The sequence below is a fragment of the Tenrec ecaudatus genome, chromosome 10 (genome assembly GCF_050624435.1).
Source record: "Tenrec ecaudatus isolate mTenEca1 chromosome 10, mTenEca1.hap1, whole genome shotgun sequence".
Taxonomy (NCBI): Eukaryota; Metazoa; Chordata; class Mammalia; order Afrosoricida; family Tenrecidae; genus Tenrec; species Tenrec ecaudatus.
In genome coordinates this window covers 69815998-69888086 of record NC_134539.1, presented here as the reverse complement: position 1 = coordinate 69888086, position 72089 = coordinate 69815998, and the positions used below count along the sequence as shown (strand labels likewise).

At 41.8% G+C, this 72089-nt stretch overlaps 1 protein-coding gene, 1 non-coding gene and 1 pseudogene across 4 annotated transcripts in view; 1 reads left to right on the top strand and 2 right to left on the bottom strand.

Moving 5' to 3' along the window:
- Nucleotides 1-6815, bottom strand: part of ZFAND5 (zinc finger AN1-type containing 5) — a 9231-nt gene extending 2416 nt beyond the window's left edge. The window contains exons 1-4 of one of the 3 annotated variants that reach the window (XM_075560543.1): nt 6301-6815; nt 1861-2020; nt 1325-1436; nt 629-732 (exon numbers count right to left, since the gene is read on the bottom strand). In XM_075560543.1, coding sequence (XP_075416658.1) covers nt 629-732; nt 1325-1436; nt 1861-2011 — 367 coding nt within the window. In that variant the 5' untranslated portion in view covers nt 2012-2020; nt 6301-6815. The remainder of the gene's footprint in view (nt 1-628; nt 733-1324; nt 1437-1860; nt 2021-6300) is intronic. The other 2 variants (XM_075560544.1, XM_075560545.1) reach the window with 2 other exon arrangements.
- An 8428-nt stretch (nt 6816-15243) lies between these two features.
- Nucleotides 15244-51759, top strand: LOC142458554 (eukaryotic translation initiation factor 3 subunit E pseudogene; annotated as a pseudogene).
- Nucleotides 47795-47855, bottom strand: LOC142460464 (U7 small nuclear RNA). The gene has a single exon (XR_012786664.1). It is a non-coding gene; the product is annotated as a U7 small nuclear RNA (small nuclear RNA).
- Nucleotides 51760-72089: the final 20330 nt, after the last annotated feature.

The following is a 72089-nucleotide window of genomic DNA, read 5'->3' as shown; positions in this document are numbered from 1 at the left end:
TCCCAATAAACTTTTACATTGTGTTCAGTTTACAAAATAATGAACTAGACTTTCTTTGTTGTAGGGCCTAAAATAGTTAATATTTTCGATATATTCAAATACATCAGTTGTGCTAAACGATCATAAGCTTCAAGGCACTCATGAAAACCAACATCTTTTTATATACTATTTTATCAATACCCACAAATACTTTAGGGATTGTACATTTCTTTTTGCTCCTGTTTAAACAATCTTATAATACTGACAATGTCGAGACATTTTTCCTTTTTACACGTTTCAATAGAGAATTAATTCAATATTTGTGAACATGCTTTAGTGGGTTAACATCTTTTCTAACAATTTAGATAACAAGATAATGCGAAGCCACCTTTCAGTTTCATTAAGTTCTTCTCAACACCTCATGTCTTGATCACAAACTGCTGATTGGTTGTACTGGGCATAGCAGGGAGAAGAATATGAGGTGAAAAAGAATCAAGATTTCTATACTTCAGATAACTTAAAAACTGTTTTGGTTGGCCTCTACTTTATAGCCCTTTGGTCCTATAATTAGTAAGAAAAATCTCCTTCAATCCCAGCCCTCTTAAAACACAAATGGCAGAACTGAACTAGTACTGAGCAAAAAGCATACCTGGCTCTGACACCTCTGCTTTCGGGGTAGTTATTTTGTCCTCTCTTGAAATGCTCATTTCTGTCATTTGCTGAGTTACAGGCAAGGCAGCCACAGGCACATTTCTATTAAAGTTCAAGGAAACAGTTATTTTTAAATGTTAACGAGTTCATATATAACTATATTAATTAAAATCTCAAATTATCAGATGTCCATAATACAGGTGAGAATAAATCTGAGGAGCAATTTTAATAAAAACTCATCAACTAAAGGTTGCATCTCTGTATAGGTTATTATGTCCTGTTATTAAAAAAAATTATGTAGGAATTTCAGCTACTTAAGGGCAAAAGGGGAAGCCTTATGTGGGCCTACCAGACACAGTACACAGTGGGGCTTCAAGAATGGAATGAAAAGATAATGGTATTTTCCCATACACTTTCTGAAGTCCCATCATATAGTGTGTAGTCTCACTCTGATTGCTAAATCTCAATTTTACAAAAGTACATCCTCAATATTGTACCTTGGGGGTGTTGTTAGGGACTGTGTTTTAGTTACCTATCTCTTTCCTCAATGACCCATGAGATCATATAGCACAAGCAACTGAAATCTGTCTAATGCAGGAGAAGCCAAGGACAACCGATATATTAACATTTCACAATGGTAGAGATAGCAGACATCTTTATTTTGTGATAAAGAAAACTTCCATGTTCCCCTTACCTTGATTTTTCAGATGTGCTGCCAGCAGCACCTTCACAGTTGTTTAAACTATTGTCTGCTCTCTGTACAGATGCAGAATCTGAGGTAGGACTGTTGGAACCACTAGCTGACCCTATTTAAAAAAAGGACTTATAAGAACCAAATCAATACTACCAAAATTCTTAGCACCAATACTATTAATAAGTGACAAATACTTGCATTTAATTAGGTTAGTGAGCTATGAATTTTCACTCTGCTGCAGAATCCTACCCTTTATGTGACTACCGAAACAAACAAAAATATATTTCAGTCATCTGGTGCAGCAACAAGTATGAAACAAAACTCCAAAATGGAACTGGATAAAGCTAGAGGATACTTGTAGATTCATTAATTGCTGGTGCCATCAGGCTTACGTGCTTGGCTGTTGCTTTAATTTCAAGCTCTTCTTACAGATCTTTGTGGGCTTTCAGCATTGATTCTCAGTCCCAGGCCCCTATTGGCTCTATATTTTCTGTTCACCAGTTCTTCAAATGTGTTTTCTCTTGCAAACGACTTACCCATTGGACTCATTCTGCCACTATTCTGCTGCCTCTGAAGATGTTCTTTGTAGCAAACAGAACACATTCCATTTGTCCTAGGGTTTCCGTAAAAGCCACATCCTGTACTACACAGCATGGGCCCTGGGGTCTGGTTGGTCTCCTGAGCCATATTGTTCTGCTACAAACAAACAAGACAAAACATAAGAAATGAACAAATCTCTGAAATAAAATCAACTTACTTTGATTGTCATAAAACCCAAAACTAAACTCGTGACTTCTGAAAAGACTGAGGTCAGACCTAGCCCTCACTCCATATTCCCAGGTGACAGCAAATATAGGAGAAAACCCTTGAGTACATTAGCTCATCGGATTCTGACTCACAGTGACCTTACGGGACAGAGAAAAGCTGTCCTACAAATTTCAAAGCTATAAATCTTTACGAAAGCTGCCAGTCACTTTCTCCTACAAATTGGCTGGTACTTGGTTGGCAGCCAACTGCTTTAATGACAGTGCCACCAAGGTTTCCTGGTACTACGAATACAAAAACATCCAAACTCACTGCCTGAGTTTGACTCTCAGTGACCCTGTAGGTGGGGCAAGGTAGAGCTGCCCTTGTGGGTTTCCCAAGAGATTTTATCTCTGAACTGGAGTAGAAATCCTTTCTCCTACAGAGCAGCCGGCAGTTTCAAACTACTGACGTTGAGGTTAGCAGCCCAATCTTTTAATCACTCCACCACCAGCCTACATTTATTTTTGAAAATCAAGTCAGTTTCTAGTAAAGGTTCAAATTGGGTTAGTTATTAAAGAGCAGGCAAAGGCTTTATGAATGTTTTGCTGCCTTTATATAACTGCCAGCTTGATAGTGCGATGTGACTTCACATTCTTAATTACGGATTTTTAAAAAGCTTTTAGCTTTCCTACAATAGACAAGACCATTCGTATTGTTACTTCATTAGCCAAAAAAAAACATTAAATAGAACTTGCAAATGCAAAATAAGTATCTCCAATGCTTGAAATTAACGATGGACTCTTTGGATGTATGTTAGTAGTTCTGAAAACTATCTGCAAATTGGATCTAGCCATAAAGCTTGCCTAAAATTTGAACACATGTGGGCCCTACCTGTTAATTTAACACTGGATAATCCTGTTAAAGGGGAAAGGCCATCTTTACTTAAGTTTTGAAGCTGTTCAGACAGAAAGAGTTCAATTCTTACTGGGCACTAACAAGTTACACGCTCTTTAAAAAACTAAGGGTCAGCTGCTTAGGAAACTCCCATATGTGTTACAACTGAGGTGTGAAAATCTACTTCTGAGGAAACATAAAAGCCCGTTCTTCAAAGAAACCGACAATGCACAAATATCAGTCACAGACTTCTGAACCGAAGGTTTGAGTTATTAAAACTTCTAACAAGCATTCATCTTCCACATACCACAAAAGAATCTTTCCGGGCTCAAATTCAGTACGCAAAAGTAAAGCAGTAGCAAATACGTAACCTGTAATAATGATTACTATTTAATGTCAGGTTGCCAGGAAGAACTGGATACTGCAAGCATATCCTTGTTTTTCTAGAAGCTTTTAAAAAACCAGCACAACTTGTTTGCTAAATTTAGTTCAATTTTCCTCTAGGTGAAGAAGTTCATGCTAACAAAATACATATTTAAGAAAATGAAATCCTTTTAAAAATGCACACGAAAGGGATATGCACATTAAAGAGAAATACTGTGCTTTACCTTGTGGTCACTGCTATTTAGTAAGCACATTTTAAAATGAAAACGGTTTCCTTCACACTCATTTCAAGGGATGAATTTGTAACTTCCTGGAACTTCATAGGACCTTTTCCAACAATCACATACAATATATTCTTTAATGTTATACAAAAATTCTAGCATGAACCTCTTACAAAAACTATAAAATGGGGGTAAGAGGACTAAAATCCTGACAATTATCCCTCTGGGAATTTAAAGGATAATAATGTTTTTTGCTAGCAATAGGGCACCAGACATATTTCAAGCCAATAAATCTTGTATGAAGCCTGACCAAGGTTCACAACTTCCTTTGAACATTACTATAGTTGACAACTGTCTCTTTAAATAGAATTTAAATGGAATTTAGCTGACTCATTTTGGAGCAGGGTAGTGCAAACATTTTCATCAGCACTTAAGTTTATTAGTAAACACATTCTGGTTTTTTAATTTTACGCAGTACAACACCAGTACAGAGGGGCTTCAAATAATAAATTTGCGTGACCACTACGCACAATTTTACCTCCATCTTTGCCCTATCCAAAAAGTTGAGCAGTACAGTAGTAAACTGTAGGAATTATGCTACCTTATCTAATGCTCATTTCCAATGTCATCCTTAGCTTTAAAAGCAGAATGGCACACAAATACCAAAACACATTAAGTTTTAGTTAAATCTTATTGTTCAATCTTTTCTGTGTTTTATGTAAATATAATGGAATTTGGGCATGCAAAGTATTACACCATTCCTTCTCCTAAAAAACACGTCTCCCTTCGATGCACTGTCAACTGACTCACTTGAAAAAAAGCAAGAAGGGCGCTAGATCCTATGGCCTCCCCCTGTTTAGCTTCCCCAGGAGAAAGGCAGCTTTAAATGCCATCACATGTGCGCAGCGTGCCTTAGCATTTCTCAGAAGCTGACTTAGATCACACGGACTGGCGCCTCAACCTGTCACAAGGCTGAGCTGGATGGAGGCTCTCACATAAAACCCAGTCAACAGGGGCCTCTGAAATCAGCTTCTATTTATATCGCGGAGACTGCCAACTCCTACACAACCCCAACTGATGATGCAGCGTTCATACAGTTAACGAGAAAACAAAATATAATGCGATTAAAGTTGTCATTAAAACAGTTTTGCATGTTTTAAAATGTCAGCAGAAGAGCAAGAGGAATAACTCCTAAATTCAATTCAGAAGAGACTCAAGCAGCATCAATCACTGAGGCCCAAGCGGTCGGTCAGGTTGAACGGTCAAAGTGGACCAAAGCCTAAGGAATCCTCATGTTGTTACCCTATTTTCTTTTTTGCAGGGGGTAAAGGTCTTTTAGGTGGAATAGGGTTCTCCTGCATACACCATTACCATGTGGTGCCTTTAGATTTACAAAACTCGTACACGCCTGTGTCAGCTGAGGGACAGCGGGAGTGTGCAACTATCTTTTTAAAATTCGGCGGTTTTCCCTATGAATAATAATAAAAACAACCAAATCCACCACCAACAAACAACTTAAGCATCACTCTCCATTCCCAAACTTGAATAAGAAGCGTTTAAGCTCATGAATTATTTCTTTCAAGATGCACCAAGGAAGGAAGGAAGTGACTGGGGAAAAAAACCTCCCTAACCCCTCCGTGTTAGAGCCGAGCTCTACAACCGACCACGACCAAGTGACCTTGGGCAAGTCTGTCTTTCCCAGTTCTCTCAACGCTTCCCCTTTGGCCCAAGGAAGTAGATTAGGGTGATCTGTAAAGGCCTCATATCGATGGGATGCGAAGGGAGAAGAAACCACAATATTTTTTTTTCAAAAAACAAATACAAAAGTACTTTTAAAGGAAGCATTTTAAAGATAAATGTACAGTAGTCTATCAATTGCGTTCTGAAATCCAAGTCTTTTTAAAAAAAAGGTCTTCCAAACGAGCAACGACTCTTGCCTCTAATTCTGCCATCAGAAGTCAGCAATAAGCAGAAGCCTGCCTCCCACAACGGAGCCTCAACTGGGTGCAGGGACCACGACCCAACACTCAGGCCCCCGCAGCCTGAATGCCCGAAACAAAGAGGAAGGTGCTGCACTTCCTGCAGCGGAGCCAGCTTGGGGGCAGAAAAGCAGCGACGCTGGGAGATCACCCAGCACGACCGTAGAGACCCACTCGCACGTTCCAGGGGGTTCGGAAACAAGTTCGGGTCCCAGTGGGTCCCCATCCCCCTCCGAGCAAAGAACAGGCTGTGCTCACGAACGCCCAGCCGCCGGGCCTTCACTAAAAGCACTGAGTCATGCCGAGCAGCAGTTCGCCGGCAGGGCCAGCTCCCCCGCCTGCAGGCCTAGCGCCGACCCCGCGCCCCGAACGGTCGGGCCGAGGGGCGGACTGGGCAGAGCCGGGGATGGGGGGTGGGGTGGCGCGGCCGCCACCCCGGCCTCTTTGTTTCTCCCCGCTGGCTGCCCACGCCGGGCGCCGCCGCCAAGAGTGCGAGTGAGCGGGCAAGGCCCAGGGCCCCGGGCCCGGCCTGCGGAGGCCGCACGCCAGGCATTGTTCGCCCGGCCGAGCGTGCGGGCGCGCGGGGAGCCGGGCCTGGGCGACGAGACGTCGCCTCCGCCTTTGTGCTTCCTGAGCAGCCGGGCCCGCGGACCTCCCCCGGAGGCCGCCATTGCCTCGTCCCGTCGACCCCAAGCCCGAGGGGCACGAGGCCGCGGGCGCCCCCCCCCCCCCCAATACCATCGCCACTCACTCTGCGGGGTCCGCCGTGTGCGAGCCGGGCGTAGGCGCGGTGGGGCCCGACCGAGGCCTCCGGGTGGGCGGGCGGGCGGCCGGGTGCCGTCCCCACAGGCGAGGGAGCGGTCGGAGGCGGAGGTGGCGCTGCTGCCGCCGCCGCGGGGGCCTCCTTTGTTCCCGCAGCAGCGCCGAGCGCGGCCGGGGCCAGCCGGAGCTCGGGAAGTGGGGGGAGGGTAGAGGGGGGCCGAGGAGGCGAAGGGGAGCCGAGGCCGAAGCAGCGAGCGCTGCCCGCGGCGGTCGGCCGCTCTCGCCTCGCACTGGCACGAGCGGCGGGCTACGGAGACTCGAGGGCGAGCCGGCTGCGGCGCCGCGAAGGCCCAATGAAAGCGCTCTCCGTCAGCCCTTCCTCAGGCGGGGAACCGGCGGGACGCCGGGGAGCGAGCGAGCGAGCGAGCGAGCACCCGCGGAGACGGAGAAAGCTCCGCACGCCGGCCGACAACGTTCGTCTGCCCGGCTCTCCGGCAGTGAAGAGGAGGAGGAGGAGGAGGAGGCTGGACAGAGGAGGCGGGGCCTGTACGTCAGCGAAACTCCGACGTCGGGGGGCGGGGCTGACGTAGCGTGCTCGAAGCCCTGCCCCCGGCCCAATCACCGTGGCCGGGAGGCGGGGCGGAGCCAGGCGGAGCAGTGGCGCGCCGAGCCGAGTCACTGCCCGGGGCGGCCGGCCTGAGGGTGGAGCTGAAGAGAGCTGGTCCCGTGGCGTGTGCGTGTCTATTTTTAACCTGATTGTCCGCCCTCAGCCTCCTTCCTAGCCAATTTCTCTCGCGCGCGCTAGCTTTTCGCCCTAAGTTCTCACGCTTTGTCTCGAGCTCTAGGCAGCCAACTCCTCCCACTTTCTCCCCCCTCAACCCCACCTCCACCCCGAAAATGAGTTCGTCGGGGAGGAAAACAAAGGCCTCTGACTTCCGGGGCTCCTCTCCAGGTCGGGACGCCTTCCCCTCAGCTAAGGGTAGCGTCCGGCCCGAGCGTCCCGTGGCCGCCGCCGCCGTGGCAGCGGGTGGGCGGCGCTCGCTCAAGGTCACGGGTGCTTGTGCCGAGTCAGGAGACTCCCGGCCGCCTGGCTGCCAACCTGCGGCCTTGGCGTCGCTGTTCTGAACAAACTGTTTTCGGGCAGCCTGTAAAATCCCTGGAAATGGATTATTCCAGCAAGGCGTCCTGAACTAGGAAAGCACCAGATGTTCTTCGGAAACAGAATGACGGGACGATCTCGACCCGAGGCGAGGTCAGCGAGAAGGTGCATGAGTAAATTCAAACCGGGAAAGGCTTGAGGCCGGCCTTGAGACGAATACTGGAAGAAAGCACCACTAAATCCCGTTTCCAACAGACCTCTTCAAGTGACTCTTGGGCGTCTCGTGGGATCAATTTTACTAAGACAAAGGACTAGAGCCAAACCCACTGCCAACAAGTCGATTCAGATAGATAGTGACCCCATATTGCATTTCCCAGGCCCTAAATCTGTAGAGTAGCTGACAGCTTCAACTTTTCCCCCGCAGAGCGACGGGTGGATTTTAACCGTAAACCTAGCTGTTTAGCAGTTCAAATCTTACCAGACAGAGCCACCCCATAAACAGCTCCATGAATATTTAGGACTTATATATTAGCCGCTATCTGAATGGAGAGGCATTTTCCGAGGTAACTAAACTTGGCTGATTAGAATAATGGCCAAGTTTAGAATAATTTAGAATAATGATTAGGTCAACGGCCTGGGGTGATTATTTAAAGGTTTGTTTGTTTAATTTAAAGGTGATTATTAAAGTCTCTCCCTAGGGATGTTTTTGAGTTAGGGTGGAACTCAGGACTAGGTATTTATAAAGTGCTCCAGGTGATTCTTAACTGTAAGCTTGTGTATATGGAGAACACAGCCCTTTCCCAAATCAACACTAACAGTTCTCTGCTACAGTAAACAGTATGTGGAACACAATTGAACTTAAAAACACTTTTCCCCCCATGGTTATTGCATTGATATAGTTTGCCCCATTGGTCCCAGGACCACTCAGGTTTACGTCATTGAATTAGAGAAACTTGTTAAAAGTGGGATTGGGTGCTGTCAAGTTCATTCCCACTCGCAGTGATGGTCTGTGACTGGAACTGTGAGAGGAGATCAGCCTTTTTCTCCCTTGGATCCTGGGGGGAGAGGACCATTATCCACTTGTCCACTCCAACACTGCGGCCAGCTTGTACTAGAGTAGAACTCCGTATGGTGTCAGAGGCTGTAAATCCTTATGGAAGCAGAGTGCCTCGTCTTACCCACAGAGTGACTGGTGGATTAGCAGCCCAATCCTTAACCCCTGCCAACGGGGCTTCTCTTGGGAGACCCTCAACACCAAACCAAACTCTCAGCCATCAAACTCAGCTATGGTTAACCACCATTTTTCAAACCCCCCATATGCCACAAGGGCTTCTTTGGAGCCTGTGGATGGATTGGAATTTGGGCTTCAAACCATTACAGCCCATGTTAACCTCCTGCTGAAAATGTGCCTTTCCACACACTCCAGACACATATAGTGAATCAGAATCTACATGCTTATAACATTTCCAGGTAATTCTTATAAATAAAATGGCCATTGAACTTCTGGTTAGTAGTCAAGCTCCTTAGGAGAAACAGCAGCTGCAATTAATGGGCCACTTTTAGTGATGATTTTCCACTTAGGGTCTCAATACAGCAATTCGCTGAGGTAGGCACTGTTATTACGGCTATTTTTACAGGTTAGGGAATAAGGACTAATTGAGATAAGTGGCTGCCCAGGTAACAAAACCATGAGATTTTTATTGAGGACAAGCAACCTGAGGGTTTTAAAAACTTTATGTTAAAAAAATTTTTTTTTGTTTTGTTTTTGCCAGGATTTTAGTTGTTAAAAAGTGAAACAACGCAAAGGGCTTAAGTGGAGAGCAAAAGCTTTGAAAATGATTAGGGCAAAGAATGTACGGATGTGCTTTATACAATTGATGTATGTATATGTATGGATTGTGACGAGAGTTGTATGAGCCCCTAATAAAATGTAAAAAAAAAAATGAAACAAAATAGTTCCTGAAGAAGCATGACTGGAAAAAGAAAAGACATGTACATAATAAGATGAGCCTATACTTAATTTTACATTCCATAATGTGTGGATTGTAGCACCTTTCAATAAGTTACTTTCTCTGCCCAACACTAGACTTTTTTTTTTTTCTGTGAGCTGACTTCAACATGAATGTGAGTAGTCACAGCAGGGTTCCCTGCCAGCAACTACTGCTTCCCTTCATCTTTCACCTGACCAGTGGCTGCAGCCAGGTCAATAGCATTACTCAGGAACTTGTTAGAATGCACGTTCTCAAGCCCTACCCCATACCAAGGGAAACAGAAGTCCTGGAAGAGGGCATGAAGCAGTTAACTCTCTATATAGGCAAGTTTGGAACCCATTGACGTACCCCTACTACAGCATCAGGTGGCCCTTCTTTCAGTTAGCTGAAACTATTTGAAAGGAAAATAGTTTTATTTTTTTAAAGATTTTTCCTTATTACTCGTGTAACATTCAGGAATATGTTTCTAAAGGGCACCCCCCCCATGATCTAAATTTTGTTTCATTGTACAAAAGAGACTCCAACATCAAATATAACTTAAAGAGACCATTTATGAAGTCTTAACAAGACAAAGCACACAAAGACAGGAGCACATGGCTGGATGAGGAAGGCCATTCGCATGAGGTTTAAGTGACCTCCAAGGGTTTGTTGAGGTACAAAACTTTAAAGGGGGCGTGGAGGGCAAAGGAAACTGTCAGAAGACTGATTGGTGGCAGATCAATGCATCACAATTATACATGGGGCCATAGAAGCAAGAACCAGATCACTATTGGGACATGTGCCTTGTTGGAAGGGCTTACAATATTAGTCCAGGGCTTTCTGATCAAGGCCAGTACTGACACCCCATGAAGGACACACCTAGCCAACTCTAAGAGAGACTGTCCTTCCCTGGGAAGGCCTGAGCAGCGTGGAGGCAATCCACTCCCCAAGGCATTCTGTCTGGGGGAAAGATTATCTCCATGCCTGATTAATGATCATAAAGAATTAAATGAAGACTTAATCTATATGGGGACCCTGCAAATGGATTTGGTGCTGTCTTTTGCAAGCTGGGATTCTCAGAATTTAAGCTCTAATACAATTTTTAGTTGGATTCCAAAGACAACCATAAAATACAAACTAATGGACTAAAGTGTTCTAAATATAACTGCAAAAGGTACATGGTCATCAATAAAAGTCTACCCAAGTATAAAACGAACCTGTGTTAAGAAAGATACATGTAAATTTTGGCCTGTTCAAAACAGCTATGGTTCAAAATTATCTTTTGTACAATTTAATTACAGGGGATCAAATCAAGCAAGTAATGTTGATTCCCAAATTCTCCTTGAAGACAATGTTAATTCGTAATAATTTGTTTTCCTAAAAATGTTTCACACACATTGCTTTCTCCATGTTTCGGGATCCAAAAGAGCCCCCAATCTGAAATATAATTTAAGGAGAACGTTTCTTAAGTTTTAAAAGAGACCAAGAGAAATAGACACATCATCTAGACGAGGGAGACCATTAACATGAGGTCAAAACAGCATCCAAGGATTAACTCAGGAAGCTAGATAAATAGGGCACAGAACAAAGGGTACTTCATGATTTTCAATCATGAAAATCAGTTCATGATTGGTGGGAGATCAATACATCATAGTTAATGAATACATCATAATTCATGAATACATAGTTCTGCGGTTGGGACTACAGGAGCAGAACAGGACCATGTTTGGAATATGTACATTTTTAGATAGAAGGGCCTCCCAACCAAGGGGGGTTGATTGATGTGGCATGACTCCTCACTGTCCCCAGCACTGAGACCTCCATCTAGGACACACCCAGGCAAGCCCCTAAGGGAGAGGAGTGGAGGTAATCTACTTTACCCAACACTCTTGCCTGAGGGCAAAGTTCTCCAAGTCCTTGGTTAAAGATCAGAAAGGGTTTCTTAGAGGTTTTAGCTCTGTTGGGACTCTGTAAATGGATTTAGGGCTGTCACTGTCATCCATAGCCATCTGCAAACTGGGGAGGTCTGAATTTAAACTCGGATTCAGGGGCAAGAAATATGTTGGTAGGAAAAATAGATATGATTTGTGTTCATGGATCTTACTGTCATTTGGGTGATGAAACATGAACTAACAGTGTTGTTATACAAATATATAATGAATAATTTTTAAGTCCCTTGGAAGAAGCAATGCTCTAAGCCAGTGGTTTATAGATATATTTCACACTATATAATGACATGTTGTTTTGTGATTAATCACTATGCTTTAATTATGTTTATATTCAATTTGTAACAATGAAAATACATCCTGCATATCAGATATTTACATTACAATTCATAACAGCAAAATTACAGTTATGAAGTAGCAACAAAAATAATTTTATCATTGGGCGTCACAACATGAGGATCTCGGCATTAGGAAGGTTGAGAACCACTGCTCTAAGCGCATATAACCAATCACAATGAATTCTAAAAATTTCCCAGTTCCTACTGACCCTATCACAAGCTAGTACGCTTGTGATTGGTTGCCGTAGAATGCATTCTGACTCATGGGGATCCCTTGTATTTCAGAGTGGAACTGCTGCCCAAAGTTTTCAAGGTCATGACCTTTTGGAAGTCAATTGTCAGTTATGCCCTTCCATGTGCCTGTGAGGCGGTTTGAAAGGCCAACGTTTGGGCGCATAGTTGAGTGCTTACATGTTTGTACCACCCTGGGAACTCTTGACACCAGTGGAGCCAGGCCTCTTTCATGAAAGTCGAGGATCCTTAGTAGCGTGTCACGTAGAAGTGCTAAGAATTTATCAATTGCTTCAGAACTCAGATAAAGCCATTCCATGTTCATGTATGCTTTTCCTTGTAAATATGGTGAAGATAGGGATTGCTGATTGGAAGAGACTATTGCAATTAAATTTCCTAGAAAGTAGAAACTGATATTATTGAAAAATAGCAATAAAGGTTCCGAGTCTATTGTAAAATGTAAAAGACCTGGAGTTATTTTAGCTTGATATGCAACGTCCCATAAAGGAGATACGAATTGCCTCTGTGGTATTATTGTAATACCATACCACAGGTAAAAATTCATTTCCTCTGTATTTAAAGAAAAGTTGGTGAAGTATAAAGCCGGGGATTTAAAACTATTGGGTGTCACTTGATGTTCACATAGTGCCCTTCCTCCCTTTTATGCCCCAGTCCTTCCTCAAATCTCTAAGATTAAAGAGACCCAATTGTGTTTTTAAAAATAAAATATTGGAAATGATCAGCTAAAAGGATTACAGTATTATAATCAAGGCAAATCAACCAATTGCAAAATTGATCATACAACATCCAATTAAGAAACATTTCCAAATGTTTCTTCTTTCATAGTTAACAGTTAAACAATAGTCTATTGAGTACAATAGTAGCTTGGGTTTGGATGTAACTCAACAAGTGTTTAGTTCACTCTCTTTTCCCCACAGAGAATTGATAAATCATTTTATCATTATGTAGGATTTTTTGTGTGACTTTAAAGCTCTACCTTCATTTGCTGAAAGCAACTAGGCTAGGCCAAAGAATGTATAAATTGTGACCATAAAGAATTTACCAGAATAGGAAAGAATTTCAGAAGCAATCCAGAAACTGTTGACATAGTCATAGATAGTTTTTGAGACTCTTTAAATAACAAAAGCATTTATTGCTTATGTAAACCAAGAACTTAGTGTGAGGAAAATTGATTTTATGTAACGCATTTTAATATATAACACATTTTGCTTTATAAGTAGCTTCTTTTGAGAAACAAGATAGTTTGGTCTCAGGAAACATAAGAAATTTTTGTCATCAAACAAACTAGGTATGGGGAGTTTAGCATGTAAACAATCTCTGGAATTGGTTCAGAATCAACATTTTGAAGACTATCATGACCTGGATTCATGGTGGTGGTATGAACCAGGGTAAAGACAGTGAAGATGAGAGACAGTGATACCTGGAACAGGTAGGGTAGTACAAATACCAGGCAGTAGGCAATTGACATTCAGGAGAGTGCCCACTGAGCTACAAGTTCAATGGCTCTCTCTATACTCAAGAAGAATAGTACTGTCTGACTATACTGTAATTATAAATCCCGAGGCAGTCAGTGGCCACAGAGAGGAACTTCAGAATAACTCTAGCATCCAAGGAGAGGGAACTCCTGGAAATAACGGCTCTGAAATCCAAGACTCTTGTGCACTCATTGACTATAGAAGGATGGTTCAACTCATCCTTTACTAGCTTTTCTACTAAGTTCAGAGAAAAGTCCATTTTGTTGGCTCCTGGCTGTGGAGCCCTGAAGGTCACCAGGTGCTGTGCTGAAAGGGTAGAAGGAGATGCTGGCAAACCAAGTATAGTCGCAGCTTCTCTTCTAGTCCAGTTCCTCTCCTCAAAAAAGGTTCCACCCCTGCACCTGCAACCCCAGAATGCAGAACAAAACCCCAAATCACCAAAGAAACCAGGCTTACTAGTTAGATACAAGCTAGTAGAACCCACCAAGACGATGGTTCTTAGTTACTCTCCAGGCCTAGAACTGAACTCACATCTCACCCCGCTCCATGTTAGAATAATCCATCATTTATGATCAAAAGGAGGGCAAATATCCAAGGACGAAGTACAGAGAGGAAGGAAGGGCTGGAAACAGGACCACAGGGAGGAAATGGGATGGATGATGGGCCATTGAGGGGACTGCAAAAGATGAGTTGAAACAAAATGTATCTGCACTGTTGAATGTACAATTGACCATCTATCTGCCTGGAAAACCTTTACCTAATCCACAATAAAAGGTTAACACACAAAAACCCCTCTCTTCCCCCCCCTCCCCCATTCTTGTCTGACTATGAGGTTAAGAAGCTAGCCTGTTTTTACGTATCCTTCAGGAACAGTGGATAAAGGATTGTTGTTATTGGAGTTAGGTCCCACTAGATGACTTGCCCTCGACAATTCTAAGATCCCATGATTTCTCAGCTTTTTTATTTAAAATAATGAATCCACAGTGAATTGTTTTTAATGTTTCTGTGTTACAGTTAAGCAGAAGTACCAATAAATTCAGCACAGTTAAGGTAGACATTTAAACTGGAGATCCCCTTGCAAAGGGGTCTAGGGGAAGAGATGAGTCAGTCTGGGTGTGGCGTAGCACCGATGAATACAGCTTTCCTCCAGTTCCTAAATGCTTCCTCCCCGCAACTATCATGATCCGAATTCTACCTTGCACGTCTGGATAGAGCAGAGGATGTACACTGGTGCAGATAGGAGCTGGAGGCACAGGGAATCCAGGGTGGATGATACCTTCAGGACAGGGGTGTGAGTGGCAATTCTGGGAGGGTAGAGGGTGAGTAGATTGGAAAGAGGGAACCGATTACAAGGATCTACATGTGACTTCCTTCCTGGGGAATGGACAACAGAAAAGGGGGGGAAGGGAGACGTCGGATAGGGCAAGATATGACAAAATAATAACTTATAAATTATCAAGGGCTCATGAGGGAGGGGAAAAAAGAGGAACTGATGCAAAGGGCTTAAGTGGAGAGCAAATGCTTTGAAAATGATAAGGGCAAAGAATGTACAGATGTGCTTTACACAATTGATGTATGCATGGATTGTGATAAGAGTTGTATGAGTCCCTTAAAAAATAAATTCTCATGGATATACTTTTCCCATTAAAAAAAGGTAGACATTTAAAAGAGCAAAAAGCCAGATATGCACAACAAATTAATTTAAAAAAGGAAAACCACTGGAACAATGCAATTGTATAAAAAGAAAGGAACTGTATTAGTTGTGTGCTAATAGCACTTCGTATGTGTTTGGTCTTCGTGCTTTTACACACCTCATTGCCAGTCCTCACAATGATCTTTTCAAGTAGGAACCATGACTATCCGTTACGGAGACCGAGCTGAGGCACTGGAAGGTAAGTAACAGTAGGTCCAAAGTCATACAGGTGTTATCTAAGAATGAAGTCCAACCCTAGTACTTTACAATTCAGAATACCTTTGATCCCATGAAATGATTTGTTCCCTCACAAATCCCTCACGACCTACCTGGAATGGTGATTTTAATCCCAATGATTACCATCGCAAAGACCTTAGAAAACACAATTTTGGTGTTTCATTTAAATTACTCCATGACTATTCTTATATGGTTGGCTAAAAACAACTAAAAATTTTAATAAGTCACATTGGCAGCAATTTATTTCGGACTTACGTGTAATTTTATGTACACTTTAGTCTACATTCATTACCAGTTAATGGATTGTATGTTATACAAGTTCATCTTCATATATCTTATCAATAGTCACATGGATACTTTATAATTTTACAACAAATTTATTTTTTGAGGCAGGGGATGTTGGACTTAAGGGAGAAAGGGAAGAAGAACACAACAACAAAACAATTTCTTTTTTAATCATTTTATTGGGGGTTCATATAACTCATCATAATCCATACATACATCAATGAATGTACATTTGTACATTCATTGCCCTCATCATTCTCAAAACATTTGCTCTCCACCTAAGCCCCTGGCATCAGCTCATTTTCCCCGTTCCGTCCCTACTCCCTCTCCCTCATGAACCCTTGATAATTTATAAATTATTATTTTATCATATTTTACACTGTCCGACGTCTCCCTTCACCCACTTTTCTGTTGTTTGTCCCCCAGGGAGGAGGTTATATGTAGATCCTTGTAATAGGTTCCCCCCATTTCCACCCCACCCTCCCAATACCACCACTCTCACCACTGGTCCTGAAGGGATCATCTGTCCTAGATTTCCTTTTTTTCCGGTTACTATCTGTACCAGTGTACATCCTCTGGTCTAGACTCTTCTGTAACGGGATGTCCAGTTGCCTACAGATGGGTTTTGGATCCCCACTCTGCACTCCCCCTCATTCACAATATGAATTTTTGTTCTTTGATGACAAGACAATTTTTTGAATAGTTCTTTCCTACACCTATTTTAGTATTTAATTTTTAAAATATTAATGATGAATTAATGATACTAGGTAAAACTTTTAGAAAGCACATAATTTTGCTGTAAGAAGCGAGTCTTCTCTTTATCCCATTCCCAACCAGCTTCACTGTCTAGAGACAAACCCTAGAGATTTTTAATTGTCTCATGTGCATGTGAAACATTGAGTAAAGAAGACTTAGGATGAATTGATGTATTTGAACTGTGCTGGTGGAGAATCTTGAGAGTTCCACGGACTGCTAAAAGAACAGACAGATATGCCTTTGAAGAAGTTCAGCAGAATGCTCCTTAGAGGCAAGCTCGGTAAAACTTCATCTTGCAGATTTTGGACATGGCAGGAGAGATCAGTCCCTGGAAAAGGTCCAGGAGGAAAGCCCTCCACAAGATGAATTGACCTAGTGGCTACAACAATGAACTCAAACATAAGAACAATCGTTAGGATGCTGCAGGACCAGGCAGTGTTTTGTTATATCATACAGGGCCCCTGTGAGTGGGAACTAACTTAAGGCATCCATCAACAACAACAACAATATCCTTTCAGAGCTTATCTCTGCATCCATATACTTTAAATAATCCACTCAGTATAAACCAAAGCCAAACTCACTGCTAGCAAATCTTCCCCAAACACTGCCAGCTTATCTGCCATCTACACAATCTTCACTGTTTGAGCCCATTATTGTGGTCACTCTTTTTTTCTTCTTTTTTTTTTTTACATTTTATTAGGGGCTCAGACCACTCTTAATTGATCTTTTTGAGTCTTCTTTTTTGCTGACTTTCTGCTTTACCAAGCATAATGTCCTCCACCAGGGATTGGCTCTATCTTGACATGTATGTCTCTCCATCCTTGCTTCTAAGCCATCCTTGCTTCTAAGGAGCATTCTGGCTATACTTCTCCCACCAGATTTGTTCATTCTTATAGCTATCTATGGTATATGCAGTATTCTTCACCAACATCGTAATTCAAATGCATCAATTATTCGTCAATCTTCCTTATTCATTATTCAGCTTTTGCATGTGTATAATGTGACTGAACAAAACATGGCCTGTATCAAGCATACTTTAGTTCTCAAAGGGCTAACTTTTTTTTTTAACACTTTAAAGCAGTTTTGTGCAGCAGAATTACCCAATACGTCATTTGCTTTCTTGACAGCTGCTTCTAAGACTGTTGATTTTGGATTCAAGTAAAATGAAGTTCTTAACAATGTTAATCTTTCCTGTTTCTCATAATGCTGCTTTTTGGTCCAATTGTGAGTATTTTTATTTTCATGCTGATGAAAATAAAAATAGTGTTGTCTTCATCAGTTTCAATGTTTTAAGTCCTCTTCACTTTGAACAAGATGTGTCATCTGCATATTGTGTTAATGAGCTGTCCTCCAATCCTAATAGAAACGCATCTTTGTGATTGATTTGTCTGTATGTGATTGGTTTATTTACTTTTTAGGTGTGTCAGTCTGGGTTGACTGGACTCATATATGTGTAATAGAGAACTTTATATCAAAGAATAATTGTATTTTAAGAAAACAGCCCAGTCCAGTCGAGATCAAGTTCATAAGTCCAATATTAGCCCATATGTTCAATACAATCTATAAATTCCTCTTCAGATTCACACAGCACATGCAATGATGCCAAATGCAGGGAGGTCACAGGCCATTGGGTGGAAAGTCTTATGGACTTCGTGGCAGGGGAGGCATCTCGGTGCTGGCAGAGTCTCCACATGGCTCTTCCAGCTCCAGGGCTCTGGCTGCCATCAGCTCAGCTCCATGTGGTGTGTCTACAGGAATGTCTCCCATGGAGCATGTATGTAGCTGACCTCCAGCTTTGCAGCACCTCCAAATGAGGTCATCAAGCTGAGACCTGCTTGACATGCAAAACCCCACCCCATCACTCTTAATAGTCTCAAATGGACACCAGATTATGCAACTACCACATCAGAATTATGCGATATGTAGTGTTCTGCAACAGTAAGCCCTGGGTACCTTTCCATGGCAGTTCACGTAAAGCTAATTTTTTTGTTTTGACAAATTGCAGAGTTTGGGTATATGAGATGTCATTAATTACTTAATAGGCCCCTTCGTGCCATAGTTTTCCCTTGCGTGATGTATTGCAAGTCCTAACCTGTGTAGAGTGCTGACTGTAATTCCAAGTTGGAAGGGGTTATCTGTTGTGCTGAGGAGCCAGAATATGGTGGGATATATCTCCGGGACCCACCTTAGTAGAGGATGTGACTCCAGTCACCACCTTTTATTTCCTTGGCGTTTGATCTGAAGACAAAAACCACACCTCCATAAAGCCGTTTTTATGCTCGCTCTCCTCCCCTCACCACCGCTCCCCCCTCCCCCATACAGACACTTTCCTTACTCCGAGTGCTCAGAAGCAAGGAGCCCTGTTTTGATTTTTCATTTTTCAGACTTTTTGCTTTTGCTTGGGATACTGCAGCTAGTTTACCTCTGCCTGGCCTCTGGATTTTGGGACTTGAATTGTGGCCTAGCACGTGACTGGATTTCACCAACTTCTGAAGCCTTGTGGATGTGGACCATCCATCAGTCAAACATCTAAATTTTGTATTTAGGACTTACCAGCGCCTACAGCCAGTGGTGGGATTCCAATAATTTAACAACTGGTTTGCTGGCTTAATGCCCACTTGAAGTATAAAAAGACGATATGCTAAAAGGTAGTTTATTATTTCAACATGACATCAGAACACGGCTATTGCACAGATAAACATTAAAAAGGAATCAGGAATGTAAATTTGTCATTTACACTTTGTGTGGGACAGCTGCCCACCTTAGAGAGAACCCTGGTGAAAAGGGCCATTTTAACAACTGGGTCTCCAAACACAACCAAAACTTAGATATCGGTTCTGCGGAACTGATGCAAATCAGCCGAATGAGTCCCAAGACTGCCTACAACCACATGAACCATTTCCTTCATCGTATGTGAAATCTGTGAGATGTTGCAGTGAATTTCAGCACCCTGGACCATGAAGACAGGGAGGAGAGGTGGTGTGTCAATTCAGGAAGTATGGAGTGGTATAGCATGTTAGAAGAGGCAGCCATTTAGGGCATCTGGACTATCTCGCTGGGACTGTTGTTAGCCGCTGTTGGGCATGCTCTGGCTCCTAGCAGCCCTTTCCATGCGCAGTAGAAGCAAACACTATCTGCTGCTCTTGTTTTCATTTTTCTAAATGATTATTTTTTTACCTGAAAAGTGGGCACAATTATTATCCCGGTTTTTCTAACAGAGGAATTGTCAGTAGATATACTGATCATGGAAAATAATACATTTCTTAGAAAGTACTTTAAATTCCTATACAAGAAATTCTTACCCCTTGTGTGGTAATAGGATGCAATATAGCTCCATCAAGACCCAATGCCCATAGCTTCTAAGCAACCACCGCCCGATACTCTAGAGTGGGTTAATTTAGAGTAACCAATTTGTCTGCATTCCATTGCGCTTTCTGGGTTTTATCATGGAAAAATCCCACGTCTCAGGAACCCCTACAATTCCAGGCTAACCAAAACATGGTTGGCCAACTTAGCTGAAGTAGTGTTTGTTTTGAGAAAGGTGGATGAATGTAGTTGGCGCATGATCGTCAAAGAATGTTAGTGGGACCTTCACTGTGGTGAGAATCTTTTCCTAAACCTACCCAAGTAAATTATAGGATCAAGGTTACTGACTGAGTTTCTAAAACGAGTAGGTGCTCAAACTCAAGCTCACTGCTATTGAGTCAATTCTGACTCATAGCAATCCTATAGGACAGGGTAGAACTGTTCCTATGGGTTCCCAAGACTAACTAAGGGAGTAGAAAGCCTCATCCTTATCCCAGGGAGTGACTAGTGGTTACTAACTCTTTACTTTTTTGGTTAGCAGCCCAAAATGTAAACCCACTATGCCACCAGTGTTGTTGGGACAGGGTTATTAGGAAACCCCACTGTGAACCGGAAAATCTTAAAAGAAGAACAGGCCTGTCCCTAGGTTACATTCCAATGTATCAGGGACAAGGGATCCTAAAGGGGACCTGGCCATACGAACTCCCTGACTGCTAAAGTTCCTATTCTTCTAGGTAGAAAAAAGACTCCAGACTTAAATATATTCTATGGAGACCTTTTATTAAGTCTAATGCAGGACAAAGACAAATCATCCAGATGAGAGAAACCATTACCGTAAGGCCATAACAGTCTTACAGGGAATCATGACCAGGGCTCTAATGATAGAAGATAGGAAATAAAAGAAGTTCATCACCAATGATGATTGGTGGCGGCACCATGTATCCCTGATGCAGCACGGCCTACAGGAGCAGGAAAGGGACCTTGATCGAGATGTGGGCACAGTAAATATTAGAAACGTTTTCAGGGTAGATTCTGGGGTCTGCGGACCACCGTGTTCGGTGTTTGATTATGACCACACTGCCCAGTTTTCATGAAGGGCATGCTCAGACAAGTCCCCAGAGGTTGAGGAATGCACTTTCAAAGACGCTTACTCTGATGACACAGCTGTTTACATTATCCGTGGACAAGAACTCCGTGGAGGCTGAGTTTATAGTGAGGTTCAAACTGGAGTCACCTCCCACTGTAAAACGTCGTCGTCTTCCACACACCAATTGCTGAGAATTTAAGCTCTAATACACTATGCCTGTTGAGATTTAATGTTAGGTAATTTAAATGCAATGCCTGTTTCTACCTGTAATATGCCTGTAAGGTTTGCACTCTTTCTGATTTAACTGTAACCAGCAATGCAGGCCTGCTGCATTATCTAAATTACACAGTTTTAGGGTTTTGTTTTTATTTTTGGGGAACTGGAGAGAAGCTCATGACACCAAAGATGAATGTCCCCTTCTGATAAAAATTTTAAAATCAATGATTGGATTTTTAAAAAATAGTCTGACAATCCTGACATATTTAGAGTTGTAGGTAGAATTATTATTATTTTATTTTTTAGCTTAAGTCACAAACTGCAGAGGAGATCAGAAAACCCGGAATCAGCCCTGTTTCTTGGCAGCTGACACATGCCGAGAGAGGGAAGGCTGGGACACAGCTGACCTTACAAAAAGCAGCTGGAGGCAAGTGCCCATCTGATACTACTTGATACAAACAGTCCCAACGAACTGCTTTATCTGACAACTGCTTCACCTGAAAGTCTTGGCTAATTTTTCTAAGATCTTGTAAAAATCCCAGAGTAAAGCCAATTTGCCCCTTACAGTGTCCGTTTTGCTCTGGGATTGCTCTTAAGGCAACAAGAAATGCCCGCGTGAGTGACACTGTGACCCAAGTTACTCCTGTCCAACAAAGGCCTTTAGATTTTGTAGCAATGTGTTTCATTTCTGATTTACAACAAATTGAAAATTTTATACGCTGGTGGGGGAGGGGTTCTAAGCTATTCAGAAAGTATCCCCCTTCACCAGTCCTTGTTTCCTCTGGGCCATGCCCCTCTGTTATCTGCACCCTAAGAACATGAGACGTTGGCTCTGGGAACGTGGGGGTGCGGGTCCTGAGAACAATGAGGACGGTTTGTCCCCAAGGCAAGGGAGCATTGGGTAGGGAGGCAGTGTTCTGTGTAAGTGATGGGGATGTTCTGAACTATTATCAGGCAATTAACTTACAAATTTGCCATGCTAGACTGTCTGATGAGAAAACTGAGAAATTAAATATATTCTTTATTGTCTTCTGTTTAATAAAAAGCACATAGACTTCGGGGTGCTCTTCCACAGTATTTATTGTGCATCTATGCCTCAGGAAAGAAGTCCTGTTGGTGGCACAGAGAGGTAAGCACTCAGCAACTGGTGATTTGAACTCACCCAGAGGTGCCTTGGAAAACAGGCCTTCGGCTTTTTGAAGGACATGACTTTGAGAGTCAGAAGGCGCAGTTCTGTTCACATGTGGGGTCACCGTGAATTGGAGTCAAATCTCCTGTAGCCAACAATGTATTTGACTTTCTGCTGGTCCCTGAGGACTGATGGTGAGTATGAGCTAGCCTCTCTGATTTCATCTTCTGCTCTCACCTTGCTCACATGGTTCTTGGAACTCTGACGTTCTTGCTAGTCCTCAAACATGCCAAGTACTCTCCGCTTCAGCACTTTTGCACTTAATGTTTCTTTTGTGAGTTCTTATATCTCACTTTATTTGCGCTGTGCTTAAATGTCACCCTCACAAGGAAGGGCTTCTCTAACACTTTTTCTGCAAAAGAACATGCATATATATGTGTGTCTATGTCTATATGTACATAAATGTATATGTACATATCCACATATATGTACATACACGTACACATAGATATCCTTATCCAGCTTTCCTTTCCTTTATGTCTACTTACTTATCAAATCAAAAGTAATTTTCTTAATTGTTTAGGTCTTTATTTTTTTTCCTGTTGTTATTCTTTTTTTTTTTTTCCTTTTTTTACATTTTATTAGGGACCCATACAACTCTTATCACCATCCATACATGTACATACATCAATTGTATAAAGCACATCCATACATTCCCTGCCCCAATCATTCTCAAGGCATTTGCTCTCCACTTAAGCCCCTTGCATCAGGTCCTCTTTTTTTTCCCCCTCCCTCCATTTAGGTCTGTATTAACTATCATCCTCTCCTACCATATAACTGTAATAAAAAACTATTATTATTGTTGTTATTATTATTTGTTCACTGCTGTATCCCTGGTGTCTAGAACAATGACAAGGACAAATATTTAGTGAATCATTTTGAAAGGAAGGAAAGAAACAGACAGGTGGGTGTAGGGAGACGTCGGACAGTGTGTGATATGACAAAACAATAATTTATAAATGATCAAGGGCTCATGGGGGAGGGGGCAGCAGAGAGGGAGGGGGGAAATGAGGAGCTGATGCCAGGGGCTTACGTGGAGAGCAAATGTTTTGAGAATGATGATGATATGAATGTACACATGTGCTCTACACAATTGATGTATGTATGGACTGTGATAAGAGCTGTATGAGCCCCTAATATAATGATTTTTTAAAAAGGAAGGAAGGAAAGAAAGAAAGAAAGAAGAAGGAAGGAGAGAGGTGTGGTTAAATAGAGTGTTCAATTTTTTACACCCAGAATATTAATTTCAGTATTTTTTTCTATATCCTCAAGAACATGAGTAAATCATTATGTGCAAGAGTTTATATTCTGTGTTTAGTCAAAGAATCACAGTATTGATGAGGGGAGAGCAAATGATCAGAGGTTTGCTTTTCTCTCATCTCTTTCATGTTGGTCTCTAAGAAGAAGTATGAGGGGGTACCCCCAAAACCTGGAATTGCACTGGGTAGAGCAAAGTTTTCATAGTACACTTTTTTTTTTTTTGCACTTGGGAAGCATTGAACAACCTGCTGAGTTAGTGCACCCAGTGGTGTCACCTGGGAAGATTATTTTTGGTCACAGTGAAATTTTTTATAAAAGCAATTTTGCTTGATCCTGGTTTTCTTGTGATGGCTGATTTGAAAACAGCATGCAGCTGGGACATTTTGTTTCCTGCTTGGAAAAAATGCTACAGAAACTGTTGTGATGTGGAACACAGCTTACCAGGACAGCTCTATAAGAAAAATGCAAGTGTATGAGTGGTTTTCTGAATTCAACAATGGTGAAATGTTGATTATGACCAACCTCATTCTGGACATCCGTCAATTTCCTGAACGGACGAAAATGTCAACTAGTAGTGCATTTAAAGTTTGTTCACCAGGTCAGATTGCTAATCAAGCTTTCAATTGAGATGTTCTGAAAAGATTGCATTGATAGTATGGCACAAAAGACTTAATTTGTGGCAGATGGGGGACCTGTTTTGCCACCACCACAATGCGCCTCCTCACACAGCCAACTCAGTGTGCCAGTTTTTGACAAAAAACAGCATGCCTCTCTTGCCCCGTGCCCATTACTGACCTGACCTCACTCTGTGTGACTTCTTTTGTTTCTGTGAATGAAGAGGGACATGAAAGGACAGTGATTTGATGACATAGAAGAGGTGAAGAAAAAAAACGAGGGAGGTGCTGTCAGTCATCCAGACAGATGAGTTTGAAAAATGTTTCCCAGAATGGAATCACAGATTTGACAAATGTATTAAGTGTAATGGAGAGTACTTTGAAGGTGATAAGGTTGCTTTGAGAAAAAAAAACACATAGTTTTGAAAAAAAATTCTGTGTTTTGGGGGGTACCCCTTGCATACTGCTTTTTATTTATTTTAGATACTGGCCTTGTCCACAAAGGAGTTCTTCCAAAGATAGTGCTTCTCCCTCAGCTTAAAAAACAAAAAAAAGTACATTACATATACACACACAAAATAAAAAAAAATTAGAGCTCACAATGTTAATTCTTTGCTTTCTTACATATTTTAACATTTTTTTAGAAACCAGGAATGGGTCTGAACTAGGTGAGTGAAACAGTCCTAGTGTCCCACAAATGTTTAATTTCAACACAGAATCTGGTAGGGATCACAGGAGAAAATGGAGTTAATGCCTTGATCATTTCAGAAAATAACCTCTAATGATACTAAGATTTTAGGACATGTTTATCTTATCCACTTTATATTTCAAATGCCCAAGTCTTTGCTAACATATGCTGGATCTTTCCTGAAAAATTATTTTTAGAGATCAAATTTGCATCATGAACAAGGAAGCTATTAGGAAAATAACAACATCCAAGACTTACACAATAAAAAATTGTTTGAATTCTTACCAGTTGTCCACTGTTGACTGTTGAAATGAACAGCTGTGAACTCTGCTCATCGTTTTCTCATGGCCTGTATCTCCTTTGGGGGAATACTACAGTTGTTATTTAAACAAACGTATCTTTGTCATATTGGAAAAGGCATCTAATGTAATCCTGCTGGAGTGATGTGGAGTGATGTGTTTGCACTAGACAATCGAGAGAACTTAGTACAATTCAGAACAGAGCAGAGTTTAAAGTTTCTTCCTTGCCATCTACTTCCTGTATAGTCTCCAACGTTCTGGACATCTGAGTAGCTCAGAGTTTGGCTGGGGGGAACGAACAGGGAGGCTCAGACTTTCTCAGCATGCGAGCTACTTATAAAATGATCAAGTCAAAATGATCTACCAACTACAAAAATATAAAACATATTTGTCTGTTACATTTATTCATAAATGCATTGAGAATACTTTATATGTACAATGTATGTTTTTGTACCTTGCATAACCACATGAGTCCATATTGCACAACACAACACAATTAACTGTGGACATTTTTTGCCATTACCTGAGTTGACTCTGATGACTTGCAGTGAATGGAATGAGCCAGGGATGCATAGTCCGAACAGAAGCTGCTGACAGCCAGCCTCAAGCACACTTCCAAATGACCATCCGTCATGGTGGAACGGTACTTGGACTTACTGATCTTTATGTGGGAAAAGTCTGACTCACTCACATAAGTGAGTACAGCCGAATAATGCAGTGAAAGAGGAAGCACATTTTCTCAGGTTTGGGAACTTTCCCTCTGCAAGTAAGTTCCAGAACTGTTCATGGCTCTGGACTTCAGCGGAATGCTGGCTTGTAGTGTCAAAATCTCCCATTCCGTATGAAAGTGATCCGTTTTGGTCTTCTTACTTGGTCCAGCTCCCCACTCATTTTAATACCCTTTCTTACATTTCAGAGGAAAAAAACCAAGGTCTAAAAATTGGCGATAACTTAGCTTGTCAGTTTTGCGGCACTTAGCGCAGTTGTTTGCGCATGCGCTTGACACCTACGATTGCACTGATTGGCTGCGGGATTGATAATAGGCTTATGTCTATTTTTTTAATGTCACACGATCTACCCGCACTACATTTGCGATCGGCTAGTAGATCGCGATCGATGTGTTGAGCACCCCTGTTCTAGTCACTTATTTGGTGAACAGCAATGTCTCTAGCACGGGGACAAACACCATGGGCGATTTTAAAGAAATAGGAAACTCGTGGAAGCGTGACCATTGCAAGAGATTTTAGAGAAATAAAAAAAGGATCACAAGTACTGTGAACAATTGTACATAAAATTAGATCACTCAGATGTCTAAATTGCTTTTTAATGAAATAGATGTCAAGAGATAACCTATAGACTGAAAGAACATATTTGGAAAGTATAGCTGTCATAGGGGTTTAGTATTAAAAATCTACAAAGAATTCCTCCAAGTCCATAACAAGTAAACAAATTTTTTAAATTGGCAGAGGACTTGAACAGATCATATATCAAAGAAGCTATAGAAATTGCCAATAAGCATGTGAAAAGATGTCTGAAGTCATTAGGCATTACGAAAATGGAAATCAGAGCCACAATGAGATAACATCTCAACACCACTTAAAACCCAAACCAAACTCACCACCACAGGGTCAATTCTGATTCTGAGTAAGACAGGGTAGAACTGTCCCTATGAGTTTTGAATACCGTAACTCTTTAGTCATCTTTCTGAGAGTGGCTGGTGGTCTTGAACTACTGACCTCCCAACATATGACTCACCAGGCATCCTTCAATACCACTAGGACAGCTATTAAGGGGCTCTGGTGGCATGGTGGGTTACATATCGAGCTGATAACCAGAAAGCCAGTGGTTTGGACCCAGCAGCCGGGCCACAGGAGAAAGATGAGGCTGCGTACTCCACAGGAGAAAGATGAGGCTGCGTAAAGTCTCTGAAACCCATACGGTTGCTGTGAATCAGAACTGATTCAATGGCAGTGAGCGAGTATAGCTATTATCTGAAAAATGAAAAATAACAAGCGTGGGTGAGGATCTGGATAAAATAAACCCTTATCTACTGCTGGCAGATAGTAAAATGATACAGCTGATGTAAAACAAATTGGCAGCAGTTCCATAAATTAAACATAGAACTCCCTTATGACCCAGAAATTCCACTTTAGGTACAGACCCCAGATAATTACAAACATGGAGTCAGAGACTCACATACACCAATGTTCATCACAGCATTCTCCACCCCACCCCCCACATACACACAATAAGCACAAAGTGGAAACAACCCAAGTTTCCACCAACAGATTAAAGAATAAATAAGATGTTCTATATACCGGGTCACTAGATGACTGTGAGTATATGTGTTATGCTGGGTTGACTAGAGAAACAAACCCAGAGACACATATAGGTGTAAGAAAGAGCTTTATAGCATAGAGAAATCGTATAGTAAGAAAACATCCCAGCCCAGTCCAGTAAGCCTGTAAGTCTGATACTAGTCCACAAATCCCTCTTCTGACTCACAAAGCACACACAACGATGCAAAATGTAGGAAGATCACAGGTCAGTAGGTGCACATGCTTGTGGATCCTATGGTGGTGTAAACATCTCCAGGGCTCTCACAGGTCTCAGCTTGGCCCCATATGGCTTGACAACAGGATGGTGAAAGCAAGGAGGTGGGCGGCGGGGCAGGGGCAAGCCTCCAGTGAGCCATTTATCTTCGTTGCCCTCCAATCAAGCTGGGACCTGATTGACAGGCTAACCTATGCCCACATGTTTCTAGGCACCCAGGTTGGTGCAAGAAACCCTATCACAGTATATATAAACAATGGGAAATTATTCAGCCATAAATAGATGTGAAATTCTGATTCCAGACAAAGGTGAACTTTGAAAACACTATGTTGCTTGAAATAAAGACAAATATAGTACGATGCTGTTTGTGTGAAAAATTCAGAACAGTCAAGTATGCACACAGACCAAAGTTCATTAGTGGTAGCTGAGGTAGTGAATTATTCAATTTGAGTCTTCTAGCCAAAGACTCTAATTCCCACCAAGAGACTGTTTCCTGCATGGGTCCGGTAAGAAGATGGGGAAAGATGTTGATAGGATTCACCTGTGAGTAATTGCAAACAGGGTTCTCTCGTGCACCATCCTACTGCTTATATAATGAGCCCTCTGAGAAACAGGAAGAGGGGTCTCATTACCACCAAGAGCATGGCATGAAGCTCATCTCTGGACCCAAGATTCCTGTGCAGTGAACTTCCTGGGTCGACTTGATTGCTGTAACCCCAGAGAACGAGCGGCAGAACCAGTTGTTAAGAGCAGAGAATCGCGGTGGACTTCTTGTCTCAACCCACAAAGCAAACAAAGCTGAGTATTTTGGGGCAGGAGGTTGGCTTGTGGAGTGGGGTGTTTCTGGGCACTTCAGTTTGGAAGTTAGGCTTGCTGGCTCACAGAAGTGGAGCTGAGAGCTTTGGGCTGAAGCTTATTGGAGTGGGATGTCTCTTGGGACCTAATTCAGGGATTTTATTTGCTGAAGAGGAGCCATGGTGGCATAGTGGTTACTAGTTTAGCTGTGATTCACAAGGTCAGCAGCTCCTCAGGAGAAAGAAGGGGCTTTCTACTCCTATAGGAGTAACAGTCTTGGACACCCACTGAGGCAGTTCTACCTTGCCCTACAGGGTCACTATGAGTTGGCACTGACTTCTTGGCAGTGAGTTTGTCTTTTGGATTTGCTGATCCACAGAGCTTGGACTGAATGCCTTCAGGTTGAGGCTTACTTCAACATGGTATGGCCTTTGGACATTTCTTGTTTAAAATAATTTTATTGGGACTCTTACAGCTTTTATAACATTCTCTACATCAACTGTGTCAAGCATATTTATACATATGTTGCCATCATCATTTCCAAAACATTTTCTACTTGAGTCTTTGGTATAAGCTCTTTTTCCCCCTTCCTCCCCCACTCTCCTTTCTTCGTGAATCCTTGATCAATTATATATTATTTCATATTTTATACTGTTCATTGTTTCCCTTCACCCACATTTCTGTTATTCATCCCCTTTGGGGGTGGGGGCGCGATATAGCCAATCTAATGATGGGTTCCCTCTTTCTTAATTCTTTTTAAAAAAATTATTTTATTGGGGGCTCATACAACTCTGATCACAATCCACACATACATCCATTGTGTCAAGTACATTTGTATATGTGTTGCCATTGTCATTCTCAAAACATTTGCTCTCCACTTGAGCCCTTGATATCAGCTCCTCATTTCCCTCCCCTCCCCACTCCCTCTCCCTCATGAACCCTTTATAATTTATAAATTATTATTGTCATATTTTACTCTGTCTGACATCTCCCTTTACCCACTTTTCTGTTGTCCATCCCCCAAGGAGGAGGTTATATGTAGATTCTTGTAATCAGTTCCCCCTTTCTACCCCACCTTCCCTCTACCCTCCAGGTATCACCATGTTCACCACAGGCTGAAGGGATCATCTGTCCTGGATTCCCTGTATTTCCACTTCCTATCGGTACCAATGTACATCCTCTGGTCTAGCCAGATTTGTAAGGTAGAATTGGGATCATGATAGTGAGTGGGGAGGAAGCATTTAAGAACTAGAGGAAAGTTGTATGTTTCATTGTTGCTACCCTGCACCCTATCTCGTCTCCTCCCTGTGACCCTTCTGTAAGGGGGTGTCCAGTTGCCTACAGAAGGGTTTTGGGTCTCCATATTGTACTCCTACTTATTTACAATGATATGATTTTTTGTTCTTTGATGTCTGATACCTCATCCCTTTGACTCCTTGTGATCACACAGGCTGGTGTGCTTCTTCCAGGTGGGTCTTGTTGTTTCTCAGCTAGATGGCTGCTGGTTTACCTTCAAGCCTTTAAGACCCCAGATGCTATATCTTTTGATAGCCAGGTACCTTCAGCTTTCTTCACCGCATTTGCTTATGCACACATTTGTCTTAAGCGATCTTGTCAGGAAGATATGCATCATGGAATGCCAATTTAATAGAACAAAGTGTTTTTGCATTGAGTAAGTACTTGAATTGAGGTCCAATGTCCATCTGCTGCCTTAATACTAAAGCTATAAATATATGCACATAGATCATTCCCCATTATCAAATATAAATATATTTATATCATATGGCCTGTATTTAGACTTCTATAAATACCCTTGGCCTCCTAGTTCTTTCCTCTGTTTCCTTTTACTTTCCTCTGTCCCACTATTATACTCAGTTTTCATTTGGGTTTTAGTAACCTCTCGGTTGCATTGCCTTTGCTGAATCCCTACCAGGCCTCTCACACCCTCCTTGCCACTAATTTTGGATCACTTATTGCTCCCTTGTCTCTGGGTTGGTCAACACCACCTCCTTTCCCCTGCCCCCCCCCTCCCATGTCCCTCCAGAGTCATTGGTCCAGTTGTTTTCTCCTCCAGACTGTTCATCCAGCCTATCTTATCTAGATAATATGCAGAGATAACAATATGCACCAAAAAAACAAGGCATAGCAAGACAAAGCGACAAAAGAGAACACAAATATGACAACAAAAATGAAAACCAATGACCCAGAAAAGAAGAAATCAATTTAAAAAAAGAAAGAAAAATTTTTTAAAAATTTAAAAAGAAAGACAAACCTGTAAATAGATCAAGGTCTGATTTTTGAACTCTAGGCATGTCCTCCAGTCAAGTCTGATGGGGTGCCACACTCTGGCCCCAGAGTCTATCCTTTACACTCCCTTGGGATCTCCCTGCTCTGCTCCCCCAGTTGCTCTGTTGCACGCTCTGTCACACGCCTGAGTCTCCAGTGTTGTCCCCCGCAGGGCCATGGATCAGTGAGGGACATCATGTCTCATAGTGGGAACAGCCATCTGGTCCACTCTGTGCATTGGCTGTTCAGAGCGGGAATATTGTCCTCCAGGCCTGGTGGGCCAGGATGTGCTCCACTCTCTCTCCACCCCCATTCCTTTGCTCCCATGTGCTCTGATCAGACATGTCTCTCTCTTGTGGCTGCAGCTTCACTGCCTTCCTCTATAGTAAATTCTTCTGGGGGCAGGGCTGTGTATATTTCTTTGCAGACCTTAAATTACTTTGTAACCTTTCCTGGTAAACAACGCAACCCTGAGCATTTCTCATTGGTATTGCAACCCATGAAGCTCTTAAAAAAACATTTTGTCATGAATTTGGTGTGTAAGTTCAGTTTCACCATCGCTGTGGCCATTAGAACCAACAAGGTAAAGTAGAGAATGTCACCAAAGACAATATAGTGGTGATCAGGAAATCTGGGGAGGGAGAGATCGGGGGCTAGTGTTTTTCCTAAGTGTGATGAAAGATTTGGAAACAAACAGTGGTGATTGTAGCTTGAAGGTGAAGGTAATTAGTGTCAGTGGAATGTACAAGCAAAAATGCTTGAGATGTTAGGTTACGTGGTTTTCACCTGATTAAAAAAAAAAGAAAGAATGAACCCCTGACTCTGTTCTTTCTGCCTCATGACAATAAAACTTGCCCTAAGAGAAAGTTTTTCTTCTTCTGATTACTAAATACTGGCTTCTAAGTCTAAGATCAAATACTGCAGCCTTCGGGGTGGATTTCACCTCTGCCAAAAGGAAACAACAGTCCTCACATTTCGTCCAATAGCAACATAATTATAAATGGAGAAAGGATTGAGGCTGCCAAGGGCTCATTATACCCAATCCACAATCAATACCCATGGAAGCAGCAGATAAAAAAGTTGGATGACATAATACATTGGGCAGATCTGCTGCATAAGACCTCTTTGAAATGTGTAGCAGCACACCTGCCACTTTGATAACCACGTTGTGCCTGATCCAGGCCATGATATTTCAGTTGCCTCATTTGTAGTCAAAATTGAACAATGAGTGAGAAAAAGCAAAGAAGAATTGTTGCATTTTAACCACGGTGCTGTTAAAGTATATGAAATATATCATGGACTGCCTGAAGAATGAACATCTCTCTCTTGAAAGAAGTACAGTCAGAATGCTCTCAGAAGTAAGTGTGGACTTGGAACATTTCCCCCCCAGGAAACAGCAAAGGACATCATACCTGGTAAAGCAGAGGATTCCTGAAAAGGAAAACCCGTAAAGAGATGGATTTGGACAGTTGTTACAACAACGGGCTTAAACATACCCACGATTGTGAGAAAGGCGAAGGACTGGGCAGGGTTGTGCTTTGTGCTAAACAGGCTTGCTTTGAGTTATAACCAACCTAATAACATGCGAGGTTATTTGAAGAATATTGAACTTAGATTTAGAAAACCTGTAAAAAGGGAGGTGTGGGCGGGAGAAGATGAAGGGGCAGGAGGAGAGAGTGGAGCACAGCCTGGCCCACCAGGCCGTGATGATGATGTTCCTGAGTAGAGCAGCCAGTCCACAGAGAGAACAACATGGCTGGCTCCACTATGAGAAATGATGCCAATCAGTGACTAAAGGCGATACAGGGGACTGCACCGGAGACACAGTATGGGAATTGCACCTGACCTGATCCCACCACACCGAGGCAAATCACTGGGGGAGTGCAGTGGAACAGCAAGGGAATGGAGTGGCAAGGTCCCCAGGGAATGCTGAAAGTGGACTTTGGGGCCAGGGCGTGGTGCCCCAAGACTGGACTGGAAAACGCTTCTAAGGGCCAGCAAACAATCCCTGAACTAACTACAAGCTTTTCTCTTGTGAACTGTTTTGTTCTGTTCTTTGTCAGTGGTTTGTTTTTGTTGTTTTGTTGTCTGGTTGCATACTTTTGCTTTGTTTTCCTCTGTCTTGTTTTCGTGCATGTTAGTGTCTCCACAGGTCTGTCTGAATAGGACAGGCTGGATGAACTATCTGGAGGAAAAACAACGGGACTGACAGTTCTGGGGGGACTTGGGGTGTGGGGGTAGGGGGGGTAAGGAAGTGGTGTTAACAAACCCAGGGACAAGGGAAAAACATGGGACCCCAAATGGTAGAGAAGGGGGAGTGGCAGGCCTGGTGGGAAATGATCTAGGGTAAGGTTGCTTAGAGAAGAGGTATACTCTAGCTCAGGTGGCGACGAAGCATGGTAGTAGGGCAGGAGGAAAGTCAAGGGAGATGGAGGAAAGAGCTAGGAGTCAAAGGGCATTCATGGAGGTCTAGACAAAGACATGTACATGCAAATATATATAGGAGGATGGGGAAATAGATCTATGTGTCTATATTTATAGGTCAAGTATTAAGGTGGCGGAAGGACCTTGGGCCTCTACTCAAACACTCCCTCAATGCATGAATACCTTCTTTTATTAAATTGGAACTCTATGATGCTCACTCTCCCGACACAATGGCTGGAGCCAAAGTGGGTGAACAAGTAAATGTGGTGAAGAAAGCTGATGGTGCCCGGCTATCAAAAGAGATAGTGACTGGGGTCTTAAAGGCTTGAAGATAAACAAGCGGCCATCTAGCTCAGAAGCAACAAAGTCCACATGGAAGAACACACCAGCCTGTGTGATCGAGTGGTCCCAAAGGGATCAGTTACCAGGCATCAAAGAACAAAAAATCATATCATTGACTGCACACCTCCATGATAGGATCGCTGAAGACAAATGGGTGCATAAGCAAATGTGGTGAAGAAAGCTGATGGTGCCCGGCTATCAAAAGAGATAGTGTCTGGGGTCTTAAAGGCTGGAAGGTGAACAAGCGGCCATCTAGCTCAGAAGCAAAAAAGCCCACATGGAAGAAGCACACCGGCCAGTGCGATAACGAGGTGCCAAGGGACCAGGTATAAGGCATCATGCAAAAAAAAAAAGATATAAGTGTGTGTATGTATGTGTATATGTATATAAGTATATATATATATATATATATATATATATATATATATATATATATATATATATATATACCATATTAAATGAAGGGGGAAGTGCAGAGTGGAGACCCAAGGCCCAAGTGTCGGCCAATGGAGATCCCCTCATAGAGGGGTTTAGGAGAGGAGATGGGTTAATTAGGGTGCGAGGTAGTACCGATGAAGAACACAGCTTTCCCCCAGATCCTGGATGCTTCCTCCCCCCAACTACCATGATCCAAATTCTCCCTTGCAGGGCTGGATAGGACAGAGGCTGTACACTGGTACATATGAGGGCTGGAGGTACAGGGAATCCAGGGTGGATGATACCTTCAGGACCAAGGGTGTGAGGGACGATGCTGGGAGAGTGGAAGGTGAGTGGGTTGGAAAGGGGGAACTGATTACAAGGATCCACATGTGACCTCTTCCCTGGGAGAGGGACAGCAGAGAAGGGGGGAAGGGAGACTCCAGATAGGGCAAGATATGACAAAATAACGATGTATAAATTACCAAGGGCACATGAGGGAGCGGGGAAAGGGGAGGGAGGGGAAAAAAAAAGAGGACCTGATGCAAGGGGCTTAAGTGGAGAGCAAATGCTTTGAGAATGATTGGGGCAGGGAATGTATGGATGTGCTTTATACAATTGATGTATGTATATGTATGGATTGTGATAAGAGTTGTATGAGTCCCTAATAAAATATAAAAAAAGAGAAAAAAAAAGGGGGAGGCATGGGAAAAGAAGTGGGTGTTAACAAACCGAGGGACAAGGGAGCAACAAGTGATCCAAAATTCTTGGCGAGGAGGGTGATGGAGGCCTGGTGGGGCTTGATCAAGGGCAATGTAACCAAGAGGAATTACTGAAATTCAAATGAAGGCTGAGCATGATAGTGGGACATGAGGAAAGTAAAAGGAAATAGAGGAAAGAACTAGGACACAAAGGGTATTTATAGAGGTCTAAATCCAGGCATGTAAACATGTAAATGTATTTATATATGATGATGGGAAAATAGATCTATGTGCATATATTTATAGGCTTAGTTTTAAGGTGGCAGATGGACATGGGCCCTCTACTCAAGTACTCCCTCAATGCCAAACACTTTGTTCTATTAAACTGGCATTCCATGGTGCTCACCTTCCCAACACGATCTCTGAAGACAAAGCGGGTGCATAAACAAATGTGGGGAAGAAAGCTGATGGAGCCCAGCTATGAAAAGATATAGCGCCTGGGGTCATAAAAGCTTGAAGGTAAACAAGTAGCCATCTAGCTCAGAAGCAACAAAGCCCACAAGGAAGAAGCACACCAGTTTGTGTGATCATGAGGTGTCCAAATAAGATGAGGCATCAAAGACCCAGAACAAAAAAATCTTATCATTGAGAATGAGGGGGAGTGTGGAGTCGAGACCCAAAGCCCATCTGTAGGTAACTGGACATCCCCTCAAAGAAGCATCTTGGGGAGGAGACAAGCCTGTCAGGGTGCAGTATAGCAACAACGAAAGATACAACTTTCCTCTAGTTCTTAAATGCTTCCTCCCCATCCACTATCATGATTCCAATTTTACCTTACAAATCTGCCAAGACCAGAGCACGTACACTGGTACAGATAAGAGCTGGAAAAAAGGGAATCAAGGACAATAATCCCCTCAGGACCAATAATGAGAGTAGCAATACCAGGAAGGTAGAGGGAAGGTGGGGTGGAAAGGGGGAACCGATTACAAGGATCTACTTATAACCCCCTCCCTGGGGATGAACAATAGAAAAGTGGGTGAAGGGAGACATTGGACAGTGTAAGACATGACAAAATAATAATTTATAAAGTATCAAGGGTTCATGAGGGAGGGGGAGCAAGGAGGGAAGGGGAAAAAATGAGCTGGTACCAAGGGCTCAAGTAGAAAGCAAATGTTTTGAGAATGAGGATGACAACAAATGTGAAAATGTGCTTGACACAATGGATATATGTATAGATTGTCATAAGAGTTGAATGACCCCCCAATAGAATGATTTTTAAAAGGGAAAAATGTAATAGATCTATTTCCTCATTGTCATATATCAATATACGTACATATGTACATGCCTGTATTTAGACCTCTATAAATTCCCTTGGCCTCCTAGTTCTTTTCTCTATTTTATTTTACTTTCCTCATGTCCCACTATCATGTTCAGCCTTCATTTGGGTTTCAGTAATTCGTCTCGGTTACATTGCCCCCGATCAAGCCCTACCAGGCCTCCTAAACCCTCCTCGCCATCATCGTTTTCAAAACATTTTCTTTCTACTTGAGCCCTAGGTATCAGCATCTTATTTCCCCTCACTCTCCCTCCCTGCCAAACTCTCGATCATTTATGAATTACTATTTTCCCATGTCTTACACTGAACAATGTTTCCCTTTACCCCGGGCTTTACTTTTTACAAGAGTAGACTGCCACATCTTTCTCCCTCACCGTGGTTGCTGGATTAGAACCACTGACCTTTCAGTAGCTGAGCATTTATCCATACTGCCAACCAAACTCCTTAGATAATTAAAAAAACAAACAAACTCCCTGCCATTGAGTAGGTTCTGACCCTCTAGCAGAGAAGTAAAACTGCCTTTGTGAGTTTTCAACACACAATTAGACTCAGGACAATAAGGAACGACTATTAAGCATTTAAACATTTTTAAGAAAATGTCTAAAGGTTGGGATTGATGAATTTGATTATAGCAAGATTAGGGGCTTCTAAACATAAAGAGAAAATCATTAAGGCAGTGAACAGATCTGGAGATATCTGGGACAACCAAAGCACCAAAAGGCCTAAATCACAAACATGAAAACCACTCGTGCACATCAACAAGAAAACTACAACCAACAGAAGCAATGGGCAAACGGGTTCTACAGTCATTTCATAACAGGATACACTTCATGAATAAGACATACATATGCTAATGAACACACTATCCCTAATTACTCATCAGATTATGACAAACTAAAACTCAAAGTGATACCAGTACACACCCACTAGAATGGTGTATTAGTCTGGTTTGCTTTAGGGAAACAAATCCACAGAAACTCATATGTATAAGAGAGTTTTATATAAAGGGTAAGTACACATCAACAAAACATCCCAACCCAGTGCTGCCCAAGCCCACAAGTCCAACATTAACCCATATGTCTGACACCAATTCACAGTCATCCTCCACCTCACAAAACACACCCAATGATGCTGACTGCAGGAGAAAAGCTTAGTCAGTGATCGTGTAAGCATCTCAGCGTTGGCAGGGATCTCCACAGGGCTGCTCCAGCACCCAGGGCTGCATCGGGGTAGTTCCATGGGGCTTTTCCACAGGGAAGTCTTACAGGAAGTGAGCCTTGTCAGTTGAAGCAGGGAACTGGCTAAGGGAGCTGCACCATGGTGCGACCATCACAAAGCAAGAGACCTGAGAACTCGAAAAGCAAGGCTCACCGAGCTGTTTATCCCTCCCCCCTTCAATTAACCCCACGTGTGTTTACTGGCCAGGTGGACACAATAAATAACTGCCTCAAATGGCTAACACTAAAGGCTGGAAATACCAAATGTTGCTAGGGATGTAGAGGAACTGGGAATGGAAACTGGCGCAACCAACTTAGAAAACACTTTGGTTTTATCTGCTATTATTAAAGATAGTGTGTCTCAAGAGTGAGAAATTTCTCTCTGTATATAACTGACAAGGGACTGTTTCTAACAACTTTTTTCATAATAGACTAAACATGGAAACAAGTACCCATCAGTAATGGAATGCCATATAGCAGTGAATAAGAGCCAACGACAGTGAAATGCTGCACTATGAAATTATCTCTCAAATTACTATTAGGATATTAAGTTAGGAAAGTCTGATAGAAAGGGTGCATACTTAATTATTTCATTTACAGCAGTGGTTCTCAACCTTCCTAATGCTGCAACCCTTTAATACAGTTCCTCATATTGTGGTGACCCCCCCCCCCAACCATAAAATTATTTTTACCTCGCCTGACTTTTGCAAGGCATTTGGAGAGTAAATATGTTGTTCAACAGAATGTCACTGCCACCATCAAAACCAAAAAATCATGTCAAAATAAACAAACAAGTCACCTTTACATCACTACGAAAAGTCAGTGTTATGGACATTTTTAAGGGGAAAAAAAGCTAAATAAACAATGTCCTCATTACTCACCATTCCAGTAGTGCTGCAATGTATTTACGGGGAAGTGTAACTCTAAATATTCGATCCTCTCACTATTTTATCATAGGACTTACTGGATATGTAAATTATCACACTAACTATGTGTCTAATTCACCAGTAAATGACAAAAGAGAAAAATTGTTTTAAATCAGAAAAGCTATCTATTTTTCAACTTCTTGTTTGCATTACATTTTCCTAGATTGGTTTTCTTTCTTTCCTTTTTTTTCTTTTTTGGATTGAAGATTAGCCTGACAAAAGTATGCAAATTTTCTTTCCAGATGTGCTTTATTAAAAACAAGTAGATAACTGTTACATAATGCATATGCTTGCCAACTATTAACAAAAGAAAATAATTTTCAAGCTGAGATTAAATAATTTCAATTAATTAAAAAAATTATAGATTTTTGTTTTGGTCCCCTAGAACAGTTTTCATAACATTCATGGTGATATCAGAAAGTTTTATAAATGGGGAGGGGAAGTTTCTTGTTCCAGTTCAGTATCTCTTTTTATTTTCTAGGGAATGGAAAGAAGTAGATGTGACAGCAGATTCTGGCCCCATGGCAGTTAAGAAACAAATCCATTAATTATTGCTGTTGTGTTAGTCTGGGTACTTTAGAGAAACAAATCCACAGAAACTCATGTATAAGAGAGAGTTTTATATAAAAGTTAAGTGCGCATCAAGAAAACATCCCAACCCAGTGCTGCCCAAGCCCACAAGTCCAACATTAACCCATTAACCCTCATGTCCAACACCAATCCACAAAGTCCTCCTCCATCTCATGAAACACACACAATGATGCCTACTGCAGGAGGAAAGCTGAATCAATGAACGTGTAAGCATCTCAGCGCTGGCAGGGGTCTCCACACGGCTGCTCCAGCACCCAGGGCTGCATTGGGGTAGGTCCATGGGACTTCTCCTCAGGGATGTGTTGCAGGAAGTGACCCTTGCCAGGTAAAGCAGGAAACTGGCTAAGGGAGCTGCATCCTGGTCCGACCATCACAAAGCGAGAGACCTGAGAACTAGAAAGGTGAGGCTCACTGAGCCATTTATCCTCTGCCCTTCCATTAACCCCACATGTGTTTATTGGCCAGGTTGGCACAATAGACTAACTACCTCAGCTGTTGTTCATAAAGGCAGGTTTTTTTCTTCTTATGTTTTGATGCGTTATTTTAAACACTGTCTTTGAGGAAGCATGTTGAGACATCTGGATTTTTTGCCTTTAACTTTTGGAATTGTTTTGGTCACTATCCTTTGATATTGAAATGACTCAGTACTGTTGAGTGTTGACAATAAAAAGAATTACAAACACCCCCAGGACTTATTGACAACCTGGATGGGAGACACTCCCGTGCCTGCTGGCAGTTCTGGCAGGCCGGGTTGCCCCTGTTCCTTTGTTGTTTCTGAATGTGGGTCTTACCTCAGTCCTTATTCACACTCTCACTCCTTGTTCCCAACAATGGTCATCCTAGTTTACCCCAGCGAACAGCAATGATTATGTCTTCTTCCTCGAGAAGGCTGAATATAAGGAATGAGATTTAGAAAATAACTAGTTATAGTCCTAAAGGTCAACCAATCTGTTTTTAAAAGAGCGTTGACAAATAACCAGCTGTAGTCACCGAGTTCAGCCTACCAGGGTGTACTCTGAAATCAGTTCTGAGTCATCTGCTCTGTTTGGCACCCCTGTTTACAGTACATCTTGAGCCTTCTCATGCAGCCCTGTTACTGGTAAATAGCTTACCCTTTCTGACAGCCTGCATGAGGAAAGGACAGCTGATCTTGGTTGACAAAATGTGTATACCTTCTGGGTGCTGAAGGGATATTTTAGGAAGTCTTGAGCAATTGTTTAAAGTGTACATGTGTGCGTGCCCATGCACGCTTTATGTGATACGTAAAGATTCGTGTTCCAAGAGTGTGTTTTTCTTTCTTAAATATCTGGCTATGAGCCTGCCTCTCAGAGATGGGAAATTTCTTGAGCTATTTCGAATACAGGCTCTGTTTTTATACACCAGAAAGTGGTAACTCTTTGTCCAGCCAGCACTGCCAATGATCTGTGACAATTCCTATTCAGTATGGACTTCAAAAACAAAATGAAAAAAACAGTCAGATCTTTTTATTAGCCTGTTTTGCATATAATCTTTTTTGAATATTTCTAGATTAATGTCACTTCTATAGCAGAAAAGGAGTTATTTAAAGGGATAACCTGATTCTCTGCATAAAGAAAGTCACACAGCTGCCATCTGTTTTATGAAAACTTGGTCTTGGGTTGAGTGCAGGCTGGAAGAGGAAATGTGTGGTTTGAATCCTAGACTCACAGTAAATGTTTACTTCAGTACATGGGCCAACTAAGGGACTCTTTCTAACCTTCATTTTCCTCATTGGTTAAATGGGAAGCAAGATAGTCATCTATATCCTTACAGGAAAACAAAGCATTAGTAATTGATTTGAAAATGTAAACCACTGCAAATGTTTTTTTTTAAAGATTCTGTTTGCAGGGTTAAGCCAAGCACCATTTTTCATTCTGCTGCTTCCTTCCGGGCCAGCACATGCCCAGAGAGAATCACTGCATTTCTCACTGGCAAGACCAAGGCCTGTGCAGCTTAAAAATTTGGAAGCAGGAGAAATGAAGACACATTTTGTAAAAATCCTACTTTGTATTTGTAAAATATGGGAAGGCAGACTCTTCTTGGCCAGAGGCTACATGTACAGGCGAGGTAAGAAAGGCCTGTTAGAAGAATCATAAGTAGAAACAGTGGAGAGATTGTAGCATTCACTCTTGGGGATGTCATAAAAACAGAGAAATAAAAATAATACCCGTAAGAAAGAACATTTTAAATTGGTTCCCAAGTGGAATCAGAAGGATTGGTTTTGTCACTCGTTTAGAAGTCTTTTCAATTGATCATATGCTGGTGTGAATTATTGGGTCTGTCAATGACGTACCCATAATGATGAATGCCAAGTATGTGCCAGCTTTGTACTATGTACTGGAGACTCAAAATTAAATAAGAAACATTTTTGTATTCAAGGTCTTCTTACCTTCCCATGCCCGAGTGCTGACTCACTGTGTCTCTAGAGGTCACATGATGAGAAATTCATACAAGTCACTATGATACTATGTGATAAGTATTGGCCTGGTACAAAAGCATGTGCTATGGTTGAACATTTTGCCTAGAGTGGGCTGAGATTGAAGAAGTAATAGCTGAGCTCGGCCTTGAAGACTGAATAGGACTTAGACTAGTCATTCTGGACCGGGGACACAGCATGAACAAAGACATGGAGCAGTAGATAGAAGTTTTCGGTTCACGGAGATATTTTGGAGAAGAGGAAATGTGAGCATTTCAGGGTCAAGAAGTCCAGATTGGTAACCCTGCTAAGTGACCATTCCCTGGCTGTATGATTTGGGGCATTTTCCTGAAACTCTCTGAGTCTCAATTCCCGCATCGTTAATGTTGTTATCATTCATCCTGCAGTCTTGTGAGGATTACATGAAACCAATGTAGAGGGTTCAGAACAATGCCGGACTGGAGTAGATGATCAGTGGATGGTCACATCTACCACCGGACTCTAGCGATTGCTTTATAATGGAAGCTCGTTTAGTCTACCATGACCTTGTCCTGAGAAAGGCTTTTCAACATCACCATCTATAAAATGGAAAGCACCTCCTTTGCCATGTTGCCTTGAGATGACATTTTATAGCCGACATAGAACCTACAATGGGTGTCAGTAAATATAGTGATTATCACTGAAATGATAACAAAACTTTTCTTTTAAAATTTCAAAAGACGTGCATCCTTTTGAATATTCATATGGAAGACATTGTGAATTTCTCTGTGTGTCAGAATTGGACTTTTTGCTACGGAGAAGGAAAAAAATAACTTTAGCAAGTGTGATGTTTCCCCTGAAAGGTGATGTGTCATTTTAACAGACATGTCCTGCCTGTGAGCTGGTAGCAAGAAGTAAGCCCCTAACCATGTCTTCCTCCCTCCCTCTGTGGCCGTGACCCTGTGCCAAACACCAAATGCAATCATGCTAAAAACAGAGTCGTGCTGTCACTTGGTGGATAGCTCTGGACTTGGTACTCTGAAGCATTTTTAAAAAAATGAATTAAACAACTTTGGGTCCTGAAATTGCCATTTGAAAATTAAGTTTCCCAACTATGTGATTAATTGGACGTGTATAGATGCATGCGGTATCAGCTTGTGGGGAGGATCATGCTCGTCCAAAATCTTTGCCTGAATGATGCATTGGGCCAACTTATAATTATAATGGCAAACAGTTATTACAGCTATGATTGTTAGTATGAACATTTCTAATAAGTAGTATTATAGAGGTCAACCTAATGTTACATCAGTGAACTCAGACTAAAATAGCTCGTGTTCATCTTAACTTTTTTTTCTTTCTAGAACTTTATTTAGTTAGAAAAAACAAAACCCAACCCATCAGGACTTTTCAGTTTTTCCCAAGGAAGTCTCCTTATCTTTTGTCCAGTTTCCTGAAGCTTCGGAGAGGAGATGCCGTCACTGTCCTCTCCGGTTTTTGCTGTGGAGCAGTCAGGACACAGGCGATGGTTTCATGCGAGTTGGTTCAGGTTGAAAAACTGGCATTCACCATCTGACTTAAGCATACTGCCTTGCAGAAGGAGAAATCAGCAGGGCTGTATGAAAATAAGTTTAAAAATGTCACAGAGTCATAGAAACCTTAATTAAACAGGTATCACGACTTGTGAGGCTGCTGTTTCTAGAGTTGCCTTATCGAGGTGTCTGCATTTTGGAAAGTGGGGTTGTCATCAGACCAGTCCCTGAAGGATTCTGGACTCTTGTTTATACCACCTCAAAAGGGCCGTTTTGCCATCTGTGAGGCCCACAAATCCAGTTCCTTTGAGATAGTCTTTGGAACCAGGCGATGAACAAGAAGTCGGAAGAGGTAAGAATGGCTTTTAAAAAGGTGAGTGGGATAAGATTTCCTAAGGAATTTCTTGTAGTTCTTGCTACCTTCAACAAAATTCCTCAGGAGCAACTTTCTTGGACTTTTCTGTTTTGATGTAGTTTTCCGTTTTCTTCAAATTCTTCCTAATAAGCTCCATGGATCATCCCGTATCCTTTGAGAAAATTGATTAAGATTGCCGCATTGAAGTCCCAAAGAACCCAACCAAACAACCAAACTCACTGACATTCAGTTGAAGACAAGCCCTGGTGGCAGTGGGGTTTAGAAGCTGGCCTACTAACTGGAAGGCCAGCAGTTCAAAGGCACTCACCCCTCTATGGGGGGAAGATGAGGCTTTTTGCTCCAGAAAAGATTTAGTCTTGGGTAGTTCGACCCTACGAGCCCTCAAAACTCTCTACACATTTCTGAGGTGACCTCTCTAGTTTGAATTTAAGTGGCCCAGCAGATCCCTTCCTAAGCCACTGCTTTGAAGACCCTCTACCTCGACAAAAACAAGTGTGTTACTGAGAGAATGTATCTGCAGCCACCTGCTGATCACATATGCTTTATTTAGAAAAACATCCATGCAATTATAAAAACTGAAACCACCTGTAGCATTAGTTTCTGACTAACCCTAATAATTGGATTGTCTTGCCATGTAGTGAAGATCCGATCTCAAAACAAGTAGTCTCTCTTCAGCTAGTTTCTTTTTCTTTTTGTGTCTTTGTTGGGTGGAATGAAGGAATCGCTCAGCTTGTTTCTCAAGAAGACCCTGAGACGCAACACTCTCCTGCTGGCTTCTAAGCAGACTGTGCACAACCCATCTGCTTCTTAGTTTACATCGTCAATAAAGTTTGTGATATATATTTAACCGATTTTTCTTGTTTATTCCTCAAAAGAAAAGAAAATGCATCTAACCAACCATTAAAAAAATCATTCGCCATTTGGCCTAGATTTAGATTCTTGCCGTTGGTAGAGACTTTACATCCTTTAAAGATTTTAAAACGAGAGTTTATTTTTCTGATTTATTTTTTCACAACATTTGTCTACTTTTGGCTGAGACACTGGACATTTTAAGTGATGCCTTCGGGGTTCAGAGTGATCACTTTTCTAGTAAATAGTTTCTTTCATCAACATCATTTACTGAAGCAGCAACAACAAAAAATATCTACTAGCCCTCAAGAGGATTCAGACTCATCAAACCTCTATGTGATAAAGAACTGCTTCACGGGATTTCTGAGGCTGTACAGCTTTACAGGTATAAATAGGGAGGAGCCCACGCTTATAAAAAGCAAACTTCTGTGCAAGTTTTTTCTATTGAGTTCTTAGCATGAACAAGAGTAAGTTTGATTACATGAGAAAAGCAACCCAAGAATACATGATCAAAGAACAGCATTTCAAAGATGCGTGTTATATTGATTAGATATGATTTTCTTTTTTTGAAGAAATCTTTTGTTTGGCACCTAGTTTTATTTTTCTTCCTTTAAGTTGATGATTTGCAAACCATGCTGCTAATCCATGGCCACAAGAATTCAGCCCAAGTTACTCTTAAAATTCAACGGCGTACAAAGTGGAAGAGTTGTGTAAGTTGTTGAAAATGCGTCACATGATATTGCCATCTATGAAATAAGGACAGAAAGTTATTTCTCACTATCGGTGTAACTTGGTTTAGCAATTTTTTTTCAGACCACACTCCTTTTCCTTGTACTTTATGTTTCAGATGAAACGAAAAGTGCAACTGGCTTGTCTGTTTTTATTTTTCACTCAGAAATGTATCATGGATAATTCTCATAAATATAGAACACTATATTTTTGAAATCAAGAGAGTTAACATGTTCACTCTTTATCTTTTTTTAAAACAATTTATTAGGGGCTCATACAACTCTTATCACAGTCCATACATATACATACATCAATTGTATAAAGCACATCTGTACATTCTTTGCCCTAATCATTTTCTTTTCTCCTCTTCTTTTTTTACATTTTATTAGGGACTCATACAACTCTTATCACAATCCATACATATACATATATCAATTGTATAAAGCACATCCATACATTCCCTGCCCCAATCATTCTCAAAGCATTTGCTCTCCACTTAAGCCCCTTGCATCAGGTCCTCTTTTTTCCCCCCTCCCTCCCCTCTCCCCCCTCCCTCATGTGCCCTTGGTAATTTATACATCGTTATTTTGTCATATCTTGCCCTATCCGGAGTCTCCCTTCCCCCCTTCTCTGCTGTCCCTCTCCCAGGGAAGAGGTCACATGTGGATCCTTGTAATCAGTTCCCCCTTTCCAACCCACTCACCCTCCACTCTCCCAGCATCGCCCCTCACACCCTTGGTCCTGAAGGCATAATCCACCCTGGATTCCCTGTGCCTCCAGCCCTCCTATGTACCAGTGTACAGCCTCTACCCTATCCAGCCCTGCAAGGGAGAATTCGGATTATGGTAGTTGGGGGGAGGAAGCATCCAGGATCTGGGGGAAAGCTGTGTTCTTCATCGGTACTACCTCGCACCCTAATTAACCCATCGCCTCTCCTAAACCCCTCTATGAGGGGATCTCCATTGGCCGACACTTGGGCCTTGGGTCTCCACTCTGCACTTCCCCCTTCATTTAATATGGTATACACACACACACATACATACACACACACATATATATATATATATACACACATATATCTTTTTTTTTTTTTTTACATGATGCCTTATACCTGGTCCCTTGGCACCTCGTGATCGCACTGGCCGGTGTGCTTCTTCCATGTGGGCTTTTTTGCTTCTGAGCTAGATGGCCGCTTGTTCACCTTCAAGCCTTTAAGACCCCAGACACTATCTCTTTTGATAGCCGGGCACCATCAGCTTTCTTCACCACATTTACTTGTTCACCCACTTTGGCTCCAGCCGTTGTGTCGGGAGAGTGAGCATCATAGAGTTCCAATTTAATAAAAGAAAGTATTCATGCATTGAGGGAGTGTTTGAGCAGAGGCCCAAGGTCCTTCCGCCACCTTAATGCTTAACCTATAAATATAGACACATAGATCTATTTCCCCATCCTCCTATATATATTTGCATGTACATGTCTTTGTCTAGACCTCCATAAATGCCCGCACTCTTTATCTTTTTAAAAGGTTACTTCCCACACTCAATTGGTTTTTAATTGAGTATTTTTCAAAATGATTTTTGATTGAAGCCATTTCCCCAAAAGCATTAAGTCAAGGCTTGTATTCTCAAAACACTTTTATTTAAAACTATATTTAAAGGACATAATGTGCAGACAGTAATCACCTACCCGATTTTAACACAATGGTTTGAAAACAAAGTAATGATAGTCTCTCCAATGTTTTAGCTATGGTATGTCAAATAAGAACTACTTTGGAATTTTTAAACAAACAAACTGAGGCAGCTTTTAAAAATGTGTATTTGAATTCATTATTAATTGGGAGTCAATACATATATCATCATTCCATCGTTCAACCATGTCAAGCAGTATTGTACAAATTGCTACCACAATCCATTTCCCAAACGAGGCAACTTTTTATTCTGTAGTCTTTTCAGGATCCTGAACCACCAGTATGACTACATTGACTGGACAAAGTTGAAGCAGAAAGCAGTGCAGTTTGCAGCTTCTTTCAGCAGGGCCAGGCCAGCAGGCCCAACCCCCACAGGCAAGCAAACGGGCAAAACCAAGAAGAAGATGGAAACTCCTAAGCATGAAGTGAAGAACAGAAGAAAACAGAGCAAGTGGTTGGGGCCGTGTTTGCTTCTCCCCAAATCTACAAATTCTTCTTCTTCTTTAAAATCATTCTATTGGGGGCTCACACAACTCTTATCACAATCCATACATACATCAATTGTATAAAGCACATCTGTGCACTTGTTTCCCTCATCCCTCCCTGCTCCTCTACCACCCACCTCCCTCATAATCTCTTGATCATTTATAAATTATTATTATTTTGTCATATTTTACTCTGTCTGACATCTCCCTTCACCCAGTTTTCTGTTGTCCATCCCCCAGGGAGGAGGTTATATGAAGATCCCTGTAATCGGTTACCCCTCTCTACCCAACCCTCCCTCCAGCCTCCTGGTATTGCCACTCTCTCCACGGGATTCCCTGTGTTTCCCGTCCTGGATTCCCTGTGTTTCCGGTTCCTATTTGTACCAGTGTACATCCTCTGGTCTAGCTAGATATTTAAGGTAGAATTGGGATCATGATAGAGGGGGGGTGGGGAGGAAGCATTTAAAAGAATATTTGTGTGTGTATATGTATATGTATTTATCCATATATGTATACATGTGCCTATACATATGCACACACGTGTACACACACATGCATTGAATGTGCTCCCTCAATTTTTTTGCATGGGATAATATTAGAATCTGGTTGTAGGCCATCTTATTTACTTCTTTCTTTGCATTTTTTTAGTGTATGTGTGTGTGTGTGTGTGTGTGTGTGTATGGTGAGAGAAGAGGTCAACAGTTAACTTTTAGCTTTGTTGAAGTGATGAACTATCACCTGTTTTCATGTTCTCCACTGATGAAATCTCAATGGAATACTCTAGGTCAGCAGGTCTTAACCTGTGGGTCGAATGACCCATTCACAAGGGTTGCCTGATTCATAACAATAGCAAAATTACAGTTATGAAGTAGCAATGGTTGGGGTGCGGAAGTAACTACAACTTGAGGAACTGTATTAAAGCGTCGTGGCATAAGGAAGGTTGAGAACCAGTGCTCTAAGTGCTTCTTTCTTCTGAATTCCAGGAAAGCCATTTTATACTGATGGGTGATTTTTAAATTATAAAAGGTCAGTGTGCAAAAGCAACATTGTCTCCCAATTTCTACTTCTGGAACATATTTTGATGATTACTTTTTTGTTTTTTTTTTTGACTGGTGTGGGGGGTTTTCCGGGAAGACCAGAAAACCTGCTAGACAAATTCTAAAAGAGCTGTAGCACTTGATGATTACTTTTTAAAGATGTCTGTGGAAGCTGGATTGACTTACTAGACTATTTCTTTATTGGAAGTTCTAGGAGACTCCCTTTTCCTCTGCAGGATTGCTGAATTTGACTTGACAACTCACATCACATATTCTTCAATCATCTTCCAATTGACTTTCTCTCTGTAAGAAGATTTTTAAAAAACCCCAAACTTCAGGGCCATAAAATCACTGCCAACCCATCGAAGGCTGTCACTGTTTATGGGAGTAGAAAGCTCTTTTTCTCTCCCATAAAGGACATAGATGTCCAATGAAAAAGAATTACTACAAGGGAAATTGGATACTGACACGGTAGACTTTGTTTGATGTGGATATCTACGAAATCCTTTTTCTGGTAATAGTCCTCATCCCTTGAAACAAGACCCATATTATTTCACAGCAAAAACATCTTCAGGCAGAAACAGGATCAATTGTGAAGATGTTTGAAGATCTAGCCATCACAGGGCAAAGGCAGTCAACCAGGGATGAATATTAGATGTTACTGGACTTCCTGATGGGCATAATGGGCATGGTTTTAGGAGGGACTATTTAGACACTCTTTGCAGGAATGCAACATTCCAATACGAATGCAGCATTTCCTCAGGAGCAAGAGCGTATCTTGACTTTTTTAGAGTACCGGTGCCAGCAGTGTACAGAAATACTTTGAGTTCACTTAGAGGAAAATTGGTCTTGGAAATCTTACATACAGAATAGAGATGTCACCATGGGAAAACTTCCCCAGTTAAAAGAGACCATCAATAATAATTGAGGAGTTATCCTCTCCAGCCTCTGAGCAGCAGACCTGGCTCATTCACAGGTCTCTTATTGAGTTCTTCCTTTACCAGCCAGAGAGTCTTACTGCATTCAGACAAGTTGTCCTCACATTCACTGCTCTTTGGCTCCAGCAGTCATCACAGTCAAAGATATTCGGAGACATTTGTTTTTGTTGTTAGGTGCTGCCACGTCTGCTTCGGATCATAACGAGTCTGTGTGCAACAGAGGGAAACACTGCCCACTCCTGCACAATTCTCAGTACCGTTCTTTTCTTGTTATCATTTTATTGGGGCCTCATACAACTCTTATTACAATCCACACATCCATCAATTGTGTAAAGCTCATTTGTACATTCATTGCCCTCATCATTCTCAAAACATTTGCTCTCCACCTAAGCCCCTGTCATCAGCTCATTTTTCCCCTCCCTCGCTGCTCCCCCCCCATGAACCCTTGATAATTTATTAATTATTATTTTGTCATATTTTGCCCTGTCCCATGTCTCTCCTCATCCACTCTTCTGTTGTCCGTCCCCCAGGGAGGAGGTCACATGTAGATCCTTGTAGTCGGTTCCCCCCTTTCCAACCGACCCTCCCTCCACCTGTCCAGTATCACCACTCTCACCACTGTTCCTGAAGGGATCATCCATCCTGGATTCCCTGTGTTTCCAGTTCCTCTCTTTACCAGTGTACGTCCTCTGGTTTAGCCAGATTTGTAAGGTAGAATTGGTATCATGATAGTGAGGGGGTGGGGTAGGAAGCATTTAGGAACTAGAGGAAAGTTGTATGTTTCATTGTTGCTATATCGCACCCTGACTGGCTCATCTCCTCCCTGACACCCTTCTGTAAGGGCATGTCCAGTAACCTACAAATGGGCTTTGGGTCTCCACTCTGCACTCTCTGCCTCATTCACAATGATAGTATTTTTTGTTCTGATGATGCCTGATCCCTGATCCCTTTGACATCACATGATCGCACAGGCTGGTGTGCTTCTTCCATGTGGGCTTTGCTGCTTCTGAGCTAGATGGCCGCTTATTTACCTTCAAGCTTTTAAGACCCCAGACGCTATATCTTTTTGATAGCCGGGCCCCATCAGCTTTCTTCGCCACATTTGCTTATGCACCCATTTGTCTTCAGTGATCATATCAGGGAGGTGAGCACACAATGATATGATTTTTTGTTCTTTGATGCCTGAAAACTGATCCATTTGGCCGCTTGTTTACCTTCAAGCCTTTAAGACCCCAGGCGTTATATCTTTTGATAGCCGGGTACCATCGGCTTTCTCCACCATTTTTGTTTATTCACCTGTCCAGAAGTTGAGCATCATAGAATGCCAATTTAATAGAAGAAAGTATTCTTGCTTTGAGGGAGTACTTCTGCTACCTTAATACTAAACCTATAAATATATGCACATAGCTATATTTCCCCATCCTCATATAGAAATATATTTACATATGTACATGCCTGTATTTAGATATCTATAAATGTCCTTTGCCTCCTAGCTCTTTCCTCTATTTCCTTTGACTTTCCTCTTGTCCCACTATCATGCTGAGACTTAATTTTGGTTTCAGTAATTCTTCTTGGTTACATTACCCTTGATCACACCCTAGCAGGCCTCCTACACCCTCCTCACCACTGATTTGGATCACTTGTTGTTCCCTTGTCCCTGGGTTTGTTAACGCCTCAGTATTGTTCTTATGTTGGAGCCCAGTTGCTGGAATCACTGTGTCAATCCATCTTATCAACAGCCTTCTTTTTTGCTGTCCCTCCACTTTACCAAGCATAATGGCCTTTTCCAGATACGGGTCTCTCCTGATAAGGCATGAGATAAAGTATCACCATGTTTGTTCTTTGGCAGTCCATGGTAGTTTCAATGTTCTTCGCCAGCACCATAAGTCAGTGTACCAGAGACTAAGATACTGGTAAGTGCTAAAAGACCTAGTCAGATTTTTCCAACAGTAATCTTATCTATTTTCTCAGTTACAGAGCTTGTTATATGCTTGCATGTTAGCTATCTTTGATGGGCCTCAGAAAAAAAGGTGAGGATGTGAATCGTTGTTGTCGAATAACTTCTTGGTGCTTTGTGTTGAGGATTTCTTTCAAAATGCCAATCTCTTAATATTTTAGGCTTTGATCACACCCATCTGTGTATTATCATTAGCGTGTCAGCAGATAAATTGAACCAAGACTCCAGAAAAGACTGAAAGGTGGAATGTGACTTTGATTAGAAATTCAAGACTGGATGCCAATATTTATTTTAAATTAGGTCATGTGGTTATGGGTAGCAATACAATTTCACCATTTGAGCAAATGATTGACAAGGCCACAAGCCTTTTGTTTATAAACCAGGTGTTGGTCATGAATATTGAGAAGAAATGTAATCAGAATAATAGGATAGTGTGTTAGTCTGGGTATATTAGAGAAACAAAGCCACAGAAAATCATATGTATAATAGAGAGTTTTATATAAAGGGTAAGTGCACATCAAGAAAACATCCCAACCCAGTGCTGCCCAAGCCCACAAGTCCAACATTAACCCATATGTCTGACACCAATCCACAAAGTCCTCCTCCATCTCACAAAACACACGCAATGATGCCGACTGCAGGGGGAAAACCGAATCCGTGAACGTGTAAGCATCTCAGCGCTGGCAGGGGTCTCCACACGGCTGCTCTAGCACCCAGGGCTGCATCAGGATAGGTCCATGTGGCTTTTCCTTGGGGATGTCTTGCAGGAAGTGAGCCTTGCCAACTAAACCAGGGAACTGGCTAAGGCAGCTGCACCCTGGTCTGACCATCATAAAGCAAGAGACCTGAGAACTAGAAAGGCGAGGCTCACCAAGCCGTTTTTCCCTTGGCGCTTCAATTAACCCCACATGTGTTTATTGGCCAGGTTGGCACAATAAACTTTAACTCAGATAGAGATTCTTGAGAGACTTCTCTGAAGTGTAATCCCGAGTGTAGTTTGGGGTTACCGCTTTTCACAGTTAACATTTACCCCAAGCCACACTCGGGATTACCTACAAGCAGGTTAATTGAGCACCTGAAGACTCTGGCTTTTACTAAAGAACTGTTTCCAAAAACTGATGAAAATACAAAAGGGAAGACACAGCAATAAAGTATAATAAGCATTTCAGAAACAACAAATTAAATAAGCATTTTTGAGAATTGACATGAAGTTTGCTGTGTCATGTTATCTTATTGAAAAAATAACAAGTAAAGATAATAGACCATTTGTTTTAAATATTCATGGTTTATTTGCATTAAAAGAATGCATCTATTTAGTGTAGAAAAATCTAAAGCCGCAAATAAACAGCAGTCATATATTGTAAGTGGCACCTGGGGAGAGGATCACAATACATTTTGGAGCCTATCTTTCTGATCTTCTAAGTGTATGGAAATGTTTAGCAGAATGCATTGAAAATGATAATGGCGACATATGTGCAAATGTGCTTGATGCACTGGACGAATGTGTGGATTGTGATGAGAACTGTAAGAGCCCTCAATAAAAGTATGGAAAAAGAAAAAGAAAAGCAACTTACAAATGATCTCTTCTCCCTTCCTAGTAATGGAGTTCTGCTGGTGTAACGGGCTACAGTGCTCCACAGAACTGCACAAAATTGCTAGGTGTGAGCTACTCGTTGGCAACCTGTGAATTCAACTGATGGGCTCTGAGGGTCAGTTTAGTTCCACCCATTACCCTAACCTAAGGAGAGTGAGTAAAATGAACGTTCTTGTTTGTGACACCTCCAGGGAGAAATAGGGAGGCTCCCAAGGGGGACTCCAGACTTCTTCAGGGAGTTGGAAGAGTTGTGCCATAGGTATTAGCAAGAGTGAGTTGAGGCGACTGCTCTGAACCACTGTATGATTTGGGTTGATTACCAGACTTTCAGGGCCCTGTCCCCCCATTTATAAAATTAAAGGGTTCAGATGAGGGTGGAAAGTGGGAAAGAGGTTACAGGATTGTTTCTGTTAATTCTCTAGGACGGTTGACCTGAGAAAGGGTTATATTTCTAAGTTGAGGGGGAGGGAATGGAGCTTATCCGAGTGCTCGGCTAAGAGTCTGATTCCATTTAATACCTTCATTTGGCACCCAGGCCTCTGCTTTCCAATATGGCGGCCTCTAGCAACATGTTATTGCCGAGAACTTCAAATGTAACTAGTGCAAATGGAGGAGTAGTGGTTATGCATTGGGCTCCTAACCACCAAATCAGCAGTTATAAACCACTAGCCACCCTGGGGGAGAAAAAGGCTCAGCAACCCACAAGGGCAGTTCTACCCTCTTCTGTAAGGTTGCTATGAGTTGGAATTTCCTTGATGGCAGTGAGTGAGATTCCAAATTGAGATTTGCTGTAAATGTACCCATACATACAAGATTAGTGAACCAAACAGATAGCACATGAAACCAAAGTTAAATAAAAGTAAACAATAAACATACAAAATATACAACAGTTTCTTGATATTGACTGAATGTTAAAATGATATATATTTGATATGTTGGGTTAAGTAAAATATATAGTTAGAATTTACTTTACTTGCTCCCTTTTAATTCTGTAAATGTGACTGCCAGAAAGTTTGAAGCTACATATGGTACTTACATTCTATTAGACAGCACTGATCTAGAATATAATGTCATGGACTCTTCTTTGGGAAAATAGGCAATCACTAATTCTACATAGATGTGGGAGATATTAATATCATAAGAATAGTTTAGTAAAATGGGTATCATCAGAAACCTAGGCATTTCACAGATAAAAGCATAGCAGGCAAATAGGAATGACTAAAAACCACGTGAAGGGAAAGATACAACAGGTTTAGAAATTACATATGAATATGAATTTCCGCACGACAGTAACACTTCAGAGCCAGACTGGCCATGGGAAACCATGTCAGAGAATCGCACCCTGTTTGCCAGGGGTTGATGATTTCCTCGGAGCCTTTCAGTCAACCACCTGCAATCATTTTAAGAAAGAAGGTGGGTGTGGGAGAGGAGGAGGAAACAGGAAACAGGAGTGACTTACAAAGAATATTGATAGACTTTATAGATTGGCCTCACAGCAGGAGGGAGGTCATGGGCGTCAATAAATGATTACCATTGCTCTGATAAGCTGAACGGCTGGCTCAATGGCAACCCTTCTTCTTGGAAAATGCCCTTTCCTTCATCCAAATGAATCACTTACTCCCAGAAAATAGAACACTTGCTGCAGGTGCTGTTCAGTCACAGTAATTGAATTAGTCAACGAGGGTCAGATTTCATGGAAACTTAATAGAAGGGAGAATATAATAAGCCTCATGGACCCTGAAAACATCCTCTGCGCCGATGACTGTTGCTAGTGTGTAGTCTTTCCCTTCTAAATGCCAAAGCACCACTTCACAGAAAAACCTTCCTTCTTCACAATTTCTTCTCCATTTCCTTTTGAGACGTGGCAAGACCTCTAAATCCCCCCTTTACCACTCTGACCCTTCTTGTCAGTGCAGCAGTGTAGCACCAACTGCTGAGCCAGTGTTTGTGGGTTGTAGTGAAAGTGTGAGGCAATAGTTTATGTGAAGTACATGTTAGGTCATCCATAAGCCATTACTACTAGTATATTTGTGTCAGTTTGCAAACAAAAACTGTGTGATACAATTCTAATTCTTTCTTTAGACATACACATGCAAGCTTCCCTGGGTTTGCGTCTCTAGAGAGCCCAGCCCAACACAAGCCCTTGATGATTGTTGTCATCCATGTGTCTGTAAACACACACAGTCCAGGATGCACCCATGTGGGAGCTTCAGGATACCATGGATATTGGATGTTGGGGTCAAAGATAACTTTCTGCGATTGACAAAAGCTGAGTGAAGCCATGTAGACAATCCTTAGCTAATGGACACTCGTAGGGTTATGCTACTTCTCTGGTGTCAATTATCAAAACTGACTTCATCGGTAGGTTGAGTGAGTTGGTCTTAGTCTCTAAATTTCCCAGTGCTAAGATGCTGAGCTTCTTTAAGGCAGCAGGCACACAGAGGAAAGCAAGCTTATGATATTATCTAACTCTCAGATGAGAGTGTTGTTGACAGCAGAGTGGTGGGAATGGACTAGCACTCTCTAAAAGGTCAACGCAACGGCAAATTCCAAAAGCCATGATAAACTGCAGTGTGAGCAAAAGGTTACCATGCATGACAGCTTTCATGTTTTGTTACCACTCGTGTTGTTGAGTTGATCGTGGAATTGATTATTGAGTTGATTGTACCTTATGTTGATTTTTTAAAATTTGTGGCTTATAAATAAGGTTTGTTTAGTTAGGGTTAAATACTTAACATATATCATTTTAAAATCCAAACAACAGAAAGAATGAAAAGAAGATAGCAATAATCAGTCTAAATCTTTATCTCCCAGAATGATCATTGAAATAAGAGTAGTATCCTAATGTCTATGCCTTTACATGAGGGTCGGTATAAATTGTTTTGTAGCCTACATTAAAAAAAACCAACTCTTTTTTTAATTAAAAATATATTTTAAAACTATTTAATAAAATGTAAATATATTTCTAAACAAGTGATTACTGATTAGAATAATCTTTTGTAATAGTCACATTCTACTATATGCACATACCATAATATATTTATTTATTCCCTTATTGATTATTAATTTTCTAGTGTTAAGGATAGGGATGTGATCGTGATGAACATGAAGCCAAACCAAAGCATACAGACAGATTCAAAGGAGTTGGGATTGAAAGGAGCACACGTACTTCTTTCAGGAAGCAATTAAGAGGCAGACAGTAAATATACAGTGAAAATCAGATTGCTCCTGGGATGCCATAATGCCTGACTAGTATTAGATTAGTATCTTGTGGTCAGTATTTTTCTGAAGAATGGAACTTTATGTTTAATCACCATATCTAAAAATTTATTTTCATGCTGTTAGAGATAGGGAGGTAATAGAAACTAATTAGAAATAATTAGAAATAAATAGCATGGTTTCTCAGGCTGAAACCATGCTATTTATTTCTAATTAGCCCACCCCTTATTCACATGACAAGACGTGTATTGGTTTCTCATTTGAATATAAACACTCATTGTCATTCATTTTAAATGGACTTCTTTGTTTTACGTAGTAAATCCAGAACTCCTCAGACGGGGGTTTCTCTGTCTCTCCTTGTTACTCTTTGCCTATAGTTTTGCAGAACACGGGTTAAGTATACAGAAACAAAATGCAAAAATTCCTACAAGTTGTATTTAAAAAAATAAAAATTCCAAGCATATTAAAGCAATGTTATTAAGTGATTTGAAATGAGTTTGTCCAGGAAATGAATTTGGGTGATGTTTTATTTATTCTTTTATGTCTACAACAGGGGAGCCCTGGTGCTGTAGTAGTGAGCATGGGCCTGCTAATCACAGGGTTAGCAGTGGGAAACCATCAGCCACTGCCTGGGAGAAAGGGGCGGCTTTCTACCTTGTCAAGAGTTTCAGTCTCAGAAACTCACAGGGGCAGATCTACCCTGTCTTATAGAGTCCCTATGAATCAGAATTGACTCAATGGCAGTGAGTATTTTTTGGGTTTGCCTTATACAGAGTCTGAGACATGTTGTTGGATACTATTGAGTCAATGTCACTCATAGTGACCCCATGTGACAGAATAGAACTACCCCATAAGGTTTCCTTGGCATAAGGTTTCCAGATTGCCAAACTTTTCTTTAGCAGTGCTGACCTGTTTGCACCAGTAGGACTCCTTACCTGGAATATCGTGGGCATAAAGGAAATACTTGTTGAAGAAATGAATGAACAATGAAGTCACTTTCAATTCGTGACTTAAATAGTCCCAGCATTCTGAACCAGTGAAGCCAGTTAGTAATACAATTAAAACAATACACATGGGTTACAGAAGAATAGATTTTTCTACACCTAAAGGTAAGATGAATGTTTTCCACCTAACATAATTCACCAGTGTTATCATTCCCAAGGTCAGTGGGAAGGGTTAGGAAATGTGTGGGCCAAATTGAGCTTGTTGCCTGCTTCAGTTCAGTCAATGAGCTAAGAATGATTTTTTTTTGTATTTTTAATGGTCAGGAAAAGAAAAGAATAATGACTTGCGACACATGAAAATGATATACAATCTAAATGTCAGTATACCTAAATCAAATTCCATTGTAACACTCACTTTCTGTATAAGCGTTGGCTGCTTTCTCACTACAATGGCTTAGTTGAATAGTGCCCACAAGGCTTAAAATAAACGTTATCTGGCCCTTGACAAAGAAAAATGTCCAACCCTTGCCCTCCAGATGATTTTTTGCAGGATGAGGTATTGTTCAGTCAAAAATAAGAATTCTTTTGGGCTCCTTTTCCTATTGGATGCTAATGCAGTATTCTAAAATGACAGATAAACTGATAAAAGATCAAAACAGAATCCAATTTTGTTAACTTGAATTTAGTAGTTTGGGTATATTTTTCTTTTTATCTTCATCATCCCAATTGACAAGACACATATTGCATGCACATTGTAAAAACCTTGCTTGCATACACACCTCTAGTTAGCTTTTAATGCCAGTGGTTCTTAGATACTCTTGTTATTGGGGCTGGTTGTTCACCTCTGAGTTTCCTCCGCCCTGCCTGCCCATAGTCTTATAGGCTGAGATGGAGTCCATTGGCTGGGAGACTGCTTGTTCCCATCACAGTCTTCAGCAGGACTTTAGAAACTGGACTCCTGAGATTCTGTGGGAAATTAAAAGGGTTTTATTTATACTCAAAGTATGTGAAAGGAATGCATATTTTGCATGCATTTTAGGGTCAAGTTATTATCATTATTCAGCTTCCCTTTCTTACACTATGGAGACGCTCATTTTCCTCAGGCTCCTAAGTCAAATCAAGGATCACAAGGAAAGTTCTATCGCCGTTGCTCTTGAACAAGATCACCATACTATTGATTATGAAAGAGAGAGAGAGAGAGAGAGAGAGAGAGAGAGAGAGAGAGAGAGAGAGAGAAACGTGTTGCCTGTGTAGACTGTCTCACTGGTTTTCATTTTGGCATTCCTAAGTAGTTCATTAAAAAGAAATCAACGTCTTACTTTCAAATGACGTCCACAGCTCTTTAGTCCCCAGTCTAAACTTCCGAAGAGAAATCGATTGACTGCTGCGATCCTGGTCGTATGAAGCTTCAGCTTCTCTAAACCTGATGTGGTGAGGATGGCACAGTTCCTTTTTTCTTCTTCACAACACTTCTTGTCACGATTCCCCTATTGAATTGTATGCTGTGTCAGTTGAATGCCAATAAAACTGTTGGAAAGTAAAACCAATAACAAACAGCCCCACACACCCAAAATGTAAGTCCTCTTTTAGCCAAGGGGAGCCTAGGCTAGGCGCTGGGCTGCTAACCACAAGGTGTGCAGTTGAAACCTACCGGCTGCTCCGCTGGAGAAGGTGAGACTGGCTGCTGGAGTTACGATCCGTCAGAATGGACTCACAGCAGTTTCTGTTGGTTAACATGTCCACACTCTCTCACTGCCATCGAGTCCGTCCAAACTCATAGAGACCCTACAGGACAGGGAAGAACTGCTCTTGTGGGTTTACGAGACTGTCACTCTTTATGGGAGTGGAAAACCTCATCTTTCTCCTGCAGATCGGCTTGTGGTTTCAAACTGCTGAACTTGCCGTTAACAGCCCAACACATGACCAATATGCTACCAGCCCTTTACCCATGATCCCAGTAAGATAAGAATAATCAAAGAGTTAATAAAAAGAACCTTATAATAACAATAGCCATACCTATTTTATGCAAGGACCTACGGCTTTAATTTTAATCCTGTGGAATACATATTCTGTTCCTTTTACAGATAAGGAAACGATACATAAACCAACCTCACTGCCCGAAACTGGAACTGTTTGTGGGAGTAGAAAGCCCAGTCTCTCTCCAGTAGAACTGCTGGTGGTTTCGAACTGCCACCATGAGGATCGCAGCCGAACTCGTAACCACTATATCACCAGGGCTTCTAAGCAAAGCCTAGGGAGGCTAAATAACCCATCCAAAATGGTAATGGTGGCAGCTTAAATCCAGGCAACTTCTTGAAATGGATTTAGATCACTTTGCATATTGCTACACTAATGGTAGCTAAATCATGTCCTTTAGTGTAGAATTTAAAGCCAATAAATTACCTTCTGCTTCAACCCCACTACTAGCTTCTCATTACTCTTAGGGTGAAGTGTAAATTCCCCAGCCAAGCCTTCACATGCCCCTGCTTGTGTTTGCAACCTTCTCAAACCTTACCCTCGTTCTGCTTTGCTGACATTCCAATATTTCGTATATCCGAAGCTTCTTTCCACACCAAAATCTGGGCCTGTGCTAGGACAACTTTTCCTGTTCCCACCTCTCCTGTCAGACTTGCTTCCTGCCTCTCACATTTCATTTTAAGCATCGCTTCATCTGGGAAGGATTCTAGGTCCTCCCGTTCTACTAGATCAGCTCTCCTGTCATGTTTACCCCTTTCTTTTTTTTTTTTAATTTTAACAATTTATTAGGGGCTCATACAATTCTTATCACAGTTCATACATATACATAGTTTACCCCTTTCTTGATCCTTACTTTGTCCTTCATAATATTCGTCTTTGTCCCAATTTCAATGAAATCCCAATTAGTGTAAAATGTTTTTTTTTTTGATGTCTGACTTTTGAAAGTTATAAATCTTCCTTGCCATTTTCCCTAGGTATAGGCTTGGAACATATTAAAAATATTAGTATGTAAATATGCTTTATACCCAAGCCAACCATTGCCACTGAATTCTCCAAATACCAACTCATAGAGAACCTATGTAGGGTTTCCCAGGTTAATGTTTTAGGGAGCGGCGTGCCTCTTTCTTCCACGGAGCAGTTGGTGGGTTTGAGCAGATGTGCTTACTGTTAGCTGACCAGTGCTTACGCCACAGCCTCCACAGCGATCCCAAAGATACTATATAGCTATGGTGAAATTGCGAATGTTTGGAAACGGAGGAAGAGGGCAGTAACCGTCAACTGATTTGTCTAGGACTTGGAATCAGGGGCATTTTATGTCCAAATTATGATGGACATTAATATTTTCTTTTTTCAAAGACAAAGATTTTATTTTTCAGGGCACAGAAAGCAGACTGACTGCCAGCATGTGCATCAGTTTCCCTTGCCCTAAGTCCCATGGGGTATTCCGTGGACCCCGTGGCTGCCACACATGCAGTGAATTTGTGTGGGCCCAGAAACACCGAGCTTGCAGAGCCTGCCACTTTTTCATTTTTTATCTTTTTATTGGGGGCTCGTACAACTCTGATCACAATCCCCCCATCCATCCATTGTGTCAAGCACACGTGAACATTTGTTGGCATCATCATTTTCAAACCAATTTCTTTCTACTTGAGCCATTGGTATCAGCTCCTCATTTGCTTTCCCTCTCTCCTCCGCCCTCCTTCACTCCCTCACCCTTGGAAATTTATAAATTATTATTTTTTCTCATGTCTTACACTGACTGGTGTCTCCCTTTACCCACTTTTTCTGTTGTCCATCACCCAGGGAGGAGGTTATATGTAGATCATTGTGATTGGTTCCCTCTTTCTACCCCCACCTTCCCCTTCCCCTCCTGGTATTGATATTCTCAATATTGGTCCTGAGGGGTTTATCTGTCCTTTATTTCCTGTGTTTTTAGTTCTTATCTGTACCAGTGTACATGCTCTGGTCTACCTAGATTTGTAAGGCAGAATTAGGGTCAGAAAAATGGGGGAAGGAAGCATTAAAGAACTAGAAGAAAGTTTTATGTTTCAATGGTGCTATACTGCACCCAGAGTGACTCATCTCTTCCTTGTGACCCTTCTGTAAGGGGATGTTCAATTGTCTACAGATGGACTTTGGGTCTCCACTTTGCACTCCCCCATCATTCACAATAGTTTGGACTGACTTTATTTTAAGATTTCTATTTCATTATTTGTATTAAGTAATCATCATTTATTCTGCTCAACTTGTCATCTTGACATGAAGTCCATTGAGTCTTATCTGTTTATTTACCAATAAGGATTTATCACATCTTGACTACGTGCTAATCAAGAAAGTACTGAAGGAAAAAATAGGCTTTTGAAAGTTTCACATGACCAGTATGTAAATTTAAACTTTTTTTCTTTTTCTTTTTAAAAAAATCATTTAAATAGGGGCTCATACAAGTCTTATCACAATCCATACATACATCAATTGTGTAAAGCACATTTGTACATTCATTGCCCTCATCATTCTCAAAACATTTGCTTTCCACTTAAGCCCCTGGCATCAGCTCCTCATTTCTCCCCCTCCCTCCCCACTCTCCCCTCCCACATGAACCCTTGATAATTTATAAATTATTATTTTGTCTTATCTTACCCTGAGTGATGTCTCCCTTCACCCACTTCTCTGTTGTCTGTCCCCCAGGGAGGATGTCAAATGTAGACCCTTGAAATGGGTTCCCCCTTTCCAAACCCAACCTCCCTGTGCCCTCCCAGTATCGCCTCTCACACCACTGGTCCTGAGGGGATCATCTGCCCTGGATTCCCTGTTTCCAGTTCCCATCTACAAGGCACATTGTAAGCATTTTATATACAATACTTCATTTATTCCTCTTAAAAATACCAGAAATCTAGAAAAGTGTACAGGGGAGGAAATTGAGACACATCAAAGTTAAATAATTTGCTTAAGGTCACTCAGCTTTTAATTGATAGGGATGGGGAAAAAAACCCCAAGTTTTCATGCCCCTGCCCTTCTTAACTATCTCAGAAGGAAGCCTCTCTAGGGGTTAGAAGGAGACATGAGGGAGAGACTCCTGGAACTGCAGAGTCAAAAGCACTTCCTAGTATCATCCCTTCCTATGCCCTTTCCTAGCAGGAATCCCCTGAAAGCCAGGCCGGATGAAGTGTGACTTTGCTCTTCCTTATACGCTGCTGGTGGCCTGGAAACTGGTGTCACGTGAGGCAGCCTAGTCCATTTTTAGACCGCTCCGTCACCCAGTTGTTCCCAGTTTTGAGCAGAAATAGTTTATCTCACCACCTTCACCTACTTGTCCCAGATCTATTTTCTGGTGCCCCACTGAACAAGACTTCTCTTTCTGCCAACAGGCCCACCTTTTAAGGTTTGAAAACTCCAGGGAAATTGGAACGGTTTCCTCCAGTGCCCGTCCTTCTTTCCCGATGCACAGCAGCAAGACAGATTTTATGTCTAAATAAGACAGCACTTCACAACTAATACTTCAAAGTTCACCTTTTCACTTGCGTGTCTATTAACCAGAAGGCCATGATTATGCATGTGAAAGATTGGCGTTGTTTTAGGTTTTGTCTTGATTGGGACAGTAGAGCTAGCTCTGCAGTCTCTGTACTTTATTTTTCAGCTGTCTTTTTGTTTTGTTTTGGTTCGTTTTAATCATTTTATTAGGGGCTCATACAACTCATCACAATCCATGCAAACATCAATTGTTTCAAGCACATTTGTGCATTTGTTACCCTCATCATTCTCAAAGCACTTGCTCTCCACTTAAGCTCCTGGCATCAGCTCCTCATTTTCCCTTCTCCCTCTCTGCTCCCCACTCCCTCATGAGCCCTTGATAATTTATAAATTATTATTTTGTCATATCTTACACTGTCTGATGTCTTCCTTCACCCACCCAGGGAGGAGCTTATATGTCGATCCCTGGAATCCGTTCCCCTTTCCAGTCCACCCTCCCTCCACCCTCTCAGTTGGTTTTATGTGTGATGAGAACGCAGGCGGTATGGTGGTTATCCGCTGGGCTGCACCTCGGAAACTCAGAGGGCCCATTCTACCCTGTCCTCTAGGGTCGCTATGCACGGACACCATGGCCTTGAGTTTATATGTGCCACTGCTTGGGCCTCCGGTAGGCCCTAGTGGCCATCTGTTAAGGAGGACCACTGCTTCCCTTCATTTCTTCAAAATGAGAGAGGCACGCAGGATCGTGATAATTTTGTGGAGATAGAGGGCTGAAAGGTACAGACAACGAAGAAAGCAAAAGTGGTTTTGAATATCACGACAAAAGAATCTGGAACAAGTGAGTGAGGTGTGGGTCTCCTGGGTGAAGGGTAGGAGAAATTGTCTAATATCAACAAGGAATAAGGGGCTTGGCAGTGCACTGAGTTAAGCCTTGAGCTTCTAACCAACAGGTCAACTGTTCCAATCCACCAGCCGCCCTGTGGAACAGTCTGCTTCCAGAAGGGTTTACAATCTGGGCAACTCAACGGAGCAGTTCTACTCTGTTCTATAGGGTCACCATGAATCGGAACAGACTCATGGGCAGTGGTTGGATCAAGGGAAATATTAAAATAGAGTAGCTTTAGCAATAGCTATGGTATTTCTGACTTCATTTGAGGAAGGACAAAGATTACAGAGCACATAAAACGTGACATTTTAATTAAATTAAGCATAATAGCTGCTTAGAGAAGTCCCAAGGGAGTCTTGGTAGCACAGTGATGGCGTCGCTGGGCTAGTAACGAAGGGCTTGGTGACTTGAACCCGCCATGCAAGAGAAGACCCAGAAACCTGCTCTTGTAAAGATGACAGTCTAGACCACCTCTCTCCTATGAGGGCCACTAAGTCTGGACAGCATACACTAACAACAACATGGAAGCGGTGTTTGGCTATCATTTATGCAATATTCACATTCATATAAACATTTTTATTAGAGTTTGGGAGTAAGTTTCCAGAGCACATTAGTTTTCCATTCATCGATTTATTTGAAATTCAACATTACTTGACACCTCCTCCAGGCGACAGGGCTCTTCCTCTGTCCTCGCTGGATCCCAGTTTCATTCCTTCCTCTGTTTCAGCTTCTTCCTGCCTTCTGAGTTTTGTTTCTGGGAAAGTGCTTTGCTTTTGCTCTGTTAGGGTTGAGGGTACAGTCAGTCCCTCCCGGTCTTATTATTCCCCTAAAGATCCTTTATGACCAACAGTTTGGTCTGGCTTATCCTTTTGTCTCCCGGGGATACCAGTCCTTAAAAAAAAAGATAAGTATGTTATTCAGCTTAAATATTATGAGTGGAACCCAGAGCCCCGAGGCTGAAACAATGTTCAGTATACGTGCTTGGCTGCTAACCGAAAGGTCAGCAGGTTGAACCCTCTAGTAGCTCCTTGGGAGAAAGATAGGGCGGTCTGCTTCTGATAGCCTTGGAGCCCGTTCTACTTCGTCCTGTAGAATTGCTTGAGTTGGCATTGACCTGAAAGCAACTTTTCCCCCTTTTTCTTTTTTTAATCCTGTCCAGTGACCTGCCTGCAGCAGTTTGGGGTAGAATTACACTTGGAGTCCTGGCCACTGAACGGTGAACTCTTGGCTCCTAACACTGACTCCTACTTCCCAGCCACAAACCGCCCCTTTAGTGCTTACCACTGCTGGCCTTTATTACTGCTGCCCATGGGGAGGGAGGGATGCAGCACAGAAGTGCCATCGGCGGTTTTGGGGGAGCGAGTAGCATTGAGAACTGACTGATTCTTTTTCACCATGCTGTGTTCCCAAATTAATCTGCTTCCTGCCAGCCATGAACTGACACGGATTGCTATTTTATGGTTATTTCAGGCACCACATTTATCCTCCACAATTACGTTTTTCCATTATAATGATCAGAGATGTCCTTTTGGGATCCCGGAAGCTGTGTGCAGAGGTGCCCATTATTTCCAATATATCTATTCTTCTGCCCAATTTAGGAGCTCTGGTTGCGCAGTGGTTGCATGTTGGGCTGCTAACTGCAGGGTCAACAGGTCAAAACCACCAGCCCCTCCGTGGGAGAAAGGCAGGGCTCTCCAACCCCACAAAAAGTTATAGCCTCTGAAAAGGGTAGTTCTACCCTGTTGTATTGAGCTGCTGTGAGTCAGCATAGACTCAGTGGCATTGTGCTTGGTTTTTGGTGTGCCCAATTGGTGCTAGGCTATTTGGAATTTGACAGATCCACATTGTGTATCCTACACTTCCCAATGCTTGCCCAGGGAAAAGGAATAAGAATGAAGCCACCCCCAAATAGCTTGAAGGGAAAAACAAGCTAGTCGACACCACTCAGTTTTGTTTTGCTGTATGTATCTTTTAGAAGAACTCTTTGTTGTATCTCTCTTATGTTTGTTAACTTCCATGATTAATATCCCACAAATTTTATAAGTTCAAAAACAGGTAGCAAAAAAGAATTAGGATCAAAGGAACTTTATGGTGCCATGGATTGAAAAAAGGGTATTTTAGTCAGACCTATGTTCATCCATGTTGCTTTCCCACAGCTTTTCATACGTTTTGTCACATGTTTCCTAGGCTTGCTCCTGCATCAATGGAAACCAATCTGGGGAAGAGGCAGGAGGAGTGTGCGCCTCTTCATCCTCTTTGGATGGCAAGGAGCACTTTTCGGAATGATCTTGGGCGTGGCGCGTGCTGGTGGTCCATACTGAATGTGACTGTCTGGAGGCTTTCTGCTGTTGGAATTCCACAGCAAATGCTTTAGCCGAATAATGAAAGAAACACATAAGACCTGATCCTTGGGGGGAAAAATCTTTAAGTGTGTTTTATAATACATACGCAATTGCATTTGTTTCTCATGATGACCTTGGACGCTCAGGAGTTGCTACCCTTGCACCACCAAACACAGCTTGTTTAGGTGCAGTTTGAAATTAATCTTCACATTGCCTTATTTGTTCCCAGATGCAAAACTACCTGGAAAACAGAATTTAGGTCCACATTTTTAGAAATCCTCACACAGTGTCTTTAATAATGCAAAAATGAAGACATTTTGGCTCAAAGATGAGGGTTTAATCAAAGACTCCAAACATGATGAACTACAGAGGCTCAGATTCAGACACTTGCCAATGTTCACATACCCTTTCCATGACATGATAATTGATTCCCTTATACATGTACTGGCTTCTGTCTTATATTTTACATGTTTTGTGTCTTGGATGTTGCATTATGATACACGACTTCTCGCCTATTCACTCAAGTAGCTACCATAGTAACTTTATCTGAAGATGAACATGAGCATATAAAGAAAACAAAGAAAAGATTTGGTACACTGAGAATCTTCCTACTAGGAAGGAGAAACTAGGCATACAGGTATGAACAAAGAAGAATTCATATTAAATCTGTTGCATGTCACTGTTAGCCCTGGCATGTTATATTAGAGGGGGAGTTCCAATATTGAAATGCAACTATGACCAAAGAAAGACTCCTCTTGTCTTCTTCTTCCTCCTCTCCACCCGCCCCCACTGCAAACCAGGGTTTTTGGGGTATTTCCCTACATTTGTTTCTAAGCTCACAGTCATAAGTTGTTTGTTTTTTTTTTTAGGAAGTGCGGCGAAGAAACTTTCCAAATGCTGAGGGTTTTGTCTATAAATTTCTTTCCTTAAGATTTGCAGTGGAGAAACAATGGGCAAGATTTCTTGATGAGAGGCATTGGCTCTCATCTTTTGTCTAAGTGGGGAACTGAAGCATTCTAAGTAGTGGATAGAATTTATTACAGTTGGAAGAGTGTTGCTCAGCTTGCGGATTCTCATGGATAGATGGACGAGGGTGGTATTTTTGCCCTTGAACTACAGCCACAGCCAAAGCCACACACTTTCCCAAAAATGTGTTAAGAGAATACTCATGAGCTGTTTTCACTTTCACACCATCACAGTCTTGGGGGTGGGAGGGCATTCAAGGAAACTGACTATATTGAGTCTGAATTTATCTTAAAACAGTGCAGTTGTAGCTGCTGATAGATATTACTCTGTCTTGCTGCTCATAGGTCAGGCTATCAGAGAATTTCTAAACTTCTAACTCACCTTTGTTTCAAAAGTATTCTCCTGGTTTGCATCGAATAATGCATATATATTTCATTTCAACTCATTCATTATTATCCCCGTAAGGTACCATCTCTTTTTTTTTCTAGTGGAAATTTTTAGTGAGTGCGGTTCCCCCTTGCTTATGTCATTATGGATGAAAGCTGTTATTACCATGGACCGTGCTGTGCTGCTGTATAAGGTACCACCTCTTATTCTGCTTTCTCCCTGTGTTGCCTGGTTTTGTTCCTCTTTCTTTCCTAACCCTTGGGACTGCACCTCTGATCTTAAATGGTCCCTTAGTCTTTCTCAGCGGTGAACTCACTGCCTGACCTGAATGATGATTGAGGGCCAAAGTCTTGGTGGTTCCACTATGTCTCTTTGACCAGTGAACCTGGGCTCTTTTATTATTTGAATCTCGTCCCACAATTTTTCTTTCATTCTATCCAGGACCTTTTAATATGATCCTTTTCAGGACAGTTGTTGTTGGTAGCCAGGAACCATCTAGTTCTTCCGGTCTCAGGGTTGTGAAGACAGATGCTTGTGTGCTCCATGAAGCTATTGGACTACTCGTTTCCATATGTCTTTTTATTTTTATCATTCTTCTTGATGCTGGACTGGTGGAGATTAAGGGCTACACCTTATATGACTGCTTGCGAGCTTTTAAGATCCCATTTGCTATTCACTAGAGTAGGATATAGAACACGGTTTTTGTGAATTATATTGTCCCAGTAGACCTTGATGTCCCTTGAGACTATAGTGTGATCCCCCAAATCCAAAGAGAGAGTGAAGAGGAGAAAAGCTACACCCAAACACTCACATACATCACCAGGAGCTGGAGAGAAACGTTAGGCAGGAATGATCTGACAATTATATAATAATTATTTATTTACCAATTATCTTTCAACAAGTACACTTAAGAACTAATAAAAGATTAAATAAAATGTTATGAAATTATCTCTAAAAATATATGACTGAGTGGCAAGGTCCCCAGGGAATGCTGAAAGTGGACTTTGGGGCCAGGGCGTGGTGCCCCAACAGACTGGACTGGAAAACGCTCCTAAGGGCCAGCAAACGATCCCTGAACTAACGACAAGCTTTTCTCTAGTGAAAAAAAAATATATATGACTGGATTTATTGACATTTGGTTTACCCCTAACCTCTCAAAACTGCCTCTCAGGTATCTGGATTTCCTGATAAAGTTTTTTGACTTCTGCATTAGGTAACAGTATGGAAAAATCACAACATTTATAGAAAGTTACAGAAATAAAAATGGAGACCTTTTTATATGTGCTTTCCACTCGGTTGTTGTCTTAACCTTAAAGGATGTAGGATGTTGTAGTATTTAAGAGCTTGTCTTAAAGAAGAGAGAGTCTTCTTGGTTTTTGCTCTAACAATGGTTATTTTACCAGCTGTGTGACTTTGGTCAACTCACTGAACCTTTCTGTATTTTTGTAAAACAGGAATTTCATTAGTATCTACTTCCTAGGGCTGTTCTAGAGACTATATAAATTACTGCATGCAGAACCGTGCCAAGTAGGACCAGGCATGTCGCAATTACTTTAAAAATATTATGTGCGATATAATTTTAGAGAACAAGCCATTTGGTCTCTGAAAGTTCAAGAATTGTTATGTTTTTGTTCATTGATGTATCCTAAGTGTTTATGGCAGTGTCTGAAACAAAGTAGGCACAGATAAGTATGGAGGTCTATCTTAAAGACACGAAAGGAACTGAACACGAAGTAGTATAACCTGTATCCCCAATTAGAGGACCTGTTGGCGTAGTGGTTATGCATTGGGCTGCAATCAGCAAGGTCAGCAGTTTGAAACCACCAGCTGCTCTGTGGGAGCAAGACAGGGCTTTCTGTTCCCATAAGGAGTGACAGTCTTGGAAACCCACAGGGGTAGTTCGAGCCTGTCCTATCAGTTGATCCTAGGGTCACAATGAGTTGGCATCAAGTCAATGGCAGTAAGTTTCTTTATAGCCCCAATTATTTAAGTGCATAGAAATGCCACAGCAATTGTGTTTGGTCGGATTATCTGGCTTCGTAGATAGAAAATAATCGCTAACCCGTATGTGTCAGACTACAGCACTTTGACATGCATCATCTCATTGAATCCGCACAACAGCCCCATGAGGTGTCCATTGTTACAAGTGAAGAAGCAGAGAGGTTTTCATTCTTTGATGGCTGTAGTAGGTTCCATTCTTGGGTCCTTAGTTATTCACTCCTACACCATCTAGTCTTTCAAGAAGTAGAACACAATAATGACACCATTGTGAGTGTATGTGTGTGTGTGTGTAGTTGCCACAAAATTAGGGAGCTTGTGGTCATGTGTGTGATTTTGGAGTATGTGCAGGATAGCATCCTTCTGATCCTAATAGCATAACGCACACTTTGGTGCCCACTTAGAGTTACATCCTTATTCCACCAGTCTGTGTAGTCTTGGCGATGTCCTTGGCCTTCTCTGATTCATTTTCCTAATTTGGGAAACAGGGATGTCGATGCCAGCCTCTCAGGGGCCTCGTGGTGATTTCATGAAATGGTCTGAGGGGATACCACCTTGGAACAGTTCTTGGCTGGTAAAAAGGAGAGTACTTAGCATTTGCTTATCTTTTCCCTTCCTGGTTCTTACTGAATAGCTGAACAACTTTAAAGCAATGGTTTTCAATAAGAATTATTTAACTCCTCTCGGGTCATTTATCAATTTTTTGGGAAAAAAATTTTTGGTTACCACCAGTGTGGTGGGTGGCATAAGTTATTGGCATCTTTTGAGATGCTGTTAATATCCTGCAATGTACAGGACATCCCTTTGTAACAAGTATCCAGTCCCAAGTGAGGTTGAGCTCATTGTTAATTGTAACAATGCTTCTTGCAGGGGAGGACATGGGTCAATTGTGTGTGTTCATGTGCAGATAATTACCCCATGCCCAGAGCACAAATATGGACTTTATCCTGCCTGTCAAAAGCAGAGTAATCCTGCGGGGGCAGGGGAAGGCAAAGATAGGATGCCTATCCATCCTTTTATAGTCATTTAAACTAAAAATTGAAGCTCATTCATACATTGCACAAGACTGCTGATTATGTGAAAAGTGTGTGGGGCTAAGAATTAAAAGGCATCAAGGGTCAAAAAATGCTCACTTGACTGATTCCAGTGTCTCAGGCAAGTTATTCTATCTTAATTTCCAAATCAGTGAAACAGAAAATATGATTTTGTTTTTGTCCCCCACCCCACACCCTACATCTCTTCCTGCTAAACACCCTCCATTGAGAGAAGAACTCATAAGAAAAGCAAAACCACAGAAAGGGGCACCAGACCTCCTTGGATCCTGCCTCCCAGCAGAAAAGTATAGGGAAAAATCTGGTGGCATCCTTCTGCTTTGCTCTGAAAAGTCCTTAGAGAGAACTGTGAAAAGAAAATAAATAAAAAGGAAGGAAGAAGAAGCAGGTCATGGTGTAGGAACTAATATCCCCCCCCCCCAATTTAAGGAAACTTGATTTCTGTTTTCAGAGGGTTTTGTTGTTGTTGTTAGGGGCTATGTGTAACAGAATGAGACACTGCCCAGTCTCGCACTGTTCTCCCAGTCGTTGCGGCTGAGCCCACCGTTGCAGCCACTAATCCACTCTACCTTCTCTTGAGGATATTCCTCCTTTCCGTTGGCCCTCCAGAGGGGGAGCAAATATTTCCTTGGCCAGCAGGCTTGTGAAGCTTTTCATTCCCATCTTAAGAGAAGATGCTAGAAGGCCTGGTTGTTTGAGATTCTTACACCTTCAGGACTGGGTCAGCTACAACAATGGCAGTTTTCATCTAGCTGATTTTAACATGCTCTCCATCTCGCTTGCTCCTCCTTACTGTCTGGTCAACAAGATAAAAATTGGGATATCTTTCCCTTTGCTAAGGAGCCCCCGTGGCACAGTGCGTTCTGCGTTTCATTGTCAACCACAAGGTCAGCGTTTGAGTCCACTTTGTCGTGAGACAAGGATGAAGCGTTCTGCTCCATGAAGATTTACAGCCTCAGAAACCCAAAGAGTTGAGATGAATTTCACCTTCCCACTTTAAAAGTTTCAAACAGCTCCCTGGCATTGCATTTGGAAAAAAAAAAAAATCTATAGCTGATGTGATCCAGTCGTCTCCTCTAATTCAGGCCCTAATCTCCCCACTTGATGTGTGGCAATCCACACCAGGCTTTTTTAAAAAAAGCAAAACTTTTTTTATTGTGAATCCAGCAAAGGTTTGCAGGGCAGATGGTCGGTGTGAAATTTAAGAGTTCAGACACAGTTTGTTTCCACTCATCCATTGTCATCCCCGCAATATACCACTTCCTACAGGAGCTGATATAGGGCTCAAGTAGAAAGCAAATGTTTCAAGAATGATAATGGCAACAAATGTACAAATGTGCCTGACACAATGGATGGATGGATTATGATAACAATTGTATGAGCCCCCAATAAAATGATTAAAATTATATAAATATACCACTTCCTCAACATGTTTCCTCTTTCCATCCCTCTGGCAGAGTGGTTACACATGGGGCTGCTAACTGCAAGTTCAGTTGTTTGAAACCACCAGGAACTCCCTGGGAGAAAGATGAGGCTTTCTACTCCCATGAAGAGTTGACAGTCTTGGAAACCCACAGAGGACGTTCTATCCTGTCCTTGAGGGTCACTATGAGTCAGGAATGGACTTGATGCCAGTGAGTTTCTTTCCTAATCCTCCGTACAACGTCTCAGACATGACACCAACTGTGAGGATGGTGCTGGACGGGGCAGTGTGTTGTTCCATTTTCCATCAAGGAGCGAGGAGTCCGAACTTACGCAGCAGCACTCAGCGACCACCGTCATCGATCAGATCCCATACCCCAGCGAGCCATTCACAGGTGGTCAACGCTGGTTTGAACGCTGCCCACTCATCACTAGGCCGTACTTCTTTTCTTCGGAAATAATGTCCAAATGATTTCAGTGCATTTAATTTCTGAAATAAAATTAGCAATGGATTGAGCAAGTGCTGGCCTGAAGTGGTTTTTTTTCTTTTTTGAATAACTTCTTTCCAATTTCTCCAGCTGCTTCCACAAAGGCCAATTTGCTACATCATTTGTGCAAAAAGAATTAGCTATACAAATGAGTAACATAAAGAGAAATGTCAGGGTAGCACATTAATCTTTACCAGGAAGCATACTACTTTTGTAGTATTTAAAATGAATTTGTATTTAAAAAATAATTAAAATTTAGTTTCAGCATTTCAGATGGGCACCTCCTTAGTCCTTACTGGGATTGTACTTTAACATGCAATCATGGAAGTAGCTGTTTTATAGTAAGACAACCTGTTGATTTGGATGTTTTACAGCACAAGTATAAGCCTCTGTGCTACTGTTTACTAACCAAACGTCAATGTTGTGACCTTTAAGGCTAGAATAACAATACATGACCTCAGCGTTATTGTCAGTATTGTACAAAACAACAACCTGATATACAAATATTAGGTTTCCCAATCATCAAAGATGTAAAATGTCACCACTTGGGACTTGCTGTTTGAATCAAATACTGCTTACACATCTTTGGCCTTCCCTGTAAATTGAGCATCTGATGAGTGCGTTTTCCTTGACATGGAAGTTTCTGTGCACATTGTCTCCCACTGGGCAGGATCTTTTCATATGAAGAGAAGATCAGTGAAAATAGACATTTATGCCATCAAAGAAAATTACATTTG